Source organism: Leptosomus discolor, chromosome 2 (assembly GCF_034619465.1).
Source record: "Leptosomus discolor isolate bLepDis1 chromosome 2, bLepDis1.hap2, whole genome shotgun sequence".
In the NCBI taxonomy this organism is placed as follows: Eukaryota; Metazoa; Chordata; class Aves; order Leptosomiformes; family Leptosomidae; genus Leptosomus; species Leptosomus discolor.
The window spans coordinates 65,334,605-65,395,552 of NC_141392.1; the positions used below are offsets into that span (position 1 = coordinate 65,334,605).

At 40.8% G+C, this 60,948-nt stretch overlaps 3 protein-coding genes across 3 annotated transcripts; all 3 read left to right on the plus strand.

Moving 5' to 3' along the window:
• Positions 1-7,893: 7,893 nt before the first annotated feature.
• On the plus strand, positions 7,894-10,279 carry LOC104344398 (trace amine-associated receptor 2). The gene is given in 5 exon segments (XM_009948522.2): positions 7,894-7,946; positions 7,948-8,587; positions 8,589-8,676; positions 8,679-8,944; positions 10,268-10,279. Coding segments are annotated over 5 exon segments (1,059 nt in total).
• Positions 10,280-19,051: 8,772 nt separating this feature from the next.
• LOC104344397 (trace amine-associated receptor 5) lies at positions 19,052-20,119 on the plus strand. The gene is given in 3 exon segments (XM_009948521.2): positions 19,052-19,354; positions 19,356-19,569; positions 19,572-20,119. Coding segments are annotated over 3 exon segments (1,065 nt in total).
• A 15,232-nt stretch (positions 20,120-35,351) lies between these two features.
• On the plus strand, positions 35,352-60,384 carry STX7 (syntaxin 7). The gene is made up of 9 exons (XM_009947700.2): positions 35,352-35,482; positions 49,033-49,102; positions 51,557-51,647; positions 53,341-53,478; positions 54,155-54,207; positions 55,005-55,095; positions 56,423-56,495; positions 57,462-57,544; positions 60,253-60,384. The coding sequence occupies exons 1-9, from the start codon at positions 35,401-35,403 to the stop codon at positions 60,343-60,345; spliced, it is 774 nt and encodes a 257-aa protein (XP_009946002.2). The 5' UTR covers positions 35,352-35,400; the 3' UTR covers positions 60,346-60,384.
• The last annotated feature ends 564 nt before the right edge of the window (positions 60,385-60,948 follow it).

Here is a 60,948-nt window from a genome sequence, read left to right on the forward strand (position 1 = left end):
TAGTGACAATATGACTACTCTAATACTTTATCTCACATAAATAAAGCAAGTTAAGATAAAAAAAAATCTATCTTTCTGATAAATTAATGGGTGATTCTCTTCCTCCTTAATCCCCAGCAAGGCTGGCCTGATGCAGTTAATTTTCTCGTGCTCAGTGTTACCTTCTGAAATGAACTGCATGATTGCTTGGACATCTTGATCTGTCTTGAAATTGCAATTTCAGAAGTGCTGCCAGGTGATATCTCCTTTCTCCTGGTGGTGGTATAGATTGAAGGAAAGTGATCTTCTCCCATGAGGAATGTTTCCCATCTGAGGCTTTTTAAGTATATTTAGTAAGTTCAGCACATATTAACATAGTCGCTTCAGGAAGTCAATGGATATACTATTTCTTTCCCCTCATGCACTGCCTATCTCCTTGAAAATCTGGAAACATTACTGTGTTTCCAGAGAATTTCAGCTCTACCAGAGTTCACAACCAGTCAGTCTCTCTTCATACCTCATTCCGGCATCTTTCTGACATTATTTTCTGGTTGCAGGAGGAGTTTGTGAATGAATATGATCCCAGCTTACTTGCAGGATAACCTCTAGTTCAAATACAGCACGACTGCAGTCTGTGCCTAGACACTAGTGCAAAGCTAAGCCACTTAAACCATAAAAAGCAGACCCACACTCCTCAAGGCTGATAGCCATCTAATGTAAATTTAGACATCTAAAAGTTAGGCACTACATCTGCTCTAGTCATTAGTAGCTCTCTTAATACTTACTGTAGAAAAATAGTCACCTTCACAGGTTATTTTATCTCACCAGCTTATATATTTTTAGGTAGGATGAATTGTTCCTGCGGGTAGTCTTTCTCTTACTACCAAGAGGGATCTTCCAGTCACCAGAACAGATATTTTGATGGTTTTAGACATAATTTTTAAGTAGCCGAGATGATGATCACTCAGCATAGATGAATCCCATGCTATGGAAAAGTTGAGTTGATCCTGGGATTCCAAAAATGCTTGTATCAAAGGCCAGTTTTCTGGAACTAGAAGTTGGATGTCTTCTCAGGCCAACTCCTGACTAGCAAGAGCCCTGAAATGAGACTTTGGATCTAGGCAGCGATCCATGGAGCTTCTACTAAAGATTTGCCTGAATAGCTGCAGCTCAGAGATGGTGGTGGGACAGTGGATTGTGAAGCTCCAGAGGCACACACATAGTTGCCTATGTCCTGCCCTGGAGCATATCAGGAGGGAAGCACATGAAAAATTGTAAGCAGCCAGTACGTTATCCTGAGGAGATGACCTGCCAAGGAGTGAAGACAGGGGAGACCTTGGGTTAAGGGAGTCTCAGCCATCCCATGCATGCTGTGCAGAAGTTTGGAAGGTGTCATGGCTTAATCTCAGTAGGCAGCTCAGCCCCACTCAGCTGCTCACTCACTTCCCTGGTGGGATGGGGGTAACAATCAGAAGGGTAAAAGTGAGAAAATTTGTGGGTTGAGATAAAGACAGTTTAATAAGTAAAGCAAAGCTGCATGCACAAGCAAAGTAAATTAAGAAATTCCTCACTACTTCCCATCTGCAAGCAAATCTTCAGCCATTTCCAGGAAAGCAGAGCTCCACCATGTGTAAGGGTTACTCGGGAAGATGAACAGCTTAACTCCGAATGTTCCCCTTCCTCCTTCTTCCCCCAAAGATTTTATGGCTGAGCATGGCATCATACGGTGCGGGGCGTCCCTTGGGTCAGTTGGGGAGGGCTGTCCCAGCTGTGCCCCCTCCCAACCTCTTGTGCACCCCCAGCCTACTTGCAGAGAAGGCCTTGAGGCTGTGTAAGCACTGCTCAGCAATAGCTAAATCAGGGGGAGGTTATCAACACTAGTTTCATCACAAACCCAAAATGTAGCACCATACAAGCTAATATGAAGAAAATTAACCCTATCCCAACCAAAACCAGTAAAGAGGGCATCTCAACATGGTGGCTGCACAAGATCACCACAATCTATTTAGTATAAATGGAAACAGTAGAAGATGACATTTTCAGTGTATAGACCAACAACTCTCCTGCAAGCTAGTCTAGCCAACACATCACCAATATTTATTGTCTGCAGACGTAACAATGGGCTTTCACACACAGACTGCTGGTGACCTTCATCACCTAGGAGGCAGTTCTTGTTCTCCTTGTTCTTAATAATAACTTACAATGTAAGTCAGCTTTGTGCACAGCCCAGCTCAGAAAGTTTCAGAAATAACTTTTTCCTCTGGTGTCCTGTTACCTAAAGGTGGCACTTTCCCGAAGAGCCTCCTTGCCTTCTGTTTACAGACTACCTTCTCTAGCAGAGCAACTTTAATGAAGTCTCAGGTTATTTAACTCCCATTAGTTCTAATTACAGGCAGCACAAAGCTATTTCTCACTGTGAAGGGGACGTACAAATGAGATGTGTTAATGAGGCCACAGGGACTCTATTTGAACACAAAACTATCATAAATTAGGAGAGCACAAGAAAAACGCCTCATGCTGTTGTCTGATCAGATTATGAGTTAGGTCTGATGAAGCAGAATGCAACTTACTGCAATCTCAAAGCACCATCATGCAAATGAAGTGCAAAGAGTGTTGTTAAATTCTTTACCAACACATTTAATTAGTGACCTTATTAAACACTTCCCAGATGGCTACGTTTTTCAAAACAAATGAATCTCCAGTGGGTGATTTCATATGTTTTAACTTCTCTGAAAACTTGTGCAGTCGTTACTCCAGCATGATGAAAGGCTTTGTTTCACCAGTAAACCTATGTCTGTTCACTTCGCCACCAGTGAGCACAATTTGCAATGTTGCCTTCCTCTCATGCTTTGTACAAAACTGACAGCAAATTTCAGAGTCAGAGACTGCCGCCTGTCCCCTCTGCCTTAGTGCCTATAGCTTGTATTTTGGTGGTTGTAACGCGGTGCTGTAGCCTGAGGGTTACCACCTACTATGGCCTCATGCACGGTGGTCCCACCTGTGGTTTGCCCCTCAGACACCAGATGCAGCAGGATGGGGGAAAGGGAAGAACACCAACTGTCCAAGCAGGACGCTTCTGGGAGCTTCACAGGAAAGTCCCACTCCAAAATGGAGTATTTTAAACTGCTAGATAAAAAAAAAAAAAACCAACAACAACATTAGTGCAGCATTCAAACGGAAAAATTGAGCTCTCCAACTGTGTAAATACTGCAAAGTGTATGGCTTTCCTTATATCATTAACCCATCAAGGTTGTGCACATTGTGCACTCTCTGTCCTCTACAATGCATTAATACCCATCCAACAAGGAAGAAAATACTAGATACAGTCAAACATAAGATACTTAGTGTTCTACCAAAGTCTTTAATATCTGTAGTTTTTCTGACCGTCTTGGTTATCTGCAACTTTACTTCTACACTACTGCATCTAAAGACATAATTCAGAAGAAGTCTATGCCTATCTGTAAGCACTTTTTGACTAGGCTGTTTCCATTAGGCATAGCCTAAATTTTATAAACCTCTATGATTAAATGACTGGTAGACAAGGGGAGAGCAGTGGTTATTGTCTACCTAGACTTCAGTAGGGCTTTCAACACTGTCTCCTGTGAGATCTTCATAGAGAAGGTAATGGAGTATGGGCTGGATGAGGAGACAGTGAAGTGGATTGAAAACTGGCTGAACGGCCAGGCCCAAGGGTGGTGATCATTGGCACAAAGTCTAGTTGGAGGCCAGTGTCACGGTCCACTCAGGGGACTCATGATGGTTCGTTTGCTGTGATCTCAAAGCGCAAAATTAAGGTGACCACGCCAAAGGGATTTGCTTCAATCAAGCGGTGAAACTTTATTGTTCGCCTGTAAAGCGGCGCGTGATAGATAGAGGGTGAAAGAAAAGGGAAAAGTAGAGTGAAAAGAGGAAAGAGATTGACAGCTACCACCATGGGTCCAAAGTGTCCCTATGGTCCCAGGTCCAGGCAGCGTCCTGCCAGTCCTAACGATCATCATGATCCTTGGTGGGGAAAGCTTCCAAAATTTGGGTGCTGAGGAGCCATCTTTTATACCAAGTAACACACCTTGCTCCTCCTCTGTATCTCTGCCTCTTCTTGGCTCCATCGATGCTGATCAGCCTTTCTTGACAGCAGTTATGCAGTCCACCTTATCAGCTCAGGCTCGTCCCTGGTACCAGAGAACTGCACAGCACTCTTTGTACCATGCAGCTCTCCCTCCCAGAGTGTTCATACATGGCACTCTTCATGCCATGCATCTCTCCCTCCCGGAGTGTTCATACCACATTCCATTCTTGGGATCAGCAACTGCATCTCAGGCAGGCTGCTGCAGACTCATGTCAAGATGTTAGCCTAACTTTTGGGGTACCTTATTGTCCATATCCCTGATGACAAGGTTAAGACAATGTTGTTCTTCAGACCAACTCTTACAGCCAGCAACTATACCCCAGGGGTGAACACTGGGTCCAATCCTGTTCAACATCTTCATTAATGATCTGGATAACAGGCAGAGTGTACCCTTCCAACCTCAACCATTCTGTGATTCCATGAAGTTTAATTCCCATATTTATTCAGCCTTGCATAATATTACATAGTCTTGCACAACCAGATTTTTCCAACTAAATTTAGTTTCCTACTTTGTACGTTCTCTAATAAGAACTTTCCACCTTCATGCTGCCACTTTAAATCCAACCAACTGCATAGGTAATTGAAAATGTTTCTGTGTGATAACTATGCAATAGCCTTTATAAAATTCATTTCCTAAGAGACTGGATCCACAGGTAAGTTCTACTGCCCACTTCTAGATGTCCCAACTTCTGATTTTCCATAGGTATAGGAAAAGTCAATCTCCTTAAACACTGATTATTCACAGCTATTGACTAAAAGATATCTGTCAGTTAAAGAGAGGTCACTGAAAACAGGATGCATCCTATACCCTTTGGATTTTCTCAGTTACCAACAGGAGAAAAAAATTATTTGAGAAAATTTGAGCTTGTCTTTTGCTCTCTATTGCTGTGATTTCTGCTTTACTGAAGCCAGCCCAGAGGAATAAGAGCAGTTAGTAGTAAGCAACCAAATGGCTGTCTCAAATCAATAATTAAGAACAACACGGAAACGATGAGATACAACATGAAGGAAACTCATAGGCTGTAATAAAACTAAACTGTTTTATCAGTGAGAATAATGACTACAACAATTTTCTCTCCACACTGCCTTTGCAGTACAGCAGTGCCTCATATGACTAACGTTCAAAGACAATATCTAAGGTCTTTTCTGTAGTCTTGCTTTAACCCAATTGAACAGTTTCTTTTACAAAGGTTTCAGTTCCTATGCATTTGTTAGCAGGTTTTAGACATTTCATTTCTGAAAGGTGAGGTGTCAAATTGTTCCTTCATCACTGTCTTCTGTCCCATGCTGAAAGGAGGACCAATGGTGAGGCACATGGAACACAGCTTTCTGAAGGTAATGCTTTTTCAAGCATAGACTCTTTCCACAGGTTGGTTTTTTTTTCATCTATTATAATTGTGTCTGCATAGATTTCTGCACAGATTTATGTTTTAGTAACTTCTTTTAATAAAGTATCATCTGTGTGAAGGTCTCACTTGATTACTTAAAAATAAAGTTAATAGACGTGCCTGTTCCAAAAATACTGACAGATCTCAAAGATCAAATATTTCTCCTGTACACACTGACAAAATTTTACTCTTTTTGGAGTCTGTAAATGATTCTGTTGTAGATAATCCCAAAGATTTGCATTTCATTTCCAATAGAAAGTTTTCTTATTTGTCTTTAAAGCAGCTGCCATAAAGGTAGATGCCTCTAAATGTTCTTACTTTTCCCTTAATTAATTTTAAAAACCATGTTTATTTTCTGCCTTGTTCTTACGACATACTGTATATCTCATTCAATAAAAAATCCAGTCTCTGCTGAATAGCAGTCTTTTACCCTTAGACTTGTAATGCGTCTTCAATACACCTGCAAAAGGGCCAGCATTATCTGAACATCCAACTCTGGCCTGAGCGGACTCCACTTATTCACATTAATTGTGAATTAATTTTGTCTTTTCTTGTAACAAAATAAATACTACCTTTCCTGCTTTTTATTTCTTTATAAATAATAGATTGTCCAATAACAGATTGACCCAAAATTAACACTTCTTTTATCTGTTTCTGTAATGCCTGGGGAAGACTTTCTGTACGTTATGCAAACCTGCAGATACAGCCAGCATGAAAGAAAGTGCTGTTCCAGCCCATCAAATTAAAAGAGGGTGATCCTCTTCAAGGTTATTAAACACTTCATTTCTAAGTTTCATTAGAAATGGTAATTATTAAAAAATGTGAAAGAATGTATCAGCCACTAAAGTAGACAAAAACCTGAACAACTTTTTCCCACCTTTACCTTTAGCCTTTCCTTTCAAAGGCTCATTTTGATATGACTTGTACCTACCTTAAGTCACCAAAATAGCTCCCCTGTACATGAGGGTAAACAAATAACAGAGCAAACAAAAATAATGGCCTTGGGAATACAGACTCTTGGCCTTGTTTGTCTCCTGTTGATGTAAACCCATAAATTACATGCATATTTTTAACTCAAAATCTCCTGGGACTTAAATGTAACATCATGAAAGAAAAGCAACTTCCCACCTTTCATTAATCTGAGACAAGTTACAGAGAGGGTCTGCCTCTTACTGACATTGCAGTTTTGTAGGACAGTAACAGAACAGGACAATGTCTACTTAAAGAATCTATTGATGGTATTATTAAAAGAGATGCAGGTAGGATTAGCTTATAAAACTGACTGCCAAGCACTCTTTTTAATCTTCCAGGGTGATACCTATTGTAAGAAGTCCAAGCTGCTTCTCAAGTTCCTTTTAAATGGGTTAAATTGCTATGGAGAAGAGTACCTCTTTCTGCTTCTATTTCTAAATTTGCTCTTAGACCAAAACAAGTTAGTGGTAAAAGAGGTGGAAGAAATGGGTCTGGTTCTCCCCAGATAAATTAAGGGAATTTTTTTGCCCCTTGAAAATATTCACTTGTGTATTCATTTGTAACTACTGCAGCTGGACCACAGTCTGTTACAAAAGACAAAACTCAGCCTGTCACCATTCCCTTTTAGTTAGTGGAATTATAATGATAGAAAACAAGTGTATATCTAGGGAAAGAAAATAATATTTCTCATCATACCAATTTTACAACCGATTTCCATCAGATGCATTCATTGCTAGTACTTCATAATCCACAGCAGGTGAGTTTGGCATCATAAATAATTTGGAAAAGGGGGTTTTGGCAGCTGATTTATGAGTCTTAAGATGAGCATTTAGCTAGGTCAACAGCGCTCAACTGAAATCTCCAAGAAAGCTGAGGTATGTCAGCTGGCATAACATTTCTCCTACAGAAAAAAGATCAACATTCTAAGATTGAAGAAAGAAATAAATCCTATAGAGTATTTACAGATTGAATTGACTTAAGGGGTTTCTTTGTCTATGCATCTTTTTCTTAAAATTACTAATATCATGATGTATATAAAATACAAGAACCAAATGTTCCAGATACAATAGAATGCACAAAATAAAATTGAGGTTATCTTGTAATTTAGTTAATTTAAGAGGTAATTAAGTTTACTTTCAACTGCTTTGTTTTAAATATTATATGCAATGAGTTTTATGATAGCTTCCAGTTATCAGATTTCATGTACCATTTCAGAAAAAATAATGAGTTGAAGTTGGTCCCTATTTAAGTCAAGAAAAAGTTTGCCCCTGAGTTACCACATTTCACTTTTAGTAATTGAGTTCATGCTCTTGACTTACTTTGTCTTATATTCTCATGTTAGGATTTGGAACCTTTTGGAAACTTGTGAAAATTAAATCTGCCTATGGAACTGCATCTCCAATAGAAAAGTCTAATAAAGGATAGGTTATGCTTTCTCCGAATATCTCAAGGGATTTGACTGTTTGCTCCGAGTTTGGAAACATCCTGTCCTGAGAGCTTTAGTTCAGCAGGGGTACGAGGGGTAACGTTTCTGTTCATTCTCACCATCTTAGGAAATCTGGCCATAATCGTTTCCATCTCATATTTCAAGTAGCTTCATTCTCTGACCAATTTCATCATCCTATCCATGGCCATCACGGATTTCCTGCTGGATTTTGCCATTACACCCTACAGCATGGTGAGACCCGTGGAGAACTGCTGGGGTTTTGGGATGACATTCTGCAAAGTTCACTATGGTTTCGACCTGATGCTCTGCTTAGCTTCCACTTTCCATCTTTGTTCCATTGCTGTGGATCGGTTTTATGCAATCTGCCACCCTCTGCATTACACCAGCACCATGACTGTTGTGGCCATAAAACAAATCATAGCAGTCTGCTGGTCAGTGCCCGCTGCTCTTGCTTTTGGTGTGGTTTTCTCAGAAGCTTATGCTTCTGGAATTGAGGGCTATGAAATGATGGTTAAATGCTTGAGCTTGTGCCCTATTGTGTTCAACAAACTGTAGGGGACTGTTTTATTTACAGTTGGTTTTTTTGTTCCTGTTTGTATTTTAATAGGGATTTATGTTAAAATGTTTACAGTCTCCCAAAGGCACACATGTGAGTTGAGCCAGACACACAGAAACTGTTAAGAAAAATGAACTTTCTAAGAATAAAGATAGGAAAGCTGACAAGACTTTAGGTATAGTTATGCTGGGTTTCTTGATATGCTGGTTTCTTGCTTTTTCACAATCTTAATTGATCCATTTTTAAATTTGTCAATTCCTTTACTTTTGTTTGATGCTCTAAACTGGCTTGGGTATTTAAATTCTTTCTGCAATCCATTAATATATGGAGATCCTTCCAGCAGGGAAACCATGAGTCAGACGACGGGCTACAAAAAATATAACACTAGACTTGAAAGCTACTGCAGATCCTTTTTAAGTGTCTTCACAATGTTTCCTGCCAGCAGTATTTGTAACTGTACACAACTATTCTGCAGAGTGAGTTTTAATCCTTTGTTAGTTACACAAGAAGGTGTTAAGTTAATGTTAGGTGTCTAATTAAGTCTCTAAGTCCACGTTTAGGCATTTCTGAAAATTCTTCTATGTATTAAATGTCTATCTGGTGGCATATGATGCAATTGGAGACATTTTAAGTAGTGATTAAATTACTTCATTAACATATAGCATAAGTCATTCAGAGTCAGCCCAAAACATTACATCTCATAAAAAGATATTTCTTCCAGACTCAAATCTTCAGGGAATAATTTTGAGCTACCAGTGAAGCTTCAGTGTGTCATGTCCTTGTGCATGTCCAGTGTGTGCCCTTGGATGCTAAAGCAGTACCTACTTAGTCAGTCTTGCTACCCAGCTTGCAGCCTGCAGCTAGTTGTTCTTCAGTAGTTCTTATGGCCAAGAGAACTTGCACATCTGTCAGATGGTGGGATTTGGTTCCTCAACGACTTTGTGGTATGCCGTGCTGTTCCACCTGCTGTTAAACTTGGTGCTGGTGCTAAACTTTGTGCTAAACAAAGCAAGCACTGCTTTGCACAAAACCTAGGGCATCAGAGTAACAGGGATTTTTTGTGGACCAAATCTGCTGGCACACAGGAGAACCTAAGTGTCTGTTGCTTTAACATATTAATCACATTCAGTTCAATGAGGTACACCATTTGTGTTCTGATGCAAGCACTGCAGATCTCTTCATTTTTTCCTCTCTTTAAAGATCATTTTAAGTTGGTTTGGTTTTTTGTTTGATTTGGTTTGGTTGGTTTTTTTCCTGAACAAATGCTCACCCATTAATCTATTTTTCCAAACTACAGAGTGAACTGTTTTAGCATGAATTTTGGTCTATGTCAAATCCACACCATGTTCTTCTCCTCAGGGCAGCAGCCAGAAGAGTTAGGACTTCTCGTATCTTTTTTCTGTGAATGATTCCAGCAAGAGCTGATGTTGCCCTTGGAGGACACATTTCCAGTCCTGGATTCAGGAGGGTGTTCGGGCTCCCACATCCAGGTGGGCACCTCAGTCTGAGAGAACCTCCATGGTCCTCTTCCTCTTTGGTACATCCCAGTTTGAAAATGCAGGACAGCAAGACATGCTTAAGAGTATCCCGGCCAGGTAACCGACACAGCCTCCCTCTTGTAATGCCTCTAACAGCAACATTTAGAGGCGTCTTCAAAACCAGTGATCTTTATTCAAACAATTGCTGTATTTTTATTCTTAATTGGTTTCCAACTCAGCAACTCACAGGTATTATCTGCAGTACCTGCCTGCAGTCAGAATAGTTAAGTTCACTTTTATTTTTAATCTTTTCTGTTACAGCCTGAACAGTGAGAAAGGATTTCCTACCCTCTCGTGGGGCCCACAGGCAAAGGCAGCTTTAAAGAAAAAAAGTCAACAAAACCTATTATTAAAATAGGGGTACCAAACAAAAAAAAAGTAATATCTTTGGGTTGCAAAAACGCCAGCTGAAAACTTTTTGAGAAATAGATTGATTGATTTTTGCAAGTGCTATGCTGATTTTTCTTTTATACCTTAATACTGCAGAGCACTTAACAAATATTTAGCATGAAGTCACTGATATAACTATAGTTCTGAAGGCAGGCATGTTCTGGAGGTGAAGAAAGTGAGCAATAACATAAAACATCCAAATGGCAGTTCTCTGGAGACACTGCAGTAGCATTTCCAAAAGAAATTCTTCAAGATTTAAATTACAGGTCTTAGTTTACAGGCAGTAATTTTTCTATGCAAAATGAAAATATGCCAAAGACGACATGAGTTCAGGTAAATTAATACTCAATAGTCAGCATCCAATTTTAAGTTATAATGGGGTTTTTTTTGACAAAGAAACCTACAATATTTTAATCAGCTTTAGTGAAAATTAAGTAAATGAAAGCAATATTTCCAAGAAACTCCTGGCAAAATGGCGTAGACAGCTGTAACTGTAATATATTAAAATAATTTCTTTATTCTTCCATTTACATAACCTAATCAAATCATCTTCCCACTGGATTTGTTGTGTGTCAGTCTTCATGGCTGCAGCAGCAACAAAGCATCAATGAAGCGTTACAGAGAAAACTGACACAGAAAAGGATGTGCAGTTTCTCAAGAGACATCGATAAGTCTTTTTAGCTACATAGAAACCAAGAATATTCCAGTTTTATTGTAAGAAAGGAGGAGTGTTTTCAGTTGTATTTTCAATTACATATTTCCACTAAAATGCAGGATGGAGAAAATCCAAAGCAGCTTTGGATTTTAACAAGAGAAAGGATATTTAAACACAAAAAAATTAATCTGATAGTGCTCTGGGGTGTAGACAGGAGTGAGATGGAGAGGCAGGGGAAGGGAGCCCTCTGAGAGGAGAGGAAAACAGGCAAATATCTGTTTGACACGAGTCAGCAGCAGCCTTCTCTTGCTCCATGCCTGCAAGCAGAGGCTGTAGCTACTGGGAGGTACAAAGCCAGCTGGGAGGGGGGAACCTGGCCTGTGCCACCAGCCCACATCAGCATTTTCATACCGGGCAGCTAGGGACATCTGAGCTCCATCCTGCACTTGGGATCCTGCCCGCAGACACTTTAATTTCAGAGCTCGAGCATGACCGGAGTATGCTGACACTGCAGGTACCTGACATCAGCGGAGCTAAGGGCCAAATTTTGTCGCCTCATCCCTCAGTTCAGATACCAAGTGACAGAAGTGACAAGCACAGCACTTGCAACTGTCGCATTTGTCTCTAGAACTGTTGTAACACTGTAATCAAGCTCATTTTAAATATGTTTTAAAGAAATCGGGAGAGGTGAGATTTGACCCAAAGAAGGGTTTATGTGCTCAAGAACACCTTTTTCCCCAAAATCTTACCCCAGATCTTGTCCTTCAATGTTTAAGCAATTTTGTTTTATCTAGTTTTCTTCCCCAAGACTGGCTATGTTGCAATACTTTGGTGAATACTTCATGCTGCCAAATCATGGCTTCATCTGGCCTCTAGAGCTCACAGCTGGTGTAATACTGCTTTGACTTTGTCAAGATTTTAGGTCCTAGAAATGCAAGGTACACTTAACAATTCAGGGCCTAGAAACACAAGGCGTGGGCTTTGCCCCTGTGCTATGTACACGCACAAAGGTGGAACATACATCATCTCCAGCGATCCACTCTCTCACCAAGTTTCTGGTCTGCTCCATGGTCAAAACTGATTTTTCATTAGTGTTATGTTATGTCCCATGGCACAGCCAGCTCCATCAAATCACACCTGTGTCTTGGAGCTCTCTCCTACAAACTCTTGTCTCTCTCCTACAAACATCTTGTGATGCAGTTGCCCGTGGCGCCTCTCCTTTTTGTCCGATTTCTTTCTCTTGACTGCCATCATACTGTCTTTGATCCACCTCATTACATCACCAAAATGACCATCCCTATGATAGAAGTAATTTTCTTAAACAGCTAGTCAATTTTACTCTTGCTCGTCTTTAGCACAGTTTTCTCAGGGTTAAATACTAACATTATTGGAGAATATACGGCACCTATTGCCTGCAGCAGTTTCTGTGTTTCTCTCATACTTAGCAAACGCTGGCTTCTCCCTTTTCTTCCTCTTTTCCAGGCAAAGTGATGGTACAGATATAAGTCCACATATTTTCTGTAGCAAGGAAATATTTCAGAAAAATTACAAAAATTCTCCGTGTGTCACAATCAGATGCAAGAATCAGAATTCCTTCAAAAAACAGATCAGTGTAACAGAAATACCATGCATAATCACGGAAATTTAGGGGCTTTTGGTTGGTTGATTGGTTTTGTTGTTGTTGTTGGCTGCCTTTCTCATAATAGTTGATCTTTTTATTAACTTCTTAGCACTCGTGCAATCTAAGTCCTTCTAAGGACTCGTGCAATGCCACCTTCTGGCTGGATTATTTCAGCTTTGTGTGCAGCCCTGTCATTTATGGCTTGTTTTACCTTTTGTTTCAAAAAACCTTTGAAAATGGTCATTGCAGGTGCAATATTCAGACTCTATTTTCAGTGTACTCTACTGCCTTCCTGTAAAAACTTGGTTAACTAGTCACATTCTTCATAAATGAATTAGCAACTCCTGGAATTACTTTCAGAAAACTTTGGAAATATTTATATGGGTTCTTTTATCTTTACAGTATTTGCATATACTGTCAAAACCAATAATAGGTAACCTATGGGTGGACTTATATTCAGCAAGATAACACAATATCCTAAGAAATGTTGTGCATGGGTGCTAGTAAAGGACCCAGCACACTAACAACCTATACAGGACACATTATCCAGATTCTCTGCTGGTGCGCAGAGACACAAGCTGTGTGGCCACGACACTGAACCACTGTGTCCACGGGCCAGTGTGAACTCTCAAATTTAAGCCACATGAGGTAATTATTTAGATATCACTGTCTGAAAATTAGCACCCTAGTCATCCCAACCAGTTAGCCAAACTTTCCAAAATAACAAGGGGAGCGGAATGGAGCCAAAACACCTTTTACAGCTGAAACCACTCCATTGTCTTTATCTACTCATAGGACTCCAGACAGTCTTAGAAGCGCTGGTAAACCAACCTCAGCCTGCTTTTATAAACCTAATTTTTCATTCTGTAACTGAAAAAAATTTCAAATATGGGTTGATTTAGGGTATGATGGTCTAGCCTCTGAACAACTGCCTCTCCCTCCATGTGCTACCCTGCACTGCTTATGAAAATAAGCTATTGTTCAAAATAGTCATCTATGAATGCGGGTACATTTCCTCAGAGGAATTAAAGGTTAGATTTTTAAAAAGGAGTAAATCAAATATAAATTAAAAACCCCATCTTATTTGTCATGGGCAAGGCTTTAGTTCTGTCTTCCCCAGTGGTTACTGCACTGTGCCACTTTGTCAGGGTGCCAAAGTGATGGTCAGATGCTGCCGTGCAGCTGCTCTGTTGTATGAGTACAAAAGAAGTGTGCTCCTATTTGGGGAAGCAGGACATTCCAGCGCATCTGGCTTTTCTAATATTGTTATGGGCGGAAAAGTGATTTTTATTCCTCATTGTGACAACTTAGCAGGAATCACTTTCTCATTCAAGTAACACTACCAGCAGTGTACACTGCCAAGTCAGACAGAAAGAAAATATGTTTCTGCAGGGTTTGAAAGTGATATTTGATGCTTATGGAGAAGCCCTGGCCCAGAATATCCCCTTGCAGGTCCCACAGTGGCTGAGCAAGAAAGAAATCATGTGCAATTAATTATATTTGCCATTTCTGCTTCCTTCGGTAGAAACTGCAGGGAGTGAGCGATATCTGCCTGGTCTGCAATCGTGGTCTGGCTGCAGGTCAGTGCTGTGCAGGTGCCTCCAACCAGCAGAAGACAGGTGATGGGGAGGTCTGCTTTAATCTGCTGTGTGCTCTCCTGCCCCTGGTCAACAACCCATGGTGGCAGGAGCTGCCCATGTTCAATTTGTGACACTAAAAAATTGCCCAATATAAAAAAGCAGCTTTGCACGGGCCACAATGAGATGGCTGAAGGCCATTTGATGCTTTTCACAGGCTGATCTACTTGGTGGCTTGTATTTCAGCTTTGTATTTCCCTTCATTCATTTTGTTCTGCCAGTGTTATGTAGTACAACGCCTTACTTCTCCCTTCCTCTTTCATCAGCTTAAAATATCTTAAGTTTCTAATTTTCCTTTTGAAATGTGAATTAACAGGCCCTATTAACATATTGCTTGTTTTGGTTAGGTTATTCCCAGCTGACGTGTTTTGCTCACTGCAAACAACAGCAAAGGGAATCAGTAGCTCTGCGGAAAAGCTATATCAGTTGTACCTGCAGCCCTCTTTTGCAGTCTTGGGATTACCTTGTTATTAATGAATTCCTCTGCAGAGAACTCGAACCAGAGTATGTCACATTCAAATTTTTTCTGTGTGTATTCTGACATTTTCTGTCATATCTTTTGCAATTGCTCTACTGCATCACTAAACACTGAATTCACTAAAACCTGCACTTTGGGGTCACATTCAGAAAACAGTTTAGACAGAAAAAAAGTGATGAGTGGGAGTGTTTTGACGATAATGAACTACTTGAATTTTTCACTTTATTATGATATTAATAATTTCAAATTTGACAAAAATTACAAAAAAGGAGACAATAAGAGGATAACAAGATCAATAAACTGAAAGAAAAACATTTTATTGTGGCTGAAGACAATAGACTGAAACAAACATATGACAAAGATAACAGATAAAATATTTGAATTTATTAATTCTTTTTATTAATTTCCTGAACTGAAATATCCTTTTTTAACTCCTCTAATCTGCAGTTTCCTCAGTTCTAATTCTTCAGTTGACTAATTTGGTCAAAGATGTTATGGATGGGGACAACGCCAGTGAGTTCTTCTCTCTCCATATTCACTTCCACTTTTACACAGTTTAAGCTGCCACGGGTAACTCACAGAGGTACTGCTTCTAAAACTGCTCATATAGGCATGTTCTACATGAGCACTTGAATGGACAGGACACAGGCCAGTGTAACCAAGAGCAGCAAAACAAATAAGCAAAAGTCACACAGAAATGGGATGCAGCAGGTGGAACAATTTCTTTGAGTGCTGCAGACAACAATTTTCCATAGTTACAAAACTGCAGGCCAAATGCTGCTATTTGTGTAAGAAATACGAAGAAAAAACACATACTGCACCCTACAGAGACCCCCGCTCTGCACGGAGGTGGGGTGCGCTACACCTACCAGAATTTTAAGCTGGGCTGGGTGTTTACTGTACAAACATTCCCACTGCTCTGCCGTATGATAATACACTCATCTATGATACTCCAAGCTTTTTCAGAGATGATCACTGCTCACTACTTCAAGGGAGAGCAAAAGGCTGCGCTATAGGCTCTATGGCTATAATACATGTGACGGAAGATTTGAGGTTCAGGTTCGCTAGCTCAATGTAGGTCATCTTAGTGAGCCCATAGCCTTCTCATATTATTATATTCCATTTAGGGATCCCAGACTGACCCTTTTGGAATCTGCGGGGAAAAATTTGACCGCAAGGGAGCACTGATGATGGCCTTTTAGAAAGACCATAATCCTTTGAATCTGTCTTGTTCTATTTTAAGGAACTCAGACTCAGAGATTACTTAGAGGAATTTAGATCCTACAGGTTATGTGCAACAGTTTCAATAAAAAAGACATTGGTTATACATGTCTTCACTGCAGACTGAACCATACTAAATAGCACACTTATCCTTCTATTTTTTTGTGTTTTCCTGTGTATTACTATGCTGCATAGTACATTCAAGATCAGTTTGAGACTATTATCCAGCAATTTTGTCTGAAGAAGGAAGGGTAAAGAGAAGAAACATCTTGAGTATGATTGGCATTTTTTATTTTATGATGGCATTCTTACTTTCAAAGTTAATACATGTTAAAAAGCTCTCTTTGTTCCAAAGTGTAAAGACCTACATTATCATTACTTGAGCCTTTTCTTAATTGTGATCTGGTCTCTCTTCCCATGACCAGAAGAGAAGGGAAAAAATGCAAAGTGATTCCTACAAGTAATGTGTGCAGCAAGGGTGAGCTGAGACTGTTTTGTTACACGTTCTTCCCTTTAGGGGTGGTGAGAATAACTTCAGAAGCATCACAATAGCTAGCTAGCTACATAGAGTATATATTTTGACAAGGACGTGATTTCACTTGGAATTTGAATGACAAAGTACTTGGAGGAAAATGATACTTTATTGCATATAAAATACAGGAAGAATGAAAACCAATGAAAATGTCAGAGCACCAAGGACAAAAAACCTATTGTTAATATCAAGAGCTATCCAAAAGATGCTGACAATCTTAATCCAAATGATCACTTATTACAATGTGGAAATAGGAAAAGGAGAAACAAATCTCTTTGAAGTTTTATGGCAAGTCTCCAGCTAAGCACAGTGTTTCAGAAAACTATGCCTAATTTATACCTTTTTGCACTGGGATTTTTGATAGTGTGGAACTGTTGCCTTAAAATGTTGTTGAAGCAAAAGTGAAAAAAATAAAAGTATCTTGCTCTCATAGGAGTTTTTAAATCCCTGTAGTAAGAGCTGCTACTTGTGTCCTGACATAACACAGAATGATATGGAAACTGATGCTGACTTTAGCTCTTTCTCATATTAAAAATTCAGTCTAAACAATTGCCCCAGCCCTATTCTAACAGTCTCTCTGCTGGGTGTCAGCAGTCTTTGGCACACGGTGCCTCACAAACATCAAGAGGGAGGGCAGCTGGGCAGCAGACAACTTCTTAACCAAAGAAACTCAAAGTAGGGAAGGTGAAGGATGGCAGTCATATTGGAGAGCTTGTAAAAAAATAATTGCGGAACAGGGAAGAAGAAGACAACTCTGGGTGATGTACCGTCAGAGTCCCTTAAGGAGCTGGTATGAGCTTGCCCTGCCTGAGCAGGAGATGAAAGCGGAGGATCCAAGCACCAGGAAAACTTTCACTGAAAAGCGAGAAGCTTGTTTTAAAACCCCATATCCTGTCTAGGATGAAAAATCCAGGACTTTCTTGAGCGATATTTGTCTCTGTAATGTCCACATTAAAACAGACTGTTCCACAGCATCAAAGAAATATCCAGGAGTAAAGGCTGCTGTACCCACTTCTGCCAGCTTATACTGTGGGATAGAAATGGGGATTGTTATGGGGGAAGCAAGGAAAATCCAGAGATGTACCTCCTTCTGGAGTGTAAGACACGGTTTTGGGGAGACAGAGCCTCAGGAGCAGGCAAGGGAGGCCTCCAGGGCGTGAGGGTCACTGATGCCCCAGGATGAGCCAGCATTAGCTGCATCTTCTTGCAGGAATACCTGAAGAAAGAAAATTCACAGCAGATTCTGATGTACATTTATCTTCAGAGATTCAATAGCAGCTGAGCACGTGTGCATCTAAATTTTTTCTTAGAAAATGGCAATTTTGCCAAATAGACAATGGTATCTCATCTCTATACCCTTAAGGTATATTAGTGACCTATAGGGTACTCCTCTCTCTGTTTATATAATATCTCATGCTTTCGACTCAGGCAGTAGACATGTACTTAGAAGAGTATTTCAGTGCACTGCTGTACAGCTCACATTCTATGAAAAGAGATATTTTACCGTAAGTACTCCTGATTTAAAAGTTTATGGAAATACAATTAAGAGAGACTTGCTATTATGTTTTGTTGCTGCTGGGAATGATAGAAAAGGTGGGGATCATTTCCAGCTATTGCACCAGTCATTTCAAGAATAAAAACACATATAGAAAAATGGCATGTTTTTAACCGAAGTTGTCTTACTGTTAAAAATCATACAGTTGAGTTAGCTTATTTATTAAAAAGACTACAGGAATAATCCATTATAATCCATTAATATCGTATATTTCTTATAGTTCAAATAAAAAAGTAAGTAACTTAAAACTTAAATAGCAATTCGTAAGTAAGAAAAGAAGGCAATCTTTAGGGCGTATAACAATAGTTTGTTTCCCTTGCTGAATATTTATGTCATCAACACAATGGATATCCATATATAACCTCATAGCCAGAACATTATAAAATGAGCAACTTGCCCTCAGGGGTTTTCCTTTGCAATCAGATATTACTTGTTTTAGAATAATCACTTCACAGATTCTGCTTAATAAAAAGAATCATAACTATATTGGAACTTTGTTTCCAGGGAAATTCATAAGAACCAGTGTACCATTACACTAGAGTCAGCTTTCAAATCCGTTAAGCAGATTTGGCTTGCAATGCCTGTTACTCAGCACTGGTTTTCCTTCTAAGGCAGACCTTCTCTTTATTGACTGCTTGCCCACACACCTCTGGATTTGCTGCATTTCCTGTACTACTCACAGTACTGGCTGAAAGAAAACCAAAATATAATATAAAAAATGATGCCACAAAAATTGAATACACTGATCTGGAGATGCTTTGTTTCAATAGAGATACAAAACAGATAAATCAGGCTTTTTTTTCACTTGAAATATGGAAACTGTCTGACGGCTTTAATCAAAGTATTTGATTAAAAGACATCTCTCCTTCTAACCTGAGTCTTTATTACTTTTTTCTCAGGTTAGCCATTTGGCACCTCTGCTGGAAGGTGAATCCTTTTCCAGGCTTGTGGCAGAGATGGGGGAGGCAGTGGGACCTGAGCAGGCTGGCCTGAGCTCAGCCCAGGGCCCCAGTGCTGAGGAGGGGATGCTCGTCACCTTGTGCTACGAGGCGAACAGCTCTTGCTACAGGACCTTACACCCCTCTGGGGTCCAGCTGGCCATTTATGTGGCCTGTGCCTTGAGCACACTGATCACGGTGCTGGGCAACCTGCTCATCATCATCATAGTCGTTTCCCATTTCAAAGCCCTGCACACCTCTGCCAGCCTCCTGTTCCTCTCCTTCACCCTTGCCAACCTCCTCCTGGGCCTGACCATGCTGCCCCTTCAGCATCATCCAGTCCATGAAGAGCTGCTGGTATTTCAGAGATGACTTCTGTAGGCTGCACACCTTTCTGGACACACTCTTTTGCTTGACCTCCATATTTCATCTGTGTTTCATTTCCATTGATCAGCACTGTGCCATTTGTGACCCTTTGCTCTACCCCACCAAGTTCACCGTAAGATTGGTCTGCATTTACATTGGGGTGAGGTGGGCAGGTCTATGGCTTATACCTCCATCTTCCTCTACACTAAAGCGATTGCAGAAGGACTGGGCCATTTTTTGCGAGATGTGCCCTGTGTTGGTAGCTGTCAGTTGCTGTTCAACAAGATCTGGGGGTGGTTGAACTTCCCAGTATTCTTCTTCCCTTGCCTTGTAATGACAGTTTTGTAGGTAAAAATATTTACTGTGGCTAACAAGAAAACCAGGCTGATAAACAACATGAGTAGGAGTACCAGGTCTCAGCTACACAAAGGAGCATTCAAGAGTGAAAGGAAAGCAGCAAAGGCTCTTGGGGTAGCTGTAGGAGTCTACCTCCTGTGTTCGTTCCCCTTTACTACTGACGCTGCGGTAGGCAGTCTTCTGGATTTCATTACCCTCCCAGTTCTGTTTGACATCCTAATTTGCTTTGCATACTTCAATTCTGCCTGCAGTCCCTTGATCTATATATTTTCCCACTGCTGGTTCAGCAAAGCTGTGAAACCAGTCTTAACTCATGGGCTATTTTGTTCCAGGACACCTACAGTAGACTTGTACCAGGAATGACACTGTAGAAAATATTGTAGGATCTATCAAAGCGATTCTCATTAATATTTTTCAATATCCACTTAGCTAGTATTCTCTTCTTATTCTCTATTTTTTTTTTAAATGGCTGGCTTGCACAGATCCCTAGTTTAAATAGATGTGCCATCCTGTGACTCACCTTCAACAACATTTGTCCCAGCACACAGTCTTATGTTTGTTGTGTGATGCCGACAAGCATTTGAAAAATGGCTGTAATCAGCTCCAAAGAGGACCCTGTCCATACTATTCCTCAGTATCCTGAAACAGTTGCTGCCTGTTTCTGAAGAGACTTTCTTCACAGGCAATTGTCTAATTTTTACACAGAGCAGGTGGTGCCGATTTACAAAGTCACATAGGGCGTCAGTCAGTTTTTAAATACAAAAAGGCATAAGGATGCAACTACAGATGAGATCAAATGTCTACCTAAGCTAGTGGCCATCAGCAGAGGATACAGCAAGGTTATACCGCTATTTTTACGTTATTTTTCTAGCCCACAGGGACATGGCCCTGAGCCAAAGGCTACATATGGAAGATACTGTCCTGAATTCCTTGGTAGTGTCCATTGAAACCCACAGAATCTTTGCCTGTTTGATCCGTGTATGCAAGGAGGCTGCTCCACACCTTTGAACACTCTTTTTACCTTGCTCCATATCTTTTCTACTACTGCATAAACGGAATTAGAAAAAGGGGGAAGAGGGAGGACAGGAACTGCACTGCGTACTCTAACTCCAGATATCAATAGGTGTTAATGACATTTTATGTTTTGTTCTTCTATTTTCTTTTCCCTGACAATCTTGAGATTCCACATACTTTTTTGTTTGCTTGTTTCCAAAGAACTGAGTAGGTCTGCTTACAGACATAGCATATGCTTACATACTTGGGCTGAGCAAAAAATGTCATCTTAGGTTCTCAGTTTTCTTCAGCTATGTTTATGTGCTTTCATGAAGCCCATTTTAAAACCGTAGATGCTCATAAGTTGAGATCTCTGTTCAGCTGCAAGCTACATGGTAAAATTTTGTACTATTCACAAGGGAGTTATTTTCTACCTCACTACTATGAACATAACATCAGAAAAAAAATTCAGTTGTAGTAAGCTGTAGTAACTCTTCTTATACAAAATTAACAAGCAGCCAAATAACGTTAATAATTTTGTCTTCTTTTTCTGTTAATTGTATGCAAAACTATTATTAGGTTTGAAGGTTGTTCAAATTTTTATTGACTTATAAAAAAAGTAATTTTGTCCTATAGTCAGCTGCATATTTTCTGAGTGACAAAGTCTAAAGAACAAAGAGTTACAGAAAACATGTAACTAACAGTAAGAGAACAGCAGACGCCCCACAGCCTACTGAAAAGCATGATCAATTTTTCACTACATGTAGCAGGCAATTGAATCAGCCCCTATATGTGTAAGAAGAAAAGAAAGGAATTGCACAGCAGATACTCTGTAGGAAACCAGTGCAATACAGTGATTGTTGTAGCAGCTGCATTTTAATTTATGCAGTAAGCTAAATGGTAAAACTATTTTCCCTCTTTTTTATCTTAACATTATGTTTTTTGCATGGCAAGAACAGTTTCCTTGACTACTACAACTGAGCTACAGCTTTGGGATATTGTAATCTCTTCTGACATTGGTTTATCTCAAACCCTTTTTGGTTTTGTCCATAATCTTAAGACCCAAGTCAGAAAACATATCGGTATTCAAAATATTTAAAGATAAAGCTTATGTGGGGAGGAAGGAAAAGAGAAAGAAGGATTATGTGTTATTTTCAGAGATGTCCTGAATAGAGAGTGACCATAAAATTTTGGAGTTTTTAAACTGAGACATTTATGAAGCCTTATGCTTGGAGTTGGAGTGTCATTCAGTCTCACTTCATTCTCCCAGCATCTGATATTCCCCTAGTTTGCTATATTAATCTTCATTATTTCTTAGGATAGAAGCCAAGGCTGCTTCTACTGTTCCTCTGTCTACTTGTGCTGTAGTAGAAGGTAAAAACCTGACTCCCTACTGCATACAGCTGTAGATTTTGTATAGTAAGAGTACCAAACCCAAGGTACCAGGCTAAAGAATGAAAGGCAGAATCAGACTTAGAAAAATTCAGGAGCCAAATTACCATAGAAATACATAAGAAAGCTGTGGTATAGCTTGAAAGACCTAGACGGTGGGATGAGTTTTCAGATTAAGACTCTTAAATTTAATGTGTATGGGTAGGTGTTTATAATTATGGTAAATGTCTAAGCACTGATTATAACTACAGTCAAAATGGCTGTTTAAGCTCATGCTGTAGTCAGTGGGTATTTAGAAGATATGAATCATTTGCCTAGTGCCACGTAAGGTGCCTTAGGCAACCTGAGATATCTACAGAGGGCTAGCATCCAGCACCAACAAAGCAGCAGCTGAGTATGGGGTGGGACACACCTGGGCATCTAAAACAGCACTAGATACCCATCTGTGGGGCATCGAGCTTAAGCAAGGCATATAATAGAAGTTTAGACATTTAGCTGTGTAGAAATCTGCAAGTCTCACATTGGGAGATAGGGACATCTTAACATCTTTCATTGACACCCTTTGCTCTGAACTCACTGCAGCCAAAGCAATAGAGAAAGGGAATTTCCACTGACTCTCTAGGTGCTTTTTGAGATATTTTCTACCAGTCCTCAGCAGATTACAGAGGGTATATGCCATGAATACATTCAATTGGCCACTGCTTTTTTTTGAGTGTCATTGCATAATCTGTCTTTATAGTTTTCTTTTCTTCTATGGAAGTGGATGAGCCTTACTCCCTCAATGGGTTGCCACTGGATATGTGGCTGTAAAAGGACTATGCCATAGCACCATGTGATTGTTGCCAGTTCTCCTTTTTGGCTAAACAGCAGGCTGGAACGATGGAGAGAGGGAAAAGAAGAAACCAGAGTACAGATGTGTACAGTGACAGTGGAAGAGCAAACAAGTGAGAAGGAAAAGCTGGCAGGATTGCTTTCCTGATTTTCTGACACCACATTTTGCAACTATCATTACATGATTTCCTCATCTTTGGAACTCCTCCTCTGTCCCCTTGCATTTGATGTCTGGTTTACCTAGCCAAATTCTGTCAGGATCCCTTTCCGGTTTATTCTTTTTTCCTTCTCCATGGTTTCAAAAAGCAATGAAGGTAATTATGACCTGTGAAAAGAGGAGGAGGAGGAGGAGGAGGAGCTATAAAATGATAAAGACTGATTGCTCAAAAAATTACCTCATTCCCCAAATTAAAATCTATTGGATTCTATCAGAGTTAGTTGCTGACCTCAAAGTCCATAGATTTTCTTATTTTTATCATCTTTCCTTCTGTAGATTTATATTTCTTTGTCTGAAAAAAATATTGCCATTTAATTTTATGCCCTTTATGAGTCTTAATCATTTCAAAATGGTCTGGCTGAAGTTAGATTATGTATTTGCAGGTGCTACTTAATTAAAGACTGGGCTTTGAAATAGTAATGTCAGCTCATTTCACTAGTGTAGATGAAAGTATAATATGGTCTTTGAAAATTAAACAGAAAGGCAAAGAAAGGTTTGAAAATAAGTTGATAGTAATTTTTTTCTTTTTTTAGGAAACATTATCAATATTGGGAACAGAATTTTTCTCTGTTTATTTAAAAGACACATTGCCACATTAATTACTGCTGCTGCAAATGGTCAATACAGGGTTTTTTTAACAAATAGGTTTTACAGGCCATTCTGTAATATAATTAACTCACAAGCTTGCTCAGGCTGGGAAAAAAAACCATCATCCATCATAATTTTGTAAAGCATGGGGTGTAATAGGGACCTAATCTCATTTCAGGTTCTGGAGCGGATACTTTAATTAGATTAGCAAGCGGAGATGACGACAACAATAACAAGAATTCTTCCTGAAGGTGGAATGCATCAGTAACAACTGCCTGGAAAGCTCTGCCAGGCAGTTTGCCATCGGTACCAAATACTGCAGCACTGCTCTTCTTATCTAAAGTTAGAGACACATAAGCAAAATGTGACAGCGGAGAATTAAACTTTCCCATAAAGTAAATTACGCACCATTAGGCACTGCTCACACCTTGGAAAGAGGACACTTATCAGGAACACGAGGCCAGGGTTGGGCTGCTTCCCGTTCATTTCATCATGCATCACGCAGGCATGGGGAGCTGCACGGAAACGAGTGCCTCGTTCCTGCGTCACCGGTGCCAGCCACCCTGCCGGGCCCACGTGCCTGCCGGTTTGGTGCTGGGGCTGGAGTAGGAGGTGGGAGGCAGAAATATAGGGTCAGGAAGGTGGGGCAGATTCGGATACTGGGCTACGAGGAAGGTGTGCTCTTTCAAAATCACACTATGCTGGTGTGGTCTAACTTCCAACTCTTTCAAACTTCAGATACCATACTGAGTACGGCTCCTCAGACTGTGTGTGTTTGAAGTGACATCCCTTTTAGTTCCGTTTTACACACAATAACAGGAATATAATTGGCAAATACTCTGATCTTCAGTCAGTGAATATCCAGAGCATCCTCCATGGTACACTGTGCCTATGCATAGCAGGGTCTCAGCATTTTCCCCTTTCTTTCCCCAGAGCTTTCCCCATTTCATTTATCAATTGAAATCTGATCACACTCCAAAAACAACAGGAAAGGTAAGTGAATACAGGATTCTGAACTCAGTCCCCAGGTAACGCTGGCGTGGGAGCTCTAGAAAGAAGCCAATGAAATGAGTTTAGAGACAAAATTGTGTAGCAGAACTCCATTTCAGCATCTCTGACGATAACACTTAGAGACAGCTTCTTTACAACTCCTGTCCATGCACCATTGCTAGCAGAGGAAAGCATGCAGGAACTGAAGGAATCCTCCTGTTTTATCTAAAAGGGTGAAACTGAGCATGTTCTCCCAGTCAATGGCTTTTCTATAGGAGTTAACAAAAACCTTCTGAGGACATACCATTCTCTTAGCAGTATCTGATCAATAAATAGGACTTTCTGTCTCATCTATTGACTGTATCTTCATAATTGTTTTAGGTGATTATATTAACGAGGCTATTTAAGTATTTTCATAATATGGACAACATTTTAATAAAAAATTTGGTTTACAACCCAGCTTTTCCTCACAGGATGTAACATCTTTGCTGTAACTGGTCACTTTAAAGAATCGTATCAAAAAGACTTTTAGTTATTTAACAATAAAAGGTGGATGCTGATGATAAGTGACCTAAGAGCAGGTGAGCACCAGCATTTTGTTCATAAAACACCCAGTATCGCTAGGAAAGAATTTGGATACCTCTTTTCCATAACATGAGAACGAACACTGATCAGTGACGATTGTGTATTACCTCCAAGACACAAAAAAAGGACCAAAGCAGTGATCTGCAGATGAAGTATTCTCACTGATGAATGGTCACTTCTTTTACTGGGAAGTACATTTTTGAAATCAGATAGCAAAAGATGTATTGTTTTCTGGAGAAAAAAATTACAATGAGCCCTGCTGAAGCTTTATAAAGCAAGAGTGACTAGGCTCAGGCAACGGAGTTTATATGACAAACACTTGCAGATAAAAATCAAGGTGAGGCCTTAATTCAGAAGGGACGTGCATTATACTCTCATTAATGTACCGTCTAGTGGGATCATCTTGGATCAGCTTCAGTATGACAACAGCATGCGGGCAAACACCTGTGCACGTAGCAGTGCTAAAATCATTGCTAATCAAAATAGTCTACTAAAACTAGAATGAAGATGTATACAGCATTCCTACAGCAAATAGGTATATGGGAATGTTTTTTCCTTAGTAACTTTAATTTATGAAAGTGAGAAAAGGGTATTTCCAAGAATCAATTAACATTAACGTAAGAACTATATGTAGGCATACAAGTCTCGGAGGCTATGTTGTCTCTCCTTTCAGCATGCTTTGAGACACACCAAGAGTCAGCCATGTAAAGGGTAGTCTTGTCTGTTTCAGGCCTTTAACTTCATAGAAACAGAGAATAGTTTGGGTTGGAAGGGACCTTAAAGATCATCTAGTTCCAACACCCCTGCCCCATGGGCAGGGACACCTTCCACTAGACTGGGTTGCTCAAAGCCCCGTCCAACCTCGAACACTTCTCTAGGGAGGGGGCATCTACAGTTTCTCTGGGCAACCTCTTCCAGTGTCTCACCACCCTCACAGTAAAGAATTTCTTCCTAATATGTCATCTAAATCTATCCTCTTTCAAGTTTGAAACAATTATCCCTTGTCCTATCACTACACTCCCTGACAAAGAGTCCCTCCTCATCTTTCCTGTAGGCCCTCTTGAACTATTTGAAGGCAGCTATAAGGTCTCCCTGGAGCCTCTTCTTCTCCAGACTGAACCACCACAAATCTCTCAGCCTGTCCTCACAGAGGAAGTGCTCCAGACCCCTGATCACCTTCATGGCCCTCCTCTGGGCCCGCTCGAGCAGGTCCAGATCTTTCTTGTGCTGAGGGCCACAGAGTTGAACGCAGCACTGCAGGTCGGGTCTCAAAAGAGTGGAGTAGAGTGGGAGAAACACCTCCCTCGACCTGCTGGCCACACTCCTCTTGATGCAGCCCAGGATGCGATTGCCTTTCTGGGCTGCGAGCGCACACTGCTGGCTCATATTCAGTCTTTCATCCACCAATACCCCCAAGTCCTTCTCCGCAGGGCTGCTCTCTATCCACTCATGGTTCAGCCTGTGTCTGTGCTTGGGATTGCCCCGACCCAGGTGCAGGACCTTGCACTTGGCCTTGTTGAACTCCATGAGGTTTGCACAGGCCCATCCCTCCAGCCTGTCAAGGTCCCTTTGGATGGCACCACTTCCCTCCAGCGTGTTGACTGCACCACACAGCTTGGTGTCTTTGGCAAACTAATCTCACTGTAGTGTGTTGGCAGTTTATTGGACCTTCTGTTAGTGTAGTTCAGATAGGATGTTATTAAGGTTTCCACTACTCTATTTCTAAGTTCTAGTGATGACTGCGATCTACAACGTAGCAGAAATAAACTTGCACTTCCCAACTTCTGCAGGTCTTCCCTAGGCAAGGCTGGGCTTTGAGGAGGAGACAGTGTCCCAGCAATCAGGTGCCGCACACTGTTTGCCTTCTGGTCTTTAACGCACACGGGGCTACCCTGCAGATAAAGCAGCCCAACCCTGGGGAGCGTCTGGTCCTGTCATTTTCCCTTTGAAGAACTGGGGAGGATGCCTCAAGGCTCACCTGTGGCTTCTCCTCAGGTACCTGGGTGAGGAGGGCACAGGCTTACCCCATGTCCTTGCTCCCATCGTTCCCTGGTGACCTCACAGACGTGCGTGGCCTGCTCCTCCTGCTTACCGAGCCCAGGACTGGCAGCCATGTGAACGCACCCTTCATTTTTCATTATTCCTGGCATTACTTGCCCCCTTTCTCAGCTAAATATTGTAAATCTCTTAATTTAAAGGCACCTTTAAATATATCTATTTCCCACTCACTTTCTTCTAACATTCCGTTCCCATTTAGAGATGAAGTGACCAAAACTGAAGGCAGTGCTTCAAAGCAGGCTATTAATGTAGTAACACCATATTTTCCACTGTAATATTGTTTCCTTACTCATGTTTTCCCCTTAATTCCTAATGCAACAGCATCTTTTCCTGAAATCACGCTTCCCCCCCCCCCCCCCCCCCCATATTTTCCACAGGCCCGCGGCTCCCGGAGCGGACGGCGAGGGGCCGGGGCTGCCCGGTTCCCGTCGGGAGCCCCCCGGGCCTGTCAGCAGCCCGGGACCCGCCGCAGGCCCGGCCACCCGCCCCCTCCCCTCCCCGGCCCGGCCCGGCCCGCCCCGCCCGCTCGGCCCCGCCTCCCCACGCCTCCGCCGTCACGGCGGGCCGGGGCGGGAACGGGCCGGGGCGTGACCGCCCCTCCCCGCCCTGCCGCCGCCGCCGCCCGCCGTCCTCGGTGGGAGCAGGTTCGCTGGGGCCGGGTAAGAGCAGCTGGAGCTCCGCTGAGGCGCCGGGGGGTGCTGGCCGCCCGCCCGGAGGAAGGGGTGGGCAGGGCGGTGTCCTGCCAGGCGGTGGGGGGGGAGCCTGTCGCGGGGGGCGGGCGGGAAGGGCCGCAGCGCCCCGCAGGCACTCGGTGGGGTCGGGGCCGCACCCCCCCCCCCCCCACCCCGCTCCCAGGCCCGGTGCTGCCGCCTGACCTAGGGCGAGCGGGGCGGCTGTGGCGGGAGCGGGGTGACCGGGCCGTGGGGCGGGCAGGGCCGGGGCCGCGGGGGTGGGCGCGGTTTTGGAGTGCGGTCTGTTGTGTCACCACCACCCCTTTTCCCCCACCCCGCTCCCCGTGACATCCCCCTGAAATCGTGGCTTTGGGCTTGACGCTGCCCGTGATGCTTCAAGGAGAGGCTCGGGGCCTACAGCTGGTGTTTTACAGCAGCTTGTGTCGAATTGTAGGGTAGGATGGTCACCTTCGCCGTACTGAAACGCTCTCCGTGCTGTTCCAGATCCGAGGTGAGCAAAGCGTGTCAGCAGCAGGAAAGGAGATTATAAATGTCACCCGTGTAAATAGCGAGCCCGGGCCTGGCGCGTCAGGCCCTTGGCCCGACGTTATCGCTGCTTTCCTGGTGAACCACTCACCGCTGCATCAGACACGGGCGCTTCTTGGAACTGTAGAAGGAAGTGGAAGGTTTCACTGCGCCTCGCATGAAACGCAAGGCGCTGCATCTTAGTTGAAGCTCAGTCATAAAATCCCAGGATGCTTATTGCCAGAAGCGATGTGCTCGTGTGTTGTGACACCCTCCACTGATGAGCAAGCCGCGCACGGCGTGCAGGGCGCTCCTGACCGATCATGATCCAGGCATGTGCTTTGCCGGCCGTGCAGCCCTTCTGCTTGGAGCTTGGGGATGCAAGTGCAGTTAATAGAAAGGAAGGAAAAGAGGAGGGAAACAAGTGTTAGAATACGTTAAAATTAGAAGAAAGTGATGCTAAATGATGGTGGTGTTACAAGCTGTATTTGTGTTCTCTTCATGAAGACACCTCTTGTAGTCATATCAGAATATTATGTAGCAGTCTTCCTGGTCGCTTACATTGAAGTGAAACTCTTGGAGGAGGGGAGAAAAAAGAGACCATGGGCTATATGTAGTCATTAGCATCCTGATAGGCCTTGGAGGGACTCGGTATCCAGTGCAATCAGATGTTGTGCAAAGATGACTTCTCTTTCAGTGTACTTGATCTGAGCATTTGGTTTAAAGTGAACAAGCTGCCGTTAGGGAGATTTGGCTGAGAACATGTAGTGTACTAGATGTCCTGTGGTTCTGGTCCATCTTCATTTTCCCATGAGATGTTGTTCGTCTACCAGCAGCACAAGAAACTTGGCACTTTGAAACAGTCATGTCGGGTCTGTTTTCAGCCCTCCTGTTCCCTCCACTCCCCAATAGTTCCAGTATCCAATGTTCATTTTCCTATTCTTGCTTCATCATCAGGCCTCTAAACGCTTTGTGTGCTCCTAAGAAACATAATTCCCTTACTTAAGGCATTTCCCCAAGAACTAGTATGTTCTGTTAGGCTTGTGAAAGCTATGTGCTTCCTTCACCTAGTTCATCACAAATATCGGTGTGGATGAACTGGACAATAATAAGTATATTCTTTTTTTAGCCATATATGCTGAGTGTTGGTGATACTTTAGGCCTCATAGTATTTCAGGCTTCTGTAATTTAGTTTTTCCACACTGGGCAGTTCTAAATGCCACCACTTTAAATTTCATATTTGTTGGACAGAATCGTTTCTAGGGAAAATTACTAAAACACTGACCAGTGGCACAATCTAGTAATTTTTTTTTCCCTTTCCGAAACTACTTTTAGTTATTATACCATGAAAGCTTGGTTTTGCTGTGTTTCAGCATGACTAATGTGGCAAGGCTGAGGGAATTGGGCAGGGTGGAACAGAAAATTACCTTTTGACATCTTTTATGTTAGTGTTTCTATGTAAGAGCAAAGAACATTTTAAATAAATGCTTTTCCCTACCCTATATGGATTTAAATTTGACTTCCACCTGAAACTAGATGATAAAAGAAAATCTGGAAACTTTTTTTTTTTCTTTTAAGAAGGCAGGAAGGGTTTAATTTTATTGCTATTTTGTTTGCGTGTTTATTGTGCTCCATGGTTGGTTTTGTACTATGGAAGCCAGCAGTCTGCCCTTGTGGATCAGGATTCCAGCACATTAGGAGCTGTAGAAGCACAAAATGGAAAATATAATCTCTGTCTCTAACTATTTTAGCCTAAGTATAAGGGGGGAAAATAGATAAATCCAGAAAAAAAAAATTAACCTCCCTCTTCCCCACTAGAGAAACTAATGGCAGATTTAATGCTCTCCTCTGTATTACTAAGTGAGTCGCTATGAGTCAGTTATGGGAATCCCTCAGGTGCTGTAGCAGGGAGTACGTACCTTACAGTGTACACAGCCTGCCCTTTATTCCAAGAGCTTCCCCCCCCCCCCCCCAAGATTAATTTTACCTGCTGCAAAGTTACTGCTAAAGTCAGCAGCAGATGCTGTCTGAAGATGGCAGTGTGTTCTGGGTTGCCTTAGGTAGGTGTCAGGGTCACTCTGTCTCCTCTCTGTATTTGGGTAGTAAAACCTACTGAGGTGAAATAGATTGAGCAATGTTATGTTGCAGAAACCTTGCTAATGATGGCTGTTACCATGATACAGATTTTCTGTATCTAAAATTGTGACTGGCTGCAATGTTTTTTTTGCCAAAGTGTTTCACTTGTTCATCATTTTTGCCTGTGTTTTCACTCTGCTTGAAGAATTTTGCACTTCTTTTTGGCAGTGGTTTACAAAGGAAGTCTCATTTAGGAGTTGTTTGGGAAAAGCTTTGTTTCTTTGACCTTTATTTAGAGGAAAAAAAAAAATCACGTACAAGAAAGCCCTGTGACTTGTCTCTGGATATTTAAAGGCATAAAATCCTAGTTCACATCAGACTTAAGTTTTCAAGAATTTCTGTGGAATGCAGCATGTACTTTTTGCTTTCTGAATGTTAAGCATCCATGTAAACATTTCTAGGTCCTGATGCTAAAACATTGCTTAAGCAGTAACTTTATTGCTTAAGAGTTCTTATCCTAATGTATATGGGCTAGATTTATAGGAGAAGGAAAACTCTTAGGATATCTAAATGAGAAAATATAAAATAGATTAGGTGCTTATTAACTGCTTAGTAGCTGACTGGAGCCTGCAAGGTATTTAGGTGACTGCTACTGCGCTCTAACGTGTGTGATGCGCTTGTCATGTTACATCGTTTTGTCCTGATGGAGCTTTCAAGAATGGCACTGAGGAGCTGCTCAGTTGTGTAGTTCCTGCTTTCACGTCTCTGTATTCAGCAGTGATCTGACTGGAAAGAGCCAAGGGAAAAGTAGATTTTTTTTTCCATGGCAGACACCTTTCTAGAAAACAAGTTGATACTAAGGTTCATTTTTTCTCTTGGGTATGGAGTGACAGTGTGAAGCAGGAATCAGTTAATGCAGAAATTAGGATAACTATATAGCAATCCTTTTGAATTCTTTAAACTTCCTGTATGTACTGAGCAGTCTTGCTTCAGTGAGTATTGATGAAGTGTTCTGTTTCTTTATTTGTGCCAGTAGACTCAGTTCTTCGGACTTTCTTCAATAGCTTGACAAGCTGAGTTGCCACTAGGTATATTCCCATTCAAAGACAGAGATGTTGAACAGAAGGTGAAAGGGTACAGTCAAAAGCTCACAGCCAACTGAAGCTTTTAGAGGAACAGAAGACTACCACAGGTGCAGCTCCGTTCCAGTTTAAATGCAAAGTGTACTTCCCTCAGCTGCAGCAGGTTATTAACTTCCCCATTTTAAAAGTTACATGGGCAGTAATACCAAAATGTCACGACAGAGTAGTTAAATGTTGTGGAAGTGAAAAGGGCTAATTTCTATGGAAATTTGGTCTTAATGAATTATCCCATCACCTTGGTATGGAAGGAAGTGCTTGGTGCATGTTTCCTGGTGGTTGAAACCCTGACCTTGTCAAAGCCGTTAGCAAAACTCCCGTTGGCTTCACAAGGGGTCAGCTATTTGTGTTTTCAGAGGATTTTGAGGAACTCAGTGCTAACAAGCAAAGGATATGTAAGTAAGAGTGTTCATTTGGTTCAGATGCCCCTGTTGCTGTGAGAACTAGAATGAGGAAGAAGTTCACACTTCCCATTTAAAAAATAATAATAAACAAATAAAACATTTTCCTTTGAGCTGTTCAGTTTGTTTTTTCTTGACTTAAGGAGTTTGTGGTGAAGATTGGGAAGTGATGAGAGCTGATGGCTGACCCCATCCCTCTCTCTCTAGTCCTCAGGCTGGTAGCTTACCCTGTCACCAACCTGTATTACTAACATGCTCAGGGTTAGCATTATGGGTGGAAGAATTTGTATGGAGTAAAACAGCTGTGAATTTATTCTGCTATCCTACAAATTTGCTGTAAATCTCAATTGAAATATGTGTGTCTATACAAAGAATTGTATCAACAATTAGATCTACATGTGCAGACAAAAAGCTAAACTATATTCTGTGGACTTTGCAATCTATCATCTGAACGTCCTCTCACTATGTGTTGTCTTTGGCTGCCCAGCTATGTATCTACAAAGTTAAAAAGCTGTCTTATGTATTAGACAATCTGTACATTTGTCAGTGTAGTGCAGTGTAGCTTGTTCAAAAATACTTACAGTTAGCTGTAGAAATCTTCTAGACAAAAAAAAGAAAGTCAATCACTGCTTTTGTCAAGACTTGGATGAAATATTCTGTGTGTCTCTTGATTCTAATGCTGTTGCTGAGAGCAGTGTAACAAGCAGCTGTCTGGTGAATACAAATATGAAGTGAAATGTGAAGAAATGTGAAAAAACAATCGTGAAGGACTAATTCAGTTCTGTAGCCTTTCTGCACAGGCTAATTTGGTCTTTTGCTGCCTCTTCTGAGCAGCTGCATTTTAATGTTTAACTTTTAATATTAAATATATTTAACTAAAAGGTATTTTTAGCCAGTGCTAGCATTGTAGTTAGCATGCTACTAATGTGTCTAGAAATAGTTGTAACTTTTAAAAGAAACAACGTCAACAGTTCTGAGAAATCTTCAGACTAACTTCTTGTAGGTGGATTGTTTGGATTTTATGCCTAAAATTGTATTTTCCACTAAACTGATAGAATTTCCTTACTTAGTCAATACAACAAGGCATAGAGCCATTTATTCACTATAAAGTTTGCGTGAGTTTGGTCTTGCAATACGAATTCCATGCAATGTTGCCTAGAGTTTCCAAAAAGATCAAGGGTTGTTATGCCAGCCTCGGACCATATAAGTGGGATTTAGGCTGGCTGGCTGACTGACTTCAGACTCTAGTCTGTGACCCAAAATAACTTGAATCTGCATGTGGCGCAGACAAAGACAGGAAACAATACTGCAGAGAGCTAGCATGACTCGGGGGCTATTGTGCAGTAAGTATGTAGAAGAGTATAAGTACGCTCCCTGTCAGCTGACCTGCAGTCAGGTTGTTCATTACTAGGGGATATTTCATGGCCTGAAGACGCCAAGCAGGGTTTGGGGCTCTGGTGCAGCAGACATTTCAAAATTGTGCAGGGTTTCTCTTCATGGTAGCAGCAGCTTGTTCGTCTGGCACAGGTAATGTAACCTACAGGGCAGCAGGGATGAGCCTGACCTCTGTAGTTACACCCCTGGTGAAGTTCTGGTGGGATGTTTCATGCATCTGACCAGTGCAATGTCTTGGCAGCTCTACTAGAGATCGTTTCATATCATAGTGATACAAGAACAATCATGTTATAAAACAACCGGGGTGTCACTGTGCTGTATTAATACAGACATTTCTGAAGGGGAAAGAAAATAATATTTGGCAACAAGGACTGTTAATTTATTTATTTATTTGTAAAAAGAGTTCATAAGGACTTGAGTTTGCAAACTGTAGCACAGCTGGTATCACAGTTGACAAATCATTTAGCCTTTTCATTTCCATCTTTTCTTTTTAAACATCTAAATGCACTTTCTCTGTCTCCCTGAAATTGAGTTTTAGCAGTGTCTGTTAACCAGAAGCTGAGAGGCTAGAAGAGGGCATTGCTTGAGGGTGCGTGGATTGGGTTGAACAGTGGAAGTGTGGGGAACTGGTGAGGTTAAAATGTTGAACCTGTGAGGGTGATGTGCAGGAGATTGGAAAGGATGAAGTTAAGACTAAGCACAGCCTGGATGAAGTTGCGGGATTGTATTGGATGCACATATGCTTGATTAGCCTCCATTCTCGCTGTGGAACAGATAAATGGCCAGTCTTGGTTTGCACATGGATCCTAAGCTATGTCTTGTTAATTTAGATTTAGAGTATCTTTGAGCTTGTACTGAAATTTGGTCTGTATGGATGGAAAGCAGACTAAGACATCTCTTAAGTTACATGCTGCATGTTTGTATATGTGTGCTTTTAAGGCAGGTGTATTTGTGTTGCCAGATTCTGACCTTTTTTGGGTGCAAAAAAACACCTCTAAAAATGCATTTGTATACCCACGTTGTTGAAATACGAGTTCGTACTGAGAAACACAGCAGCTGAAACAGGATAAAGTGGCAATTCATAGAATTCAGAGGAAACTGGATTACAACTAAAACTGAAATTGATACAAATGATTGGTGTTTAGAGGGCAATTGGGTGCCTCTTCCATTCTGATATCTTGTGTGCTATCTGCTGAGGTTTTTTCCACTGGTTTATATATATATGCTGGGTTGTATTGGTGGGATGAGTGATACATGGTGTGGAAATAACCATATAATTGCTTTGGGACCTAATTCATCAGAGGATTAAATATAATGTTTTTTTCTGGAATGGCAACAAATGAAAATGCCTATTTTTTTACTTTGCTTACAGTGGGGAAAATATCTAAATTGTTTGGCAAAGGATGTTGTTTCTGTGATGTAGCTGCTGTAGAGTAATTGCAGATCTTAACCTGTGTGTATTACTAAATCTTAATAGTAAGAGTTATTGTAGGAAATTAAAAAAGGATGTGGCATTCTTATTTAATACTTTTTTAAGAAAGCGTTCCCTTAAATTCCATCTTAGAAGTACTGTGGTTTTGGAGAAGTTAACATTAGGATATGGAGTTTTCTTTAATCTTTTCCTGTCTATTTTTCTTTAAGTTGATGAAGGCTGTTGTAAACCAATGACCAAGACATAACTCTCTTTTCTGGGGTGGGGGGGGGGTTAGGTTTCCTTAACAGGTGAAGAGACTGTCTGACTTGTTCCCATCGTGGATGATCTTGACAGTGAATCTACTGAGCCATGTCGTACAGTGCGGGTTTTGGGGATCCTAATCAACTTGCCCAGCGCATAACTTCTAACATCCAGAAGATCACGCAATGCTGTAAGTTGCATTTATGCATGTTTTATATAAAATTTTTAGAAATGGTGGTGCCCCTCCGTTTGAGGTTACTTTCCCAGATTCATTCATGGGAATTCACTCTTTGACTTCACCTGCTCCTTTGACAGGTTTGTGGCATCCCACACAGCAGATCCAGCCCTTCGTATGTATGGTTAAGTGTGGTCTGTCCTGGGGAAGTATGGTGTCGCTCTGTGTTCACCAAACAAACACCTAATTAGTGAGATAGCTGCTGGTAATAAGCTAGTTTTGTCCTGGCCGGTTACATGGCACCTTAAGATGGTAGGTTGAGATGTTTGCTGAGCCAGGATTGCATCAAATATTTGCTGGAGCTTGAATTGTTTAGCAGGGACAGAAGCTGTGGCCTTGCAGCTTGCCCTTGGAAACACATATTAGATATGTAAATAAGATTGTGCAAATTTTAATATACTTGTGCTTAGATTCGTGCCACCTAATTTTTTTAACCACCTAACTGGCCTGCCCAAGTTAGAGGTAAGTTTGGCTGCTGGGATTTTCAGTCCTTTTCCTTTTCCCTCCATTTTCCACTACATTTTTAATATCTGTGTGTATATATAAAGCAAACACAACTTGATCTCAGAAGTTACACAAAGTATAGTGTTCATCAGGAAGGAGCTAGCCATGAACAAGCATATGGCTAGGTTTTGGCATGCATGTTTTTAATGTTGTGCAGGACAGAATGTGCATGCAGAAACGGGTGGGTTTTTATTAAAACTTCAAATGAATTCTGATCGGTTAAGTATGTCAGTTTTAATAAAAACTTTGATCTTTGTCTTGCAAGACAAGTTTTAGGAGTTGGTATTTGTAGCACAGATTAGTGGCACAGATTGGGCTGTTGTCTACTTTTTCAGCTACATTTTGTGTTTTCTTCCAGAAAGAATTTATTTCAGTCTCAACAGAGAGGAAGAAAAATTGCACTTTATTGAAAAGTTTCTGTACATCAGGGCTGTATTTCTTCAAACTAAAATTAACAGATTGGGTCTGTAAAAGCCCTTATGCTTTGTTTCCTAAAATCTGCTCAGTGAATTCACTCAGTCTCATGACTTCTAACTTGGTCGTCCAGGGACACCTGCCAACCTGTGACAGCTGCTGAAGCTCTGTTGGCCCTTTAACTTGTGGGAGAAATACAGAAGAACTTCCTGAATTAGACAACACTCTGCTGCCGAGATTTCATAATACACCAGAGTTTCATAGGAAGCAGTATTGGTCAGAACGACAATCTTTACTGTAACACTTCCTCAGGGCTGAACTATTACACACACACATACTCTCCAAGTAATAAATTTTATCTAGTTCTCGATTAACTGTTTTTAATATACCATACGTACACAAGATAAAATAGAGCTATTAAATACCTCACATTTCATAATGCATCTACATGATGCTGGTGTCGTATTAATACCTGTGATCCTTAGGTCCCTTCTTTCCTATTTCATGCAGCCCACTGTTACTGATTGACAAGCAAAGCTCATCTCTGTGCTGGTTTAGCACACCACTTCAATAATTAAAGCTTCAAGACAGTATTGCGTTTGGTTTGGGCTGTGCTGTGGTAATGGAGAGAACCTATATTTGTATTTGGTAGCAGCTGGGTTAGCTTAGCACCCTTTTAACTTTAAAGAACAGATTCTGTTTATCTGTTGATCCAATCACTGGGTTGATTGTTTTGTTGAAGATGTGTTACAAGTTGTAAATTGCTTCTGCCTGAACCGCTGGTGATCTGCTACAGTAAATGCTATCTGTAGTGGGCTGTTTCAGTTTCTTTGGAGGAGAGGGTGTTTGTGGGTCATTTTTAGGACCTTGAAGATATAATTGAGCTACCTAACGGGAAGCAGCGTATGCTGCTGTCTGTACTCTGAGCATTCTTGGAAACTTACGCCAGGAGGGCACCTATATGTGTTCGGGATCCCAAATCCCAGAGTTTTCCGTGAAAAGAAGGTTCTTCCAGCTGTTCTTCAAACAAGGATCCTTGCTCTGTTTTGTGGTTCCAGCATTTCTGCAGAAATAAGTGATTATGACATCACTTAGCAACATCTAGGGAATGGAGTCTACTTTCCTCAGCCTGAAACTCATGTCTTGTCCGTGACATCTCTGAGCTGAGATGTAGGGAACTAGTCTGTGGAGCGTTTCTCCATGCCTTTTGGTAAAACCGTTCCACTGAGCAGTCGGAATTGCAAAACTTAAGACTCTTCTTGACGTCCAGAGTAGAGTGGCAGGCCTCAGGCAGGAGAGGGAGAGTTCGGCTCTCAGACCCACTCCTAGCATTTTTAGAGAATCCATGTGACTCTAAGCGGTGCTGTAAAACCTGGTGAGCCTGAATCACATGTGCTTGAATGAGCTGCAGTGTTGTGTGCTGAACCTCGATGAGGTCAGCAATGCCTGCAAGCTGTGTCTCCCTGGTTTGGTTTCGGGTCTCTGTTAACAGTGATAAGAAGCAGATCTGCAAACAGCTAGGGAAACTTCAGATTTAAATAACAAGACCAAAGAAGTATATAATGAGCTTTGGCACCTCTTAGGCTTAGGCAGCTACTAAATTTCTGTCTTACCAGAACACAACTTATGATTAAGGTTTTAAAGTCTGTCTGGAATCTGGTCCAGAGTAACCATAATTCTCATTCCAGGCCTATCTTATATATGATTATAAAATCTAGATGGTGACACACATTGTGTTAGACTTTTGAAATATGAATTTAAAGGTGGTTGAGGTTTGTCCCTAACTTTTTGAATATGAAGAACAGGAATATGGAGAACAGAATATAAGGAATGATGCAGGGTGTAGAGCTCCAACTTGTCTGGGTTTTGCAGATGGAGAACTTATTATAAAGGTGTTTTAATTGGTGTTTGCTGAAGGAGCAGTAGTTCCAGAACTAGGTTTTGTAGGTTACACTCTTACTTTTGTGGCAGCTTAATAGCAGCTGCTATTGAATGAAATCTCAATGCCTTCCTTCAATATATCCTTGAAATATTTTCTGTTGGTCACTCGTTTATAGCAACTAGATAGGTAAGGAATCAATGTGATGCACGGAAACAAAGTGAGCTAGCAAACAATATTTCTTTGTGACAAAACAAGTCCTGCCTGCTTACAGATCTGTATTTCTACCAGGCATGTTCATTTACCATACTAGGGATATGCCTAGTAGGATGAAAGGATTGAGTCGGTGTTGTGGTGTTTTTTTTCTTTTTTTTTTTTTTCCCCTCTTCCTCTTCTTGAAGAACATGTAGCAAGTTGCACAAGAGGAAATCTGATCTTTCAACAAATGGGAAGATGAAAGTAGAATAAGTAAAACAAAAACCCTAATTTAAAAGCTTTAAAATATGTTAATTTTTGACTTCTTGCAACTGGGAAGATGAGGGGGAGCAGTTTTTTCAAATCTGACCGTTTTCTGCATTTTAAAGCATTGATTCTTTGTGTATAGCAAAACGAGGGAAAGCATTTTGTTTAAAAAGATGTTCACAAGAGGGAGCAGAATGGGAGTTGAGTTCATCTACAGGAACAACTCCACAGTTCTGAGAGTAGGAAGGATATTGTTAGAGGAGTAGTGGCCTCTTCTACTCTGCTGTGAAGATTTCACTTGTGTCTCTGACAGGAACTGTGCAAGAAGTAACCAGCCGTGGTTTTTTCCTCTCCCCACATACATCTTCTCAAGTCTCTGTCCTGTGGGGGGGGGGGGGGGGTTATTGAGGAAGCAGAGTTGTATGCCTTTGTTTTGCTTTGCTCCTAATATTGTCTTTGTAGCTACGAATATGCCACTTTGTGCAATCCCCAAAGCAAAGTAAGAACAATACAGGCTAGATGGACAGCTGTTGTGTCTCCACTGGCGTCTTAAGCCAGACTTTGGGAGCTGTTGATTTAGAAGCAGTTTAGAATGCTGCCCTTTTGCTTGGGAACACAGAACAAAGCTTGGCATTGATAAAGTACACCCAGTCTTTGAGTTTTGGAGCATTTCTCGTTTGCAGACTGTAATCAAACAGTTACAGAACCTACACTAACTGAAGTGAGGCATTCATATTCCCTCCCTACCTCTCCCTTCCCAGCTCTTCCAGTTTATAAAGGTTGTGGCAGGATTTTGTGCAGTGGTAGTTGCAAAGTCAGTAAGAATGGCATAATCTACCCTTGCTCAGTATTGGCAAGGGCAGTGATAGAGTATTTGACTTGTTCATACACACGGAAAATCAGCCCAGCTGGGGAAACATACTCTCTGCATACTGTAAGTTAATAAAAATAAAATAAAATATGGTAGCCGCAATCCACGTGTGGCTAGAAGGAGTCTGCCTGGCTTTGAGAGAGTCTTTCTCCTAAGGACTCTTGCTTTCTGCTGACTTGCTTTTCTGTTTGTTAAGGCAGTACAAACATCAGTTCATATAGAGCACATTCCCAGAAGGTCAGCTTCAGCCAGCCGAGATCCCTGTCATGTGATGCCTCTCCTGGGACAGCAAGTTTGTCCAATTTCTGTTGCATTCCAAGCTTTCTGTACAACAGAATTTTCACTGAGTGTTGTTAAAATGGGAATTGAATTACATCCATCATGTGACTTTACCTAACCATATAAAATCATAAACATAGATTAAACCCTGAAGAATAGTAGAGTTCTGATATATGCCTTTCTGTTGTGGTTTAAGTCTTTAAGTCCAGTGGGTAGCTAAAACGTTTAGGTAATACAAGCTGAAACATTAATGAAAAGCTATGTCTGCCACTATGTTTGTAACACCAACAGATCTGCATGATGGTTTTTTAGCTGAAGAAGGATACAGATGGGCAAGTGAAAAGTAACTGAAATCACTGAGGTGTTGAAATCAGAGCCTGTATGAAAGCAAAATTCTGTTTTGTCTATATGCAAAGTGTGGTTTTGTACAGGTGTGGTTTTAAAGCAAATAGACTTAAATTAGAGCTTATTGAGACTTTTAACGATGATATTGTCATAAAATTCCAATTAGCTGCAGTTAACCAGAATTTTAACTTTGTGGGAACATACTAGTTGGAACAGAGCTGCTTTGTTGTTTCTTTTTTAATTCTTGTTGCTGTTGTCAGGAAAATTTCTTGGATTTAGGATGAAGTTTCAGTAAAACCTGGAAAAGGGTGGTTATTTAGGGGTTTTAAGCACTCATGGTCCTCCACATTCCATTCTGTGAGCTTTTCCAAGGCCAAGGAATTGAACTTGAATCTGCTATATCCAATCCATTACCTGAATATGGAGGATAATAGGAGGAGGAATTCAGATATTTCAGGACTTTCTAAATGCCTGTCTTTCTGCAACGAGGTGAAGTCAGGAAGCCTACAGTTCTTTTAGAAGTAAAGTATTTCTGAAATCTTCAAGCATGAATTATTTGCATGCTGTTCCTTAAGGCTTTGTTCTATGCAAGGTGGCATTATATTTAAGGTATTGTGCCTCACGGATTTATCAATTTGGACAGTTCTGTTAATATTTTTCTGTGTTTTGTCTTGTTTGTTAAAAATACTTTGATTCTATGGGAAATGACATGTGAAACTGTCTTGTGGGGATGACATTGCACAAGATGTAGAGGGATTTATTTGTGCTAGTGGCAGATTAGAGTGAAAAACGGGTCTTCCACGTACACCTCAGAGTGCAATTTGTGTTAGTATGTACAGAAAAGGCAGAATTTCCTTTGTACTATACTGTTTTGCTCTGCCTTAGTGAACTAGTCTGGGGTGGGGGATGGAAGAGCTCTGTAAATTAAGCCATCTTAGTTTGGAAACAGTTCAAATAGCAATTGTAAACCCACTGTGCAGTTTATAAATACAAGGTGACCAGTGAAGACATCCACAATTTGTCTGCAACTGTTGCTTTTGCTGATGGAGCAAGTATAAATGGACTCACCTAGACAAAATAACTTCTGCAAACCAGCCCTTATTTGCAGTGGAGTGAGGAAGGGATGTGGCCAGGGTCCTCATGCTGCTTCTCGTATCTGGAGAGTTATATTTTGGAGCCTCTCTAGGGTACTTAAAATAACTATTCTAGTTCAATTCTGTTGGATTTTCCCTCCTTGCAGACAGGAGAAGTGGAGATCGCATGGCAGTTTGATTATCTAGAGAGGCCTCTGTCAAATCTCCTATGTAACTGCTGGGCAGGAGGCTGCACTCCAGTTAGGGCTCAGAATAAACCCAGGTCTGTGGTTGACTGCCAGTGACACCCCCCCCCCCCCTCCGAGTGACAGCTACTTGTGTTGACCAGTCTGTGATGTCTTGCATGTCTTTGCTTCTATGTTAGCTCCTGAGTTAACTTCCTGCGTTAATGACCTGACCTCTTGAAAAAACAAACTTCTTCATGTAGGTGGGTTGGTTTATGGTGTTTGTGCAGCTACTGTTTACTGCAGAATCATGCATCATTTTCCTAACTTAATAAGCTAGTGGTATTCTTTAGAGAACCGTTCAAACTTCGGGGTTTCAGGGAGTTACCAGGGATGTTTTAGGATATGGATATAAAGTGATTGTAACGATTTAATGACTTCCCCTTGGCTGAGCTGTAATAATTGATCCCATGATCAGTTATTGTGCACTTAGGCAATGTGTATTTAGAGTGCTCTATACCCACATTAGAAGAACGGGCACTGCTTCAATCCCGCTTCGCAGTGTTCTTGAAATACCATTGATGGTAGTACACTAGCACGAAATAATTACAACAGCACTCAAAAAACTGAAGGCAGATTCTGAACTCCAGATGTTGTTCCTGGTCACTTGGGGGCATGATTCTATTTAGAAATGCTAGAAGCACTAAAAAAATCCAACAGGAAAGGGTACGAGACTTGATGTTTTCCCCACTGCTCCATGCTTAACAAGTCTTTAGTCCTTAGAGCTCTGAAGACAATCTTCATCCCCATCATCATTTTATTTTCTCTTTCCCACACATATTTCAGTTAAGGTTTCTCTGTGCCATTGTATTATCCCATTTTAGAATAATCAGTGTTATATATTGAGTTAAGACAGAATAGAGCAAATGACTTAAAATAAAATTACTGAAGTTTTTAGATACTTGATTCCAATTAGGTGAGCTCTTGGGCATGGGGGTGCTTTTTTTACTAAGCTGGGGTCTTTTGGCTGGTGTCCTGGATTTGATTCCTCTAGTGAACTGTCACTCTTGGTTATAGTAGGGTTAGTAATGTGTACAGCACTGTGGCATTGTGATTTATTTAAAATTTTAGTGAGTGTGAACTACACTAGTAGCTTTAAAGAGCCACTTAGACTCATACAGAAAACTTCAATCTGATGAATTTATTGCAACTACGTTAGGTTGCTATGTGTAAAAGCTTTTATAAAAGATTGATTCAAGAAGTGTTTTCTGCAACGTCCATCCATCTTTAGTCAAGTACGCTTTGGGTTGGATTTGAATAAATTGAGGAAGTCTGTTGTCCCCAGGCAAAAGCAGTTTGAAATGGTGTAGTTTTTACAGATAAGTCTTCTGTTCCAGCAATGTGCTCTGAAGTGACTCTGAAGTTTATTAGATTCCACACAACTTAATCTGTAACTGAATGTGCTGTTTGTTGACTTACTCATTCAGCTGGAAGCAAGTAGGAGATTTCTTTTTAGTTACTCAACCAGCAGCAGCGCAGGTAAGGTCCTTGACGGAGCATTTCTGAACGGTGACTGTGCCGGTGGTGTATTCACTGCTTGTTTGCCCTGTGAAGCCGTACCCGAGCCTGAGCCTCACATGGAGCAGACTTTGCATTTGGTGTGTGCAAAGGAACGCTTTGCCGATTCTGTTTATTCTGTATGGGCTCAGGTGCAGGGAAGATGACTGAAAATCAATGGCTTTAAATCCCTGTTGTTCATTTTAGTCCTGTGAACTGCAGGCACTGACTAAAACCCTATCTGTCCCTTTTTAAGTAAAATATGGTGGCATGGCGAGGGCCCTCACCATTACAGTTAATATTCAGGAGCAGCTGTAGCTGCTGGTTGGAACAGTGCTCTGCTCCTCCTTCCTGTGACAGGTTCCAAGCCTTGCTGTTCTGTAAGGCAGGTTTCCTTCTACTTGCCCTGCCTGCTTGTCTGGTTCTTGTCCTCTGCAGCACAATGCCTCGGTGTTTGTTGCTCCTGTTGCTGCCTGTGTTATTTCCAAGCACACCCGATGGGTGCTGCATTTCCTGTGGAAGCATTACACTGTAGATTTATGAAATCGGGCAATATGATGGGTCTGGCTTGGACTGTAGCACTGAAGGAAACTGCTGCTGCACGGCTATAATGCAGTCTTGTGTGATCCAAGTAAGAAGTGAGGTTCCAGGTTGCAAGAAGGTAATAAGCAGCACTCATTAAACATATTCCCTCCCTCCCAGTTTCATGCTTCTGTGTGGCCTTCTTTTTAGAACTCTGGATTATGTGTTGATTCACCTCACTCTCCAGCTGTAAAGCTGCAACAAGGTTCATCATGGCTACTTGAGGGTTTAAAGTTTGGTTTTCCAAATGTTAAATAGAATGGAGGTTGAGATAGGAAGACAGCTGATTGTAGGTAACCTGGGAGAGCTGCTCTCCTGTAGCTGGAGTTACTGGTAAGCGTTCCAAGTGGGAACATCCTCAGTTTCGCTTGTCTTGTGTTAGGGTTGAACATGGTGCTTGGACACTTCTCAATCCTCCCAGAGAAGGTGGGTGACCTACAGCCTGCTGCTCTTTTCCCTTCTCTAGTTCTTTGCCTTTCAAACATTAGGATTTACTCAAAGGTTTGGTTTTTTATTTTTTATTTTTATCTTTTCTGCAACAATGCTATGGTGCTACAGCCTGTACAGTTGTTATTAATTCTCAGTGGGGGATAACTGTTTGCTCCTATATTTTGAGAGGCAAGGAGTAGTTTACGTTTTTGTCTTCATTGTATTAATTTATTTGCTTGTATCTTTAAGTTTGAAACTTCCTGTGTGATCTTAAACATTTTCATGTTCGAGGAGCAGAACCAGCATTTGTGTCAACATGGATTTACTCGTGGTAATGGAACAGCTTTGCAGAGCTGGCTGAAAAATAGAGGAAGATGAGGAGAAAGGACATGAAACTTTCTTCTTTAGCTAGCTAAAAGCCAGCTGTTGAGCAAGGATAGTGTGTGATCCAGTATGTGAAATATGTTTTTATCTACGGAAAAAGTAATATGTCTTGCAGATCTGACAGGAACATATTTCTCAAATACTCCTACCTGTTAAAAAAATGTAAATATTCCCACTGTAAATCTCACTGCTCCTGTAACTCATGTAGAGAAAAGAAGGCCTTTTATATGAGACACTATTACTATTTTTTTCTGTGCTCTTTTTTTTTTTTTTTTTTTTTTTTTGTCTTTGACTAGAGAAAGAGCTTCCACTGACTAGAAGTGGAACCACTGTTTGACTTAGTAAAAGTAAACATGCGCTGACTCAAATAATTATCTCTGTAGGAATTCAGATTAGGTCTTAATTGTTTCCCTGGCTCATCATTAACCGTGTCCAACCTGTTCCTGAGCATGTGACTGGTCTGAGAGTAGCCAAGTAGCTTTCATCAGCCAATAGTTATGTATTATGAGATCTACATCAGAAATGCTGCAAAGACAAGTGAAAAGTCTTTTTCACTAATACCGTATTGCTTCTTTCTAATACAAGACTCATTTTCAGGTGGAAAAAGTGAGATTCTTTTCTTTTGCATGCAAGACAGCAGTTGCTTGGACAAAATGCATTTTGCTTGCATGGTGTCATGCACCCTGCTTCCTGTGCTGCCCAGTTCCCAAGGGGGACTTGCCTTCTGTGATGGCTTATTGTCAGCCCACATCTGGCAGGGTGCTGTTCCTGCAGGGTTGCAGTATGAGCCCTGAAAGACCTCTTGATCTTCATTACCTGCAAACATCTACCCAGATCTTCTTCAACTTAGAAGTGGCTGCAGGAGTTTGCACGCTGACGGAGGCTGTTGCCACGTCCTGGTGACTTTGGTGAAGAGCAAAGAACGCCTGCGTGCACACGGTGTGTGCCCTTCTGCAGCTCCTGAGCAAAGTCCAGCAGCCAGCTGCGCGTACCCAAGGAACTTGAGCTTCAGTGTCAGACTTTGCACTGAAATGGATTAAAGTCATGCGCAAGATCCAGTCAGGCTCTGTTGCAGGATTGGTGATGCCCAGAAGGACAGGAGGGTCCTCTGATAGTTGTATTACTCCTGTCTTTCAGAGCTCCTTAGGAAGCTGGAAGAATTGGGAAGTGGGAAAACCATAAAGGGTGAGGTAACCTAGGAACCTGTCAGAACTGTGCCAGATCTGATCTTTGGTCCCTGACTGTTACCGGTGTGTTTATAGTGCAGGGCTAGGACTTTGTGAGTTGGACCTAAGCCTTTGGCTCTGCGGGACACTTCAGCATTAGTGATGGATTGAGAGGCAGCAAAGCAGCTGGCCGGTGCCTTGATGTGCCGGCCTGAACTCCCTGCATAGGAGCGAAAAGCTGGTTAAACGAGGGAGGCAGTACCCTTATAAATACCACCATCAGCAGTGAAGCCAGGAACTTGGGGCCTCTGTTTTATGAAGAGTAATCCCAGGTTTCCAGCAGTTTTGCTCTCCCCTTTCAGTGCCAAGACCCTCTCCCTGCTTGTTTCCCAAATGGGGCAGTGGAAGGAGCCAGCAGAGGTGTTCCAACTGTTTTAACCTTTGGGAGGGGAGGCTAAGGCTACCCTACTTTTCCCTGGAGGAAAGGAAGGGATACTGACTTCTAGCTAAGAAGTTTTGAAGCCAGTTCTACTATGAATCAAATTCTGTAAGATCTCTGTGTGTGCACGTGAGGGAGTAAGACACTGTACCTTTGTGATCCGGGTGGTAATGTATTAAAGCCTTTTTTAAATTTTGTTTTTGTTGGTAAAGCTGTACAAGTTCATGAGTTTGGACAAATGTCTGTGCTTTAGGTGGTTTTGTGATTAGACATGTGATATTATATCAGATGTCTGAATGAGTAGTAGCTACAGTAAGAAATCTGAAAAAACTCATCAATCTGCAGGTATGTACTGTAAATCAAGATTTCGGGAAGGTCAGCTTCTCTACTTCCTGTGTTATGCTGGTCCTACCAACTTGCTTTTGGCTTTTTCTATGAAGACAGCTTCAGGAGTGATGCTGAAGACTGCTGGCCAAAATTTACTGCTCTGCCTTTTCTCTGTTTGGTTACTTGAATAAGCAATGTTGCGCTCTTCAATGCAGTATGCTTCATATGAACAAAAAATTAAAAAGAGAAATGCCTTTTTTTTTTCCCTAAATAATATCCTTATTATGAAAGGTTAAGGTGGAAAATGCTATATTAGAGAAAGCCTGGAAAAATTGGTGTTAGTTCAGTCCTTGTTTTTTTTTTTTCCTTTAATTTATTTTATTTTTTCCCCTTGAGATTGGAAAGCCTGTTAACCTTTTGCTATTTTGATGCATACTACAGGTGGCTTGTTAAAATGTGTTTTAGTTTTGTGCTGAATTCTTGAATCGCAACACCTGAACTGGCATGAACTTCCCTCTGCCTGGAATCATATGGCTAATTTCCTGACAATTATCTACTTCTGTTCAGTTTTAGACCTAGGATAAAAATCTAATTAACTTGGAATGCAAACATTTGAAGCATAGGCTTTGTTTCAGAGAATTTTTGGAGTGAGAGCCTTTATGTAAAGCACAAACCTGTATTTTTTTTGATTTGCAGTTAAATAACGCATCTCTAGGTGGCGGTAGGACACACCGGTACTTTTTCTGTCTGCAAAACGGCTGTTAACAGAGTGCCTGCAGTTTATTCTGGGATTTTTTTTTATTTTTTTTTTTTAATTCTCATCGTAAAAGTACCTACAGAATCCCAGAGCTCCTTGGCTCTTGAATCAGAAGGGAGAGTGCGTCGGAACGAATAAAGGATAATTTATAGGTACTAAAGCTTCACACTGTTGAAGATAACACCAGCCGGTTATCTTCTTGTGTGTTTGTTTTAAAGCGATGCATTACGCAGAACATAAAAGGAAGGCTTCACTCCCCCAAGCCGGTGTTTATCGGTACGTGGGGGCTGCTCCAGCCGCCCAGGAGCCCCCGCCGGGCGGGCGAGGGCCGGCGCTCGGCGGCAGGTGGCGACTGCGGGCAAGTGCAAACGTTTCCACTTCTGTTTTGCTGCTTTTTAGCTCAATTAACATACAGGCTGCGTGAAACCCATCTTCCCCTCAGTAATTCCTTTAGTAGCTTATGTCCACTCAATCCCCCCAAAGACTTCAGCCTTGAAGTATTTGATTTTTACCTCATGCAAAAGTTCTGTACTAACTTTCCCCCTTTTTTTTGGTACCTTCATTACCAGGGTGAGCACAGAATGAATTGGCTATAGCAGTTGTCGGCATCAGGATGTTAGGTAAAGCAGTGTAGAAAATCCAGTATCACCTCATTTACTGGAGACTTGTTATGAAACAAAGATAGAATTAATATTATTACTAAAAATGTTCTAAGGAATTCCAGTTTTAACTAACTGCTTAACATAAGTCACAGGTAACTTTCTTCTTGTAACTGAAGTTCTGTCTGTTACAGGTCTCTTCCATGGTATATGGAAAAATACTCTTTTTTTTTTAGTGTGTGTGTGCTTTTCTCCATTACTTAGAGATGCCTTTCAATTTTAACTGTATTTAGGAAATAAAAAAAAAAAAAGAGCGTGCTGGTAAAGTAGGGATCCCACTATCATACCGTCATATTTCCTCCTGACTGTGTGGTACAGCAATCTGTCTGGGGAGGGCCACAGAAATACAGGGAAGACAAGTCTACTTTTAGTTGAGGTCAAGCAAGAATAAGTTATTTTGCATATATATTCTTTTGTTTTGGAAGATGTGAGTGTGTTAAGCTGAGATAAGGCATGTTGAGGATATTAGTTTTGCATTATGATAAACTGCATATCCTTTAAGTGTCTGTCCATTTTTCTCCTTGCTTTCTCATGTGACAGTAAAATGTATTAAGCTGAAAATTAGGCTCAGATGATGTGTCACTTCTTGCAGTTCAGAGCTAACATATTTTATGAAATACAAACCACCAGAGATTTTTAAGTGTATTCCACATTTAAAAATGTAAGGATCTCAAAATTAAAATTTAAACTTGGACACCTGACTGGTCTGGGTTTTTTTTTAATGTACTGTAAGCCCACGAATGCTTTGTTGCTCTGTCTTCGTTAATGCACTGGTTCTGAAATATGGTAATGTCATGGCAGTCTTTCATATGGCTTTCCAAAATGACATGCATAAAATATGATTAAACAAGAATAAGAATTGTGCTGCTTATTTTAAAAATTAATATTAGACCACCTGATTTATACTTATTATAGCGAAACTATTAACTGATGTTTAAATTGCCTGTTTCTACCTAGACACTTGAATACATTCCCATCCTTTATAAGAAACTCTGGGCTTTCTTTGACTTGGCAAAAACCATTCAGTAGTTATTCTGGGACTTCTTAAGTGGAGTCTTTGTAGCAGGTTGAAAAAGTCTTGAGTGTCAGTTTCTGTCGACTTTTATGGCTTTAGAATTGTCAAGCAAAACCGCATAAAATTAAGCGGGAATTGTCTGTGCTCCATTAAAATTTCTCTTCCTCTTCACAAACAGCTGCCGAAATACAAAGAATACTCCATCAGCTTGGAACACCACAAGACACACCAGAGTTGAGGCAACAGCTGTGAGTACTTCACATGAAAAGGTTTAATTTCATTGCGTTGTAAACAGTTTCCTGGCAGGTGATGAGGTGTTTTTTTTTGTTAGGCCAAGTGCTTGATCTCACCAAGAAAGGCAAGTTTAGAGAAGTACTTGAAACTTAAATGTTGAGATGCGCTTTTTAAAACTAATCTTGCGTAGTCTGTAAACTAGAGTGAGGTACTAGAGTATCAATATATCTATAAAACCTGTGCTGTATGTCAGCAAAGGGAAGGTGGCAGGACCAGAAAGCAGTATCACTATTTAAAAAGCAAACACACGCACGCCTCCACTCCAGTCAGCTCTTCGGCTCTCTAAGTTTTACAAGATAATGAATATATTGTTGGTTTTGGTTTGGTTTTTTTTTTGTGAGATGTGGTACTAGGGGAGAAAGGGGAATGGGTTTTTTTAGTGATGAAAGCTACAGTAAGGGATGACATTATAGAATAAACACGTACCACAAATACTAAAATAACAGAAGTGAAATAAGGCTGCAAGGCAGATGCTGTGCTGTAGTTCAGTCAGCTGAAGTGGACTTTCATTAATACGCCACTAGCAGAGGCACATAAGCTGCTCTGCGCTTCTTTGCAGGGTCTACTGAACTGGTATTGTTTTTTTGCGTTAAACTCCTTTACCGCGTTAATCTTGGCATCATAAATGCATGCAAGGAGCGTGTTGCGCTAACCCTGTGGGTGAGAAAGTTGGAAGTTTTCAGCGTGGTTAATGCTGCACTGAATAGCAGGAGGAGGTGTGTTGGACCAAAGGCATCACATTCATTTTGTGGAAACAGCCAAATTGCTTTATAGTAGCGCAAGTTGAGGGCCTGTAACATTAACCAGGTACAGTCCACAGTGGATATCCTACTGGAGACTGAATGGGTGAAAATCAACATACACGGTTTTTGCAATAACTGGTTGGGATCTAGGCATAAATTCACAGCTAAACAGGTTGGAAACTGTTGTGAAGAACATGTTCCAGTCCCTTTATGGAGGTAATATATGTAGTAAGCTTCCTTGAGTTTTCATCTGTCGGTTTTTCACTTGCCTGAACATTTGGCCTTTTCTTTCATGTTTGTATGTATCTGAAGAGTTATTTTAAATATTGATGTTGATTGTTTGCTAATAGCTTCCCAGATGAAACCTTTTTATATACACTGGGGAGGAGGATGCAAAAGCAGGTAAAGAATTTGAGTTGCTCCAGGAAAAAAAAATATAAAGCTTGGTAAAGGAGTGTGTGATAATGTTGTTATCATTGTTATTAATGAAATGTAAAATGTGATTGAAGCAACTGGGAAGCTGCTAAAAGTCCATTGTATAGTCCCAACCCTACTTTGGTAAAACGGTAACTAGACATGATTTAAGGTTGAATTTAGGAACTAGCTACTCAACAATGTGGCTTCGTCGATAAATAGGATATTTCTGTCACAAACAGTGATGGATTGTGGTTTGGTCAGCAACTGTGAAGAACTGCTTGGGACTGCCAAGATTAGAGAAACAGGCAAAAGGTAATTCCAGCAAGGGGAGATTGTGACCACCGAGTTACTGACCACCTACCCAAATGATACCACCTACTTGAAGAAGACAGAAGACGACGAGAGAGGCTGTGCGCTAATTTGCATTAGAAGCGAGGAAAAAGAACCGATCACTGAAGGGAATAATGATGAATATGTATTAGTTCAGTGTATAATTATGGAAGACTCTGAGGCCAGGTGTGCTGTCTTGGGAGAGGCAGCCTTTACTGCGCATCAATGAAATAAACTACCGTGACTCTATGTGTATATTGGCATTTTGCACACCAGGTACCAGACCCCACTTTTGGGACAACAATATCGGAAGCAAAAAAAAGACGAAAAAGTCCCCGCAAAAATAGCAATACTTTTAAAGACAAGGCTTTTTAAAGCTATTAGTAAGTAATGAAGTTTTCAGCTAAGTTCGCAGCTGTTGTATCATGGGAAAATAGAGATGTCTTTGGATAAGCTTCCTAGTAACTATCAGGAATTGACCTATCATGGGCTGTGGTATTGGAATTACATTCAAGCTACAGTATGTTCTTCCACACAGAAAAAACTTGGTCTTTTCTAAAGTTATTCTGAACTTAGAAATAACCAGGTGTTTCAGCTATTTGTAGCCTCAAAATGACTATGAAAAGCATTTTTAGATGTCCATAATAACTAGAAACCTATTGCTGCATGTTAGGAAAATAGAAAAAAAATTAAAAAAAAAAAAAAGTGAGTACTGATGCTGTCACCCTGAGGAACGCACCTTCTTCAGCATCTGTCTCATCTGGAATCCATGCTGTCATGCCTTCATGGTGAGGAACAGAATGAAGATGGCTTCATGCACTTTAGAGAAGGATTTAGTACTGCTGCTTTTCTGAGAACCAGGGAAATTCAAACAAGGTAACCCTATGGTCTCTAATGAAACTTTGCGTTTGGTTTTAGGCAGCAGAAGCAGCAATACACCAACCAGCTTGCCAAAGAAACTGACAAATACATTAAAGAGTTTGGATCTTTGCCTGCAACAAGTGAACAGGTATAATTGTTTGACTATCATGTTGGCTCATGTAGAGTATTTGATGACTTCAGTTCTGCATGCCTGTTTTCGTGCTCCTCACCAGGCTTTCAAAGCGCTGTTTAGTTAGTCAGCGCATTTGCACAACAGGGACACTTACAACATAAGAATGTTTTGTTGTAGTCCAGACTTGTTCCAAAGTTGTTTTTACGTACCAGGAATGAGGTAGTTTGACAGAAATGGTAGGAATCAAGGCAGCGCGCTGTGCCTGTGATTTCAGGTAGCTGGGCACTTTGTAATCCGTTGCAGTGATGCTAAGGCTCCAGGTGCTCTGACTGCTCCCAGGGTCAAGGAATTGTGTGCCAAAACCACTTGCAAGGCCGGTGGCCAGACCTGTTCACCCACTGTCCGAATAACTTGATTATGCACAGGTCTGTTCTACATCACCCAGATCAGCATGTGTGCTATGTCTTCCCTGCAGGCTTTTCCTTTCTTAAAAGGAGTGGACAGGAGCTGTTACTGAAACAATACATGCAGTCTTTAAACTGCTTCTTTCCCAGGTCTGTGTAAAATATCGTCAGGAGGTAACATGTGAAGTGGCTGTTGTCATTAGCACACTCCTGTCTGCCATCCTGTGGTTTCTTGTCTTAGCTAAGTCTGTCGCTTAAGTAAGGGAAGAGCAACAGGATCCCAGAAAACATAGGTTCAGGTTATTGTCGCTCAAACAACTTACCTGGTTTGTGGCTAGTTACCAAGGAGCCTTTAGGAAAATGGGTTGTCTTGAAATACTGAATTCAAATAGCAGCCCAGGATCCACGTGTGCTGATCCTGTCAAGTTGTAAACTTCTAATAGAGGTGTTAAAATTTGGTCTTGGTATATAAGCTCTAGTTCAGGCAAAGTATATTTGGTTTTGGTTTTTTTATGGTTTTTCTGTTTCTTTGTCTCGGAGCTGAAAAGTTGGCAGTGAGATGACTGTTTAATTTTTCTCCTTTTATCATGAGCATCTTCATCAAAGCTACCTCCCAGTGAAATGCATACATAACAGATCAACAAATGGCAAATTATAGCCTCTCAGAAATTTGGAAGGAGGAGCTGATGTAATGTATGCATTTAGGGGAAATATGGTGGAGGCTCTCCTGAGTGCCCAGTATGCCTCTTTCCAAAAAAAAAAAAAAAAAAAAAGCCTGAAAGGCAAGGCTGAAACAGGTATTTTTACCAGTTCTTAAGCACTTAAAGGGGGGATGTGAACTCACTTCTGGATGCAGCTCAATAAGTATTTCCAGCATTTATGTAAAATACATGTGACGTACCTGGTCTTTCTTTTCTGCACCCTTCCCCCTCATTGAGTCACCTTTGCGTATTTTAGCATCCACAGTATCAAAGTATTTCATGCTTAAACAGTGGGTTTTATAATCAACAGATAATAAGGAAGGTTCTTTTCCCTGCCCATTTCTCATTTCCAGCTGTTAAATGACAATAAATACATTGGTTTCCTCTTTAAATGCCTCAAATTGTGCAGAGTTACATGATCCCAGAGGGAAGGTAGGAAGGAAGGTTTGTCCATGCAGTTGCAAATAGTTTTGTAGACAGCCTTCCCTTACACCTATTTATTAAAAAAAAAAGAGTATATGCCATAGCATTGAGCAGTCTGGAAATGGCAGTGTCTTGAAAAGCCTGAGCTCATTTGACTTGGTAAAACTTTTTCTCTTATAGCGTCAAAGAAAAATACAGAAAGACCGTCTTGTGGGGGAGTTCACCACAGCACTAACAAATTTCCAAAGACTCCAAAGGCAAGCTGCTGAGAAAGAAAAAGAGTTTGTAGCCAGAGTAAGAGCCAGCTCAAGGGTATCTGTAAGTATCAGAAAATGTGTTGTTATACTCTGTTTACAATGGTGTTGGTGGTGTTCGATGTCAAACTTTCCTCCACAATGCTGCTTACAGAAGCTCATGTGTGACTCCAAATACTGCAGAACGTGTGCTGTATGATTTTATAGTAAAGGCTGAATGAAGTTGTAATAACACTCCCCGCCCCCAGCTGTTAATTTTTCCTTGCCTTTGTCACACAAAGGCATGAACTGCCCCTGGGTTCATGCCATAGTCTTGCAAAAGCAATTTTTAGTAGATTTTGAAATTCCTTTGCTGCACCTTTAGACATCAACAGATTCTTCCTACAGGGAAGAATCTCTTGCCAGATTTCTGTGTGGTATTAAAGTGGAGAAATTCTGAGGAGCTTGAGATGTTGAGCTTTTCCTTGTAAGCATATCAGTTTTGCCTTTTCACTCTGTGCCAAATACATGTTGCTATACTTGTAAATTTTAGCAGGCAGTTACTGAGCTGAATGTTTTTGCTTGTATTTCAGCTTTATGCATGCATAAAGCAAAATCAGGATGAGAACATGTTAAATCATGTTTCAGTTTGAAGTTGACTTATTATAAACCTTGTAATATTGACTCATTATAGAAATGCTGACAGTGCTCCTTTCAGGGCCATAATGTTTTATTTGTATTTTTAAACACCGCTTATGTAGGGCGGTGCTCCTGAAGATAGCTACAGAGAAGGAACGCTTGTCTCTTGGGACAGGTAGGCTGAATTTGTTAATAAGTCTTAACCTAGCTCAGAATAATAAACAGTCTGCAGAGAAGCCAGCTGCTGATTTTTTTTTATTATTATTATTTTTTATTATTATTTTTAATTGTTCTTTTTCTGATAAATTGCCTTTTTCTGGAGAGTGTTGGGATAGGTTGTTCAGTTAGGCTTTCTTCCATAGGGCAAGTGTAGAGAAGAGGCTTTGGTGGGATGGGTGGGAAGAAAGGAGCAGTTGACAAAATCTCCCCCTTCTTCCCCCATCCTTCAGCTTTAGTCATCTCCTTAAGCTGCCCTAAGTCTGCATTTGGGCTTTCTGAGACCCAGACTTAGGTAAATAGAGTCCAGCCTGTGAATAGAGTAAAACTGTTAAGTTGTGATACGGGTCCAGTGCTTGCTGGGATCTCCCATTGCTTTCATACTCTCCAAGAACTGCTTTCCAGTCTCAGATTCTGTTTTGTTGGCTAGCTTGCTTTTGCCTTAGATGGATATGAGTTCTGCAGTCTATAATTCAGAAGAAACTTTGCCCTTGTATTCATACTTGGAATTTCCAATCAGCAAGCTCCATGCTGCGTGCTGCAATGTTGCTACAGCAGCCGCCTCCTATACCAAAGGTGTGACCGTTAGACCTCCCCTGTTAGCTAGACAGGCAAGGGTAAAACGTGCATTTTGTTAACCCATAATGTCAAGTATGTACTATGCGCTTAACTGTTGTTTTATTCTGCCGAGTTATTTCTCACCATGCCTGTTTGATTCTGGGTGGGTTTTTTTTGTTTTTTTTTTTTGTTTGATAGTCAACCGCAAGCACAAGTGCAAGATGAAGAAATTACAGAAGATGACCTCCGTCTTATTGAGGAGAGGGAGTCTTCCATTAGGCAGCTTGAGGTACGTACAAGTGGTTTTACAGCAGAATATTCTTTTAATGTTTCCAAAGAAAAAGCGTTTTATAGTGACATTAGCATTAATTGCAGACATTAATCTTGAGGAGTTAGGGTTTGTTTGTGGGTGTGGGTTTTTTCCTTCAAAACTACAAATACTGCCTTTAGATGTGAAATGTACATTAGAAATCTACTGTATGAAAGCCATGCTTTGATACCGTGGTTAACTTCAGTGGTTCAGTTACAGAATAAGAGAGAGCTCATGTGATTGCAAGAAAATATACGTATCTTTTTTTTTTTTTTTTTTCCCTCCAACATAGTGGTCATGTTATATAACCTTTTTTAACAGTGACTATAGGTGAAGCAAAATTATACCTTTCCTCCCAGGTATTCCCAATGTATTGTTCAACATCTTCATTTTGTCAGCAGCTTTTTTGAACAATTCTGGAAATACAGAGATACTCTATTTCACTCAAGCTTTTCTGATTAAGGGCTTGTCAAAAAGTTAAAAACATTTAAAAACAAGATGTAAACTACACATCGTGTGTGATGAAATACTGACATCAAGAGACTTCTGTGAAGACAAAAATGAATTTTTGCAGCCATTTTGGAATCCACATCTCTACCATCAATAAGAAAGATTCTGGAACTGGAGTTTGTCAGGAATCCGTACTGATGCATATGGCTAGATCTGTTCTATGTATAAATTTTTCAATAGTCTCTCCCTTGCCATCCATATTTTAACTTACAGTGAATGGGACTAAACTTGTATCGGTCATTAGTTAAGAATAGGTGATATGCACAGTGATAACTTGGCATCTATCACTTCATCATAACCAGATGGTAACAGGGTAATGTGGCATAGGTGCAGTAGCCTGGCCGTATTATAGAGGTAACTTCTGTAAACTGTGGTGCTTATGAAATTTGTGTGTGTTTAGTTTAATAGGTGTACCAACACTAATGCAAAGTACTTTCTGCACATGCTTTTATTAATTTGGCTTGAACAGATAGCTTTTAAGTGACGTTGGCATGAGCCTTTCCCTTCAGTTAAACTGATACAAATGTATGTGTAGACAAGGCCTCAATAATGAGTGATCCTGATTGTGATGTGATATGAAGTGTACTTTGTGCACATACTCGTCTTCAGTTAGTTTGATTATGATAAACTTGGTCTCATCATACCAAAAAAGCCTTCCAAATAATTATATTAAAGGGTTTTTTAATCATGTAGTGAAAAGAGTTATGGATGCATGCTCGGGAGGAGAAGCAGCAATATTTGTATCTAAATGTACAGAGATGCTAGAATATGATATGTGATGATTGTTTCCTTGCAGGCAGATATTATGGACATCAATGAAATTTTTAAAGATCTAGGAATGATGATTCATGAACAAGGTGATGTGATAGGTAAGTCCAATTCAAATACTCTCTGAGATTTTTTTTATTCTGTTTCTCTGGAGGGCAGCAATGTAGAACTTCCTTTTGCTGGAAAAAAATCCTCAAATGAGAATAAGAATGCTCAAGTAAATCAGATGCAACCTAGTAATGGATAGACTGGCTGAGGAGACTGGGAATACATTAAGAAAGTCTGTTTTGAAATGTAGTTTAAAGCATTTTGTAGTTTTTCATGTGGATAAAATGTCTTTAAAAGCAGGTTTTTGAATTGTTTGTATGTAAAAGTGGAGTTCATGTGGGGAGTTTTAGTGTATTGACTAATGATATCAGTGATTCAGCAAAGGTTCCTGCTTTGCCCTCCATGCAGACAGGTTTCTTCTTTTAACGAAATGCGATGGGAAAATATATTTTCGGAGTCTGCTGCTAAGCCCTGGTGTTGTCTATGTCTGACATACATTTTCAGGGCTTTTTTGGTCACTTTAGCCCATAATCTGCTCATATATTTGGGGGAGGTGGAATCTGTGTCAGTTTGATAGAATACCAAACTAGAGTCATGCCTCTTGGGGTGTTTTGTGTGTGTATTTCCTCTGATTTCATACGCCTTAGGACTTTTTTAATCTGAGCAGACAGTAGGCAGTATCAAGTTGGAGGATAAGTAAAAGTTAAAAAAAAAAAAAGTAGAAGTACTGAAAGTTCTACCCCAGTTGGTATCTAAGGCTCAGCCCTGCATCTAGTACAGGGGAGCTGTTACTGACATGAATTGAGCTACTCTGCTTGGGCAATTCTGAAATGAACTCAGGCATAAGTATGGGAGGAGTAAAACTTCCATGATGCAAGGTATAAAATGTTGGGTATTGATGAAGAAACCAGCAGTTGAGGGGCAGCTATTACATATGCTGTCAAGTGGATTTCAGCATTCCAAACCTTTGGCTGGGTTATTACTAACCAAAACTTCAAATCTTTCCTTTTAAAATAAAGACAGCATAGAAGCCAATGTGGAAAATGCAGAGGTACATGTGCAGCAAGCAAACCAGCAGCTGTCAAGAGCGGCAAACTACCAGGTAATGTCAATGCTGACTGCCGGTTGTGTGTAACTGTCCTTTCTCAGTAGTCCTGACTTCCACTTTGTTGTCCAGTTCAGATTTTGCTTATCAGTTTCCTCAAGGCTCAGAAACTTACTTAAAGGTTTATGTTAGACTACGATGGTATTTCTAGGTCACTATAAAACCTAGTAAGTGTTCTCTGAAAGCTTTGGGTTTCTTGTAAAATTATCCAGGCTGTTTCAGAGCACCTGGAGTTACACCTTTAAAAAAAACAAACAAACAAACAAACAAAAAAAAAACCAAACCCAAAACAAAACCAAACAAACAACCGACCAAAAAAACCCAACCAACCAAGCCCCTCCTTTTACAGCTCAAGAAGTAAAACATATTCCTGTATATGTAGAGCAAGCCTTTAAAGATCACTGGAGGAATAGGGAAGATAGGCAGGGAAGTCTTCTGAAGATGCTGCCGGTTAGCACCAATTTTTGCTGTTTAAAAATCTTCTCAAAGCTGTACATATCCAGCTTCTGTTAGTTGCTACCCTGATGCTAAAAACATATTTCAAACTCTCAAACTTTTTTGAAAAGCCTTTTAAATACCTTTAAATGCTACTTCTTTATAACATTTTTGGAACTTATTAGAAATAATCTTATTAGTAATAAATCTTCTCTCTCAAGTCAGAGTTAGTCCTTAGACTTTTTTTTTTTTTTAAATTTAATCCTCTTATGTGTGTTAGTAGTAGCCAGGACAGTAAATCAATGACAAAATGCCTGGAGGACTGCCTGCTGATTTCAGCAGCGGGAGAGGGAAAGGGGTGGATGCATCCTTGAACTTATGCTAGGTGGCACTAATTGGCACACTGAGTATGGTTGACAGCTCCTATTTTGATACTGACAGAGTTCAGGGGGGAAAAATAGTAGCAGACAAAATTTTTTGTGGAAAGTGTTAGTTTTCTGGTTGAAATTTAAAGTGAAAAAACTTTGTGCTTTATGTTGAGGAGGAAAGGATGAATATCTTCTGATCTCAAAGGAAGGTTACCAAGACTTTTGATAAGCTCTGTTCAGTGGATCTTGCAGCAGAGACCAAACGCTCTGCAGAGTTGGGCTGTGTTTGAAAGGATTGTGTAGTTTGCTTTGGATTTGCTTTCCTTTGCTTGAGAACTCATGCTTGTTCCAAGATGCTGAAAAATCATTTCCGCTTTCAGCAGACTTATTTTAATTTTGGCAACTATTGGATCTGTATGGTCTGACCCTCTCAAGGGAGCGTTAGAGGCCCAGGCATGCTGGCGGGGACAAGGCCGCACATGGTTGGTACCCAGCTCCTGTTTGTGGTTGGATGAGGTATGCACCACTCATCGGCCGTGTGCGATGCATCCGCACAGCAGAGCTGTTTGGGCAAAGCCAGGCTTCTGTCCTTTCTTTCCCCCTTTACCATTGCTGCTTCAGCATTTGTAGAAATGATGATCAAGTATATGATGAAATAAGTTCGCCATGTCTTCAGTCCACTGCCTTGCTTGAGTAGTGCACAGGGGAAATGTTTGACTTCAATGCGGTGTTGACAAGAGGTGGTCTCCAGGATGAAAAAGGAAGAAACTGGGAGTGTAAGGAGAGAACTGGCCACAGATTTTTAAAAAAGGAAGATACTCTAGCAAACAGGTTGAGTTCTAGCAAGTAAAATGATGAAATGAAGAAATCTTAGCCTGATGATGGGAGAATTGGCAGCGAGACAATAAAACTAGAAGAAGGGAATAGTTAAGAAACTTGGTACTCTGGGTGGTACTGGGCAGAGAGCTGGCAGCTCCAATGAAGCACTGACACATGCAGTTCTTCAGAGGGGAAAAAAAGAACGGAAAACACAGAGGCAGAAGAACCTCTGCCAAATAGAGCAAAGCCTGGGTTTACTTCTGGAGCTGTGGCCTAGAATCCCAAGATTTGAGTGTTATTATCCCTTGACTATCAGCAAAAGCCTGTGAAACGCACTGGTAATTTCCTTTCCTGCTGTGAAGGAAACCTTCAGGTTCCATATCCTTCAGATGAAGGATGACAGGCTGCTGCTAGGCTTGGGTGCTCTGGCATCTGAAGTTACAGACCTGTATGGGAGATGTGAAAGTTCTGGACACACTCATTACTTACACTTTATTGTAGTGACATATATAGAACTGGGTCTCTAGTCAGGTCTCTTTTTCCCTTTTTTTTTTTTTTTTTTTTTTAACGAGCAAGTTGTACCTAAGAAACTTAGCAAAAACAGTTTTAAAATAACACTGTGAATAATGCAAAGTCAGTCTTCCAGAAGTCTGAAATTGCAGTCCGTTGTCCCCTTCTGTATATGCATTAATAGTCTTCAAATATTTTTTTAGTAGACCAGTTCTACGTCCTTTACTGTGCAGATTGATTGTCCATTTTCCTCTGTATGCAGTCACCTGCGCTCACGTTTTCTTTCCCCCAGTGTTCTAATTGTGTCTATTCATTGCGTTACTGCCTTGTCTTTCGTTAGTTTATTAGATATGCCAGAAAATACCACTGAAATAATTCTGTTGAATAATACAGATACAAAAGTAAGTTGTGGATAACTTTTTTTTTTTCCCTTGAACAACTTTATATGACTTGTTGTTAGTAAGGACAAAATTTAGTTAGGTTGCACAAGCAGTAGGACCATAAAAACGTTTGAGTAGTCTTGTGATGTGGTAGTGCAGTTTTCAATCAACTTGTTATTTTCTCTATTGGCAGCAAAGGTCCCGAAAGAAGATGTGCATCCTTATGGTTATACTTGCTGTTGGAGTATTGCTTCTTGGAATCATCATATGGTTATTTGTAAAATAAGTCTGGAGAAAACATAATTGGTATTTAAATTATGAAAGGAAATTCCTAGTCATGGTTTGCTCATTGTGAAACTGAGTAAGATAATGGTTCTGTACTTCATCACACTTACCTTTTTTATAAGAGTTTTTTGGGTTTTTGTTTTAACCCGAGAAGTAACGTTCTCGATACTACTGTCAGTATAACTGCCTGCCCTCTTGGATGTGGGTGCCATCTTACCAGAAAAAACCCAGTCAAGTCATAAACTGTTCCATTAACTTAAACATAGAAGCCTCTTAAGGTTTAGGGGGCTAATCGAAATCCTGGTAATTTGTTTTGACGGGCATGTAATTATCTTTTGGGATATTGCTAAATGTTGCTGCCAAAACAAACTCCTGAATTGTTGCTTGAGGCAATGAATTCACATCTCAGAATTTATTTTTGAGTTAGAAATGACTTTCTATCACTTTCCCTTCCCTCCCAGTCACCTACCCATTTGATATGGGTGGTTCAGAAATAAAACGTAGGTTGCTGAAGTTGGTGTGATCTCTCTTTTATAACTAAAGCCTTTGAATTAAGCCTACAGTTTGCCTGTAATCTTTTAGATGCTTCATATATCTCTGTATC

Excerpts from the sequence above, each read along its gene's own strand:
- STX7 (XM_009947700.2), top strand. The coding sequence starts at position 35,401 with ATGTCGTACAGTGCGGGTTTTGGGGATCCTAATCAACTTGCCCAGCGC. Across the intron at positions 49,103-51,556 it reads CCAGAGTTGAGGCAACAGCT|GCAGCAGAAGCAGCAATACA; the intron begins GTGAGTACTTCA and ends GTTTGGTTTTAG. Across the intron at positions 56,496-57,461 it reads TGAACAAGGTGATGTGATAG|ACAGCATAGAAGCCAATGTG; the intron begins GTAAGTCCAATT and ends TTTAAAATAAAG.